Raw genomic sequence first — 72089 nt, 5'->3', positions numbered from 1 at the left:
TGGCTGGATACCGGAGGATCTAACTTGGAATCAAAGAAAAAAGTTTTTGAATGATGCTAATTTCTATGTTTGGGATGATCCTCACTTATTTAAGTTGAGTAGTGACAATCTTCTGAGAAGATGTGTCGCGGATGAGGAGGCAAAAAGCATTTTGTGGCATTGCCACAATTCGCCTTATGGTGGTCATTTTAATGGTTTGCGTACGGCCACAAAAGTCCTTCAATCGGGATTTTGGTGGCCTACTTTGTTCAAAGATGCTTACCACCATGTTGCCTCATGCGACAGTTGTCAAAGAACTGGTGGAATAGGGAAAAGAGAGGAAATGCCCCTCCAAAGTATTGTAGAAGTTGAGGTATTCGATTGTTGGGGCATTGATTTTGTTGGACCATTCCCTTCCTCAATGTCAAATGAATACATCTTGGTAGCTGTGGATTACGTGTCTAAGTGGGTGGAAGCGATTGCTTCACCCAAAGCAGATGGTAAGACCGTGATAAAGTTTTTGAAGAAAAATATATTTTCGCGGTTTGGCTCGCCAAGAGTATTAATTAGTGATGGTGGATCTCATTTTTGTAATGCTCCGCTTGAAAAAGTGTTGGAGCAATATGGAGTAAAGCACAAGGTAGCTACTCCATATCATCCACAAACTAATGGGCAAGTTGAGAGGACCAATCGAGAGATTAAGAGAATTCTTGAGAAAACTGTGTCTAGTTCTAGGAAGGATTGGTCAATGAAGTTAGATGAAACCTTGTGGGCGTATCGGACCGCTTTCAAAGCACCGATCGGTCTTACACCATTCCAAATGGTGTATGGTAAAAGTTGCCACCTTCCCGTAGAACTAGAGCATAAGGCATATTGGGCCTTAAAGCTTTTGAATTTTGACCACAAGTTGTGTGGAGAGAGAAGAAAAATCCAACTTAATGAGTTGGAAGAGATGAGATTGCTTGCCTATAAGTCTAATTCAATTTACAAAGAAAAGACCAAATTCTATCATGATAGTAAGGTTAGAATGAAGGACTTTAAGGTAGGGCAATTAGTTTTACTCTTCAATTCCCGGTTAAGACTTTTCCCGGGAAAGTTGAAGTCTAAATGGTCCGGACCGTTTTTGGTAAAAGAAGTGAGAAGCCAAGGGGCTATTGTGATAGAGGACCAAAAATCAAACCAAGAGTGGGTAGTAAATGGTCAGAGGTTGAAGGTGTATCGGGGAAGCGATTTTAATCGTGAAACTTGCGTTTTATCGTTTGGCGATCCTTGATTGCCTTTGACCGTCGAGCTGACCGACGTTAAACAAAGCGCTCTTGGGAGGCACCCCAAGTTGTATATATTCACTTGTATTTGTGTTATTTTTGCAGGTGGGATTTTTGAGTTGTCGTCGAGCCAAAAACGATCTACCGGTATTTTTGGGCGTGCTGAAACAATGCAGTTTTTCTGCTGTTTCTGGTGTAGCGCGCGTCGCACCCATTAGCGCGCGTCGCGCGCTATGTGTACTCAAGGACCCCTTCCAGGCAGAGATGAGGGCGCGTCGCGCCGGTTCTGCGCGCGTCGCGCGCTGTACATATTTTTGAAAAAAAAATAATTTTGTTTGGGCCCACCCATGCTGGGCCCGACCCGGTTTCGTGTTCAGAAGTAAGTTTTAGGGTTTTTGGAGGTCATAGCCTCCATTCCTCTTTGTGCCAAGAAACCAAACACACACACAACCAAATTTTTTTGATTCTTGCATTTATCCTCACTAACACTCGTCTCTCTACTGTCATCAATCATCTAAGGTATGTTCTTCTTCTCCTTTCTTTCCATTAAAATAGTTTTAGTTGTTAGGTTTTTAGATTTAGGAATATTTTGAATAATTTTGAAAAATTAGGGTAGAAACCACGCTTTGACTGTAAATATTGCTTGCTGGAACCCGTAGAAGTGAGGAGAAGTTGGTTCTCCTCTTCTGTTTTGCAGAAAAATGAAGGATTTTTCTGGGTTTCGCAGAGCGCGCGTCGCGCCCTGTCCAGCGCGCGTCGCGCCCTGGGTTCAACTTTGAAATTTTTTTTATGCATTCTGAGTATTTGTTTAGGCCTGTTTTGTGATTGATGATGAATGTGGACTGATGTGGGTTTTTAGTTGAGAGGTTATGCTAACTTTGTTTCAATTGTGCGTGTTTTGTTTGAATTACAATTGTGCAGGAATGGCACCTTTTTTGAAAAGGAAGAAGACTGGTTCTGGTGAGGGATCTTCCTCACAAGCTGGCAGGTTTGATCGGACGAAGTTTCTAGGTCCGGAGCAAGAGGCGAGGTACCATGAGCTTGAAAGCCGCGTTGTGTGGAGTGAACGCACGGTGATTCCTATTGACCACGGCCTCTTCCAAAGGGCGTGGACTGCTTTGTCTGAAACATGCTGGGACAAGTTGTTCACTCCACCACAATTCTATCAGGTGGAGATTGTCAGAGAGTTTTATGCAAATGCCTTGCCTCCGAGCAGTTGGTCAGGTACTGAAGCTTACCCGTTTAAAACATGGGTGAGAGGTAAGGCCATTGATTTTAGCAAAGAGGCAATTTTTGATTTTCTGGATAACCCTCTTGCTTTGGTAGAAGAGTGTCAGTACCATCCCAGGTTGAATAGAGGAAATTGGGATGTAGACAGCATTAGGGACAGGATTTGCAGGACTGGTTTCACTTATACTCTGACTAAAGCTGGGCTGCCAAAGACTTTTACTCGTAGTCAGTTGACGGAGGAGGCTCAGTTGGTGACTTCGGTGGTCCTTTACAACATTAGGCCACGGAGTCACACTTCTTCCCTCACCATTGATACGGCAGGTTTGGTTCAGGGTATTCTGAATGGTGATAACATTGATGTGTCCAGGATTGTGGCGAATGAGCTGAAAAGAGTCGCCCTGAATGGGACTCTTCATGGAGATGGGGTGAGATGTAGGTTGATTTTTCCTGGTCTAATAATGGGTTTGTGCAGGAAGGCTGGTGTCCGGTTCCCAACTGGTGGGATGATCCCCATGGATGGTATTATAGATGATATTTTTGCTAACAGGTACTGTTTGCCTGGAGGTCGTCCTTTTGGTGTTGCTGCTGGTGCATCTAACCTTCCCGATGCTTCTCAAGCTGTTCCGGTTGCTGCTGCACCGCCTGCTGGTCCACAGTATGGTGATGCAAGTGATTGGAACTATCAGATGCATATGGCGCATCAGAGAGCGTTTATGTTTTTGCAGGATTCTATCCGGCAGCTTTCTCTGCAGCAGCCTGTTGGTTCCAGGGATGATTTATCTGCCTATGCTTCATGGCCTGAGGGCAGGCCAGATCCTGAGGAGGGGATGGAGCAGGATGATCCGGAGACTTCCGATGAGGAGTAGACTTTATTTTTTACTGTTTTATGTTTTATTGTTTTTAGTTTTATGTTAGAACAATTTTTAGTTACTTTGTTTTTAATGTTTATAGTTTTGTTCCATCCTTTTGGATGAGGTACTTTGAAAGGCTAAGTTTACGCCTTTGGATAGTTAACACCTGTTTGGTGTGGTTTTTATTTTATATAAGTTCAGTTTATTTTATTTTTGCATTTATTTATTTTTAAGTAGTTTATTTTAGTTTAGTGTTTATATTTTAGAAATAATGGTTTGATAAGTTGTCCTGATGATTAATTAGCTGGAACACGAATTTTTGTTGCCACGATGAATTTGGATGATGCAACACAATTTGAGTGGTGATGATATAAGTTGAAAACTGTACGCGCAAGGTACATCCTTTATCATTTTTTTTTATCAAGTACCTTCGATTCTGATGCTTTTAATTGTACAAATTAGTTGTCATTAATTTCTGTGGATAAAATTAGTTCAATTGTGAATCACTTTAGCCTAGCTGTAGTTGTGAGGAGACTTTCCACTGTGTATATATATAAATTGTGCTGGATACCAGCAATGTGCGTTTTAACTCGTTTTTATTATGATTAATCTTGCATTGTTATTAAATTGTGTTAAGCATGAAAGTGATCAAGGCGTTTTGTTCTGCACTATGAGAAAAACTTCCAATCCAAATATAACCTACCCGGTGAGTGTGTGAGTATTTGCTAACCACTTTGAGCCATTTTGCCAAGATTCAATCGGTATCATGTCATGCCTTATAATTGCCGATTTTTGATTTGAATCTTGATGACTTTCTTTGAACCTTGAAAAGTACCATGAAATGTGGTTAGGATTGATTCCTTTTCGCCTTAGAATAGGGAGCATTCGTGATTATGTGGTGGTAATATTCAAGTTGGGGAGAATAAAATTTTGATCTTGGTTGTATTGGTGTGTAGAAGAAAATAAATAATTGCTCAAGAGAGAAAAAGAGAAAGAAAAAAGAAAAAGAAAAAAAAAAGAAAAAGAAAAAGGAAAAGAGAAGAGCTTTGTATATAGCTAGTTCTTTTAAAATAAAAAGATGAACTCTTGAGCAATAAAATTGTGTGATCGGTTGATAAGGATGTGTGGATATTATCATGATTTGAATGCTCTCTTAGGAATTGACCCCTTTTGTTTCAATGGCCTTGAGAAATGACACTTCCTTGTTAACCAAGCCAAGCTACAACCCGAAAGTCCTTAGTGATTCATGCTTATATACTTTTTATATATCTTATGCTTAGATGAGTTTATAATTAATTCGGTATGTTTGCGTCATTGTCTGGTGAGTGTTAGGATCCTCCATTTTTGTTCTCTCAGTAGAGAAATACGTAGGTGTGATTCATTCTTGAACTTCTTTTGCTTTGTGGAATTTCTGACATAGAATTTGTATATAGGATTAGCATTGTTATCATGGTACTTTGATGAAAACTGGTAAAGCTTGATCTTTGTGTACTTTTGGAATTTGAACCATTCAATTGTTCTTGTTTCTACCTTGTTGTTTCATTTGTGATATTTTGTGTTCCCGGAAATTTATCATTGTTTTGTTTGAGGACAAACAAGAGTTTAAGTTGGGGAGAGTTGTTAGGTGCCAAATTGTGTTTATATTTAGTTTAATTAATGGCACCTTTCGACCGTTTTTATCGGATATTCGTACAATTCCCTGAAGTTTTAGATAATTATTTATGGTTTATAATATTAAGCTTTCATTTTATGTTAATATGTGTTTTAGTTATGATTTTGTAGGTTTTAGCCAATTTTGGGGAAGTTTGGAGCTTGTTTTGAGCTTTGCAAGAGAGTGCCTGGCAGAAGTATGCGCGCGTCGCGCTGGGATGTGGGCGCGTCGCGCCCTGGGCAAGATATTTTGGAGCTTCCAGACAGAGAGTTGCGCGCGTCACGCGCATGGGCGGTTTATAATTTTAAGTGTATTGGCGCGAAGCGCGCTGGAGGGCGCGACGCGCCCTGGACAGATTTCAGAAATACTATATAAAGGAGTTTTCAGATATTTTATGATGTTGGTTGATTTTGAGAGCTAAAGAACACTTGTGCACTGTAGCAAACAAAGAATCGAAGATTGGAAGCTTTGATCGTCGATTAATCGCCTTTGATGCTTGTTGATCTTCATCCTTTACTTCTTGAGCAAGCTACCATTTTCATGGATAGCTAAATCTCTTTTGTATCAAGATAAGATGTAATCTTCCTAGCCTTTTGTAGGTTTTTCTTGTGAATATATGTGTATGAACAAGTGATGATCAATATAGATGGTTTAGTTTGTTTATTAAAGCCTTTTCTTTGGTATAAGTGTTTGAGACATCAATATTTGTATCTAGATCTAACTTTATCATCTATCAAACTATAAATTGCAGACATGGATTTAGCGTTTGATGTTTACTTAGTATCGGTTTTAAAACGTTATTTGTATTGTTTAAACGGTGGAGAAATCGTCGGTTAAACAATACGGTAAATCTAACTATATCGTTGCGGACACGGACGATATAGGCGTCGATACGTAATTATGTTGATCGTTACCATGTTCATATACGTATATTTATAAGGAGACATACAAATTTAGGTCGATGAAATCGAATCTTGATACATTTTCTTTAACTTAGAACTTTCATTAATTTACTCTTTGCTACTAAAAGAATTGAATGACCTTTTGCAAACCCCAATTTAAAGGAACATTAACTCAAGACAAAATAGGCTATAGAACGGCGGTGATATCGCAATAATCCCTGTGGATACGATAATAACGAAAAGTACACCACAATACTCTTTCAACACTCCCCTCAAAACTAAGAAGAAACAGAAGAAAAAGGCGTCGATAGATGCCTCGTATCAAGCTACTAGCCAGAAAGATATTGAAGTGAAGATTTTTCCTCCTCCTCAAAAAGAAGCTGGACCTCAACCCTCTGGGGTTGTGATTCTATAGCATATTGGAAGAATTTATCAAAAAATAAAAATTTTATTTTTAATTAGATTTAATTTTGAAAAACATAATCAATTCTATTAGAGAGCATTCAAATATGTCAAAATCAATTATACACATCTGAAATCAATTTTGATAGCTCGAAACGTTAAATCAAACATACACTAAACATGTTTTTTATTCTGCGGTGAAGAAAATTCATTTTAAATGAATTGATTTATTAAATTGATTATGCTTAAAAGTGAACTTAAGATAATAATTTATATTTTGATAAATTCTTGTAAAAAATGAGTTCAACCACAAATTTTAATATAAATATTATGTTTAGTCTAAAAAATTATAAATTTTCACTTCAAATATAATCAATTCTAAAATATATAATCAATTTTAGTTGAGAAAACAATCAAACATATCAAAATCAATATTACACATTCAAAATTAATTATAAGAGCTCTAAATATAAAATCAAAAGTACACTAAATCAACTCATGTTAGTTGGTTCAATGATAAATGACACTAGATTTAATAGGGAGGATTACGATTCGATATCCCATAACTACGATCATGAAATGATAGAACCACTTGATATCAAAATTGACCCAAAATCGAACTATACCGATTTTGAAAAGAAAAAAAAAAATACACTAAATCAATCGATAATAACACATATATTTACTAAAAAAAGTATATCGATCTAACTATCACTTTTGACCAATGCTGATTCATTCTTAATCTAAAACCTGTCATCTTTATCTTAACTTCCAATTCCCATAGAATCTGCGTCAACTATGCTATCCCATGCCAGCAACTCTTATCCAACACATTGGCATTCATCATTGGATATTTTACGTACATCTTCTCATACTCCTTCCTTCGACTTTTACTTAATAAATATAAATACTCCACGTGTGTGTGTGCTTTGTCTCACCTGCTTATCCATAACCAGTGCTTTGTCTCACCTGCTTATCCACAACAACTACTTCAAAATTCAAAGGATGAATTATTTAATAATTTTCTATACAGACACTAATACTATTTTACTTTTGGAGTTTCAAGTGTTTTTTTAAGAACAGAATGACTACTAAAAATTTACACATATAATCTTGAATATCAGAATTTGTATTTTAATGATAACATACTTCCTCCGTTTTTTATTATAAATCGTTTTAGACTTTTTACACAAATTAAAAAAAATAATAATTGTTGTATGAAAATGAGAAATTATGAAGATTTTTACAAAATTATCCTTCATTAATGACAAGTGGAAGATAAATTTATATAATTGAAATGAGAGAGAATAATAAATATTTAAGGATATAATAGGAAAAATAGCATTAATTATTCATTGGAATTGTAAAACGACTTATATTAAAATACAATTTTTTTTCCAAAACGACTTATAATAAAAAACGGAGGGAGTATAATTTATCAATATCGATTTCTTTCAATTAAACTAGAATTTATAGACGAAAACTCGTTATTAATTATATGCATCAGTCACCATTAAATGTTAATTAACACATATTTTGTAGATTTAAATGTAATTTTGTTCTCATATTTTCATTTTTTTAAAAGGTGTTGAACCCTCTATTTTAAAAACTGGTATTTTAATCTTTATTTATTTTAACTTTTTGAGATTTTAGTTTCTCATTTTATTTAAGTGTTATTTTTACCAGGGAACAATTGAATTGATGACGTGATATGATATGTTTGATAGGTCTATTTAAAATTTCATGTCATTTATATTGTTTTTTCATTTTAATAATAATATAAATTATTATATTTATAAAAACTAATAATAACTTAAATTAAATTATAAATTATTAAAAGAAATTAAAAAAATAAATTATTATTATATGTCTAGGACCATTATAAGAGATGCATAATTTCATGAGGCAATTTATAGGTCTAGGACCATTAAGAGATGCATAATTTCATGTAATGAGGCCTTAATGTGCCGTTTGTAACAGGAAATTATTGAAGAGGTGGAAGAAAAATAGCATAGAAAATGGAATCATATGTTTTCATTGCACGCATTATGACCCGTAACAACCATTATGGTCTGGCCGTAATGCTCTATGAACTTTTGTATTGGGAACCTGATTTGGAAAGATGGAGATTTTGCACCTGTTATGATCGTAACAACCATTACCGCCTGGATGTAATGGGCTTTAGTCAGGTTTATGGCACCCTCCTTTTGTGCGTTCTTCCCCGGTTTTTCTTCCAATGCACATTATACTTCGACTTTTGCATCTTCAAAACACTTAAAACACAAATAAAAGTAGAAAAATGAAAGTAAATTGAACAAAATTTAATAAAAAATACTAAGAATTAATATAAAAACACATGTTAAACCAATGAAAACACGACTGATCAAAGCCTCAACAATATTAAAAAGATCACGAAATCATCCTTCTTTCTCCTCAGTCTCGTGGTCATTGACAATCTCCCCACCAACAACCTTCTTCTGATGTGCATCATTTGCCGAGGATTCTGGATACCCGGACACAACACCTCCACTTGGTCGCAAGCATTCTTGAAAGCATCGAAGACTCCCTTGATATCTTCTTCAACATAATTGTGACATTCATTTTTCAACCCCACCACCTGCTCCTTATGGGCTTCTTTCTCCTTCTCCAGGCCTTTTCAACTAAAGTAACCCAGAAGGACAACTTTTCCTCATAAGTCAACGCTTTTTAGGGCCTTTTCTTTATCATCCAAAGATCCCTCCAGATTGGTCATATTGGCAACCAAGTTGGAAGAAATATCGTGGGTGTTTGTTGAAAGTATTTTTGAAGTACTTTTAGTTTATCGTTTCCACAGGGATTGGTGCGATATCACCGCCGTTCTATAGTTTATATTGTCTTGAGTTAAAGTTACTTTGGGTTTGGTTTGGTAAAAGATCATTCACAAGTTTAGTAGCAAAGATTAAAATTAGGAAAGTTCTAAGTTTAAAGAAAAGTATCAAGACTTGATCCAATCGACCTAATATTGTATGTCTTCCTATAAACATGCGTAAGAATTCGTTATCAATCAATACTTCACGTATCGTTCGTCTATACCGTTCGTTTCCGCAACGTTATAGCAAGATTTACCGTATTGTTCAACCAATGATTTCTCAACCGTTTGAACAATACAAATAACATTTATAAACCGATACAAAGTGATTATCAACCATTAATTCCATGTCTAGACTTAATGTTTGATAGATGATAGAGTTAGTTCAATATTGAAATATTGTATTTCACAAACATTTAAACCATAGAAATTCAAGAGTAAACAAACTAGATCATCTATATTGATTAATAACTTGTTCATTACACAATATTCACAAGGAAAACATACAAAAGGTAAGGAAGATTACATCAAAGCCTTGACACCAAAAGAGTTTAGCTATCCATAGACATGGTAGCTTGCACAAGAAGGAAAGGATGAAGAATAGAAAGCATCAACGATGATTTCTCCACGATCAATGCTCCGATTATCCGATTCTATGTTGCTACAGTGGTATTAGGGTTCCTTGGCTCTCAAAATAGTGTAACCATTCTAAAAAACAGTACTGATCTATTTATACAAAAATCAAGTTCTGTCCAACGCGCGTCGCGCGCTCTTGCCCGCGTCGCGCGCTCTTGCCCGCGTCGCGCCCACCTCATTAATGATCAAACCGTCCTAAAGCGCGCACCGCGCGCTTCTTAGCTCGCGACGCGCGCAAGCCCCTGGAATTTGACCCAAAAATATCTCTTCAGCGCGCGACGCGCCCTTGAGGCTGACTTTGAAATTTCTTCTTTGCAATTCTTTCATCTTTTCAAGCCTCAAGTTCCACCTAAAAGAGAAAACCTGTACAAAAATCAACTAGAAAAGAGATTAACAAAAAACAAAAGCTTAATTAACTAACTACTATTATTTACTTCAAAATAAACGGGGATCACAAGAATATGCGATAAATTAGTCGAAAGGTACCAAATACAAGAGCAAATATTAACACAATTTGGCACCTAACAGTGTTCACTTCCTTTTAGAGACTAGACATAATATCCAACTCCTTCTCTATCCTATACACCAGTTTTTATGCCCAAACACTTTTTCTTGAAGTTCAGTAAGATCATTGGTAACAACTTCATACTTACCCTTCCATTAATCATTATTATAGATGGTTTATCGAAGGTTTTTCTAAGTTGACACTTCCATAGACGCAGCTGACTTGTAAAGGTAAAGCGTTTGTATGGGACATTCAATGTGAAGGAAGTTTTACCAAATTGAAGAAGAGTGTAGATGTTTTCAGATTGGCTTTATGTTTGGTGAAACTAATTTAGCAGCAATAGGTTAAATAGAATCGTAACTTGTAAGAGAAAGCAGGTTGAAGTTCTATTTAATGGAGAAACATGTTGTGTTGAAATGTTTCAACATCTGGAACAACATGTCGAAGAAGATGTCGTGACATCGTATTTGAGCTGACAGTTTGGATTCTGTTAAAACAAAAACAGAATATTCTTAAAACATTGAATCCTATGTGGAGATATATCTAAGGAGATCAAGGAGAACATTTAGGAAACTAAATGTTGAAAGATTTTATAGGAGAATCTGTTGCAAAAGTGTAACAACTTATTGTTGTTACTTGGAGCATATTTTATGAAGATTTTTGTGGAGAATTACTTGGAGCTTATACTGTGGAGCAATTTTAGCAACAGTTTGTTATGTCAATTTGTTACAATTTAAAGGTCAAAAGAATCAATTCAGAATATTGAAGATCATATAGTTTCTAATTATGGAGACAATTTAGGAAACTTATGATTAAAAACCTTTCTTGTAGCAGAAGTTTTCTGCTGTTTTGTAACAGCAAATAAGGTTGTGATTGAAGGCCCAAATCCAGTTGGGTAATAGGTTATAAATAAGCAATTCTAACCTAGTTTTAGTAAGCTAGCCGAGTATTGATAAGATGTAGTTTTTAGGGTTAGCCATGTAAGTGAACCACCCGGTTTGTGGGATGGTCACTGATTTGTGCCTCGAAGCCTATAGGCAAGAGGTTTGTTTTACTCACTCAGAAGCTATGAAGCAATGAGTGAAGTTTTATTCTTGGAGAAATCTTGTAAGCAACTTCAAGTTGACTTTGTATATGTGCTTAGAATGTTGGTGAAGGGTTGTTGATGCAGTGGCTGAGGTGTTGACTGCTAGACATCATTGTGATGATTGGGAGTGAGAGGGGTTTCTCATATCTAGGGAGGACCTAGGTAGAAGGGTCATTGGGTAGTGATTAAGTGAGGAGTTGTAAACTGGGAGTTTAGCTCTGAATTGATACTGCTAATAGTGGACTTCATCCCTGGCTTGGTAGCCCCTAGAGTAGGTGTATTTACACACCGAACTGGGTAAACAATTCTATTGTGTTTTTATTGCTTTCCTGCACTGCTATTTGTACTCTTACCTTGTCTGTTTTATAATGTCAGATCATATGTCAAGACATCCTTAAATGACATCTGAGTCTGTTGTCACCAGAATTTCAAAGAGATTGACGCCGGCTCCGATTTTGACGTTACATGATCCGGGAGAATCCTTTGTAGTATATTGTGATGCTTCAAAGATGGGTTTAGGAGGTGTACTTATGCAGAATGATATGGTAGTTGCTTATGCGTCAAGGCAATTGAGAGTTCATGAAAAGAATTATCCTACCCATGATTTAGAATTGGTTGTAGTTGTTTTTGTGCTGAAGATTTAGAGACATTATCTTTATGGTTCTAGATTTGAAGTATTTAGTGACCATAAGAGTTTAAAGTATCTATTCGACCAGAAAGAATTGAATACGAGACAATGGAGATGGTTGGAGTTATTAAAAGATTACGACTTCGGTTTGAATTATCACCTAGGTAAAGCTAATGTAATGGCTGATGCTTTAAGCCGGAAGACTTTGCATATGTCGGCAATGATGGTTATGGAGTTGGAATTAATCGAGCAGTTCATAGATATGAGTTTATTTTGCGAGGTGACACCGAAAAGCGTTATGTTGGGAATGCTTAAAATTAATAATGAGTTTATGGACAATATCAAGGAAGCTCAGAAGTTAGATGTGAAATTGGTAGATTCGATGGTTGGGATCGATCAGTATGAGAATAATGATTTCAAATTAGATGCGTAAGGTGTGTTGAGATTCTGTAATCGAATTTGTATTCCTGATAATGGATAAATCAAGAGAGTGATACTTGAGGAAAGTCATAGAAGCAATTTGAGTATTCATCCAGGAGCTACTAAAATGTACCAAGACTTGAAGAAGTTATTTTGGTGGCCTGAAATGAAGCGTGACGTAGCGCAGTTTGTGTATGCATGTTTAACTTGTCAGAAATCTAAAGTTGAACATCAGAAGTCTGCAGAGTTGATGCAACCGTTATAAGTTCCAAAATGGAAGTGGGGTAGCATTTCAATGGACTTTGTGACAGGATTACCAAATACTGTGAGAGGACATGATTCTATTTGGGTGATTGCTGATAGGCTTACGAAGTCGGCTCACTTCATTCCTATTAATATCACTTATCCAGTGTCGAAGTTGGCAGAGATTTATACTAGCGTAAGTTTTAAGTTGCATGGTATTCCTTTGTGTATTGTGTCGGATAGAGATCAGAGGTTCACTTCTGATTTTTGGAAGAGTTTGTAAGAGGCGTTGGGTTCTAAGTTGAGGTTGAGTTCGGCGTATCACCATCAGACGGATGGTCAGACAGAGAGGACTATTCAATCGTTAGAGGATCTATTGAGAGCGTGAGTTCTTGAGCAGGGAGGTTCGTGGGATACTTATCTTCCATTGATCGAATTCACTTATAATAACAGTTACCATTCCAGTATTGGAATGGCACTGTTTGAAGCGTTGTATGGTCGAAGATGTAGAACTCTGTTGTGTTGGCATGAATCTGGAGAAAGTGTAGTACTTGGACCGGAAATTATTCGAGAGACTACCGAGAAGGTGAAGTTGATTCGAGAGAAAATGAAAACTTCTTAAAGTATACAGAAGAGTTACCAAGATAAGCGAAGGAAAGACTTAGAATTTCAAGCGGGTGATCATGTGTTTTTGAGAGTCACGCTTGTGATCGGTGTTGGGCGGACATTGAAGTCTAAGAAGCTCACTTCTCGTTTTATTGGTCCGTATCAGATTTCAGACAAAGTTGGAAATGTTACTTATAGGGTGACCTTACCTCCTAACCTTTCAAATTTGCATGACGTGTTTCATGTGTCACAACTCTGGAAGTACATTTCAGATCCGTCCCACATGATTCATATGGATGATGTGCAAGTACGGGATAATATCACTATGGAGACAATGCCTATACGGATCGCGGATCATGAAATGAAAACTTTAAGAGGCAAGGAGAATGCCTTGGTGAAAGTAGTCTGGTCAGGAGCTGTTGGGGAAAGCATGATGTGGGAGTTGGAAAGCAAGATGCGGGAATCCTATCCCGAGTTGTTTGAATCAGGTAAATTTTCGAGGACGAAAATATTCTAAGTGGGGGAAAGTTATAACGCTCGTAATATTTATTTAATTATTTAATTCGCGTAAGTTGAATTATATAGCGAAATTAGGAATCCTCGATGTTTGATATAATTGTTTTATGTTATAATAATAATAATAATAATAATAATAATAATAATAATAATAATAATAATAATAATAATAATAAGAGAGTGCTAGATAAGCAGTAATTGGGCCGTGAATATGAGTTAGCATGAGTAATATGGGAGTGTGAATGTTAAGCCCAAATAAAGGGAAATAATTAGTGAAAGATTAATAAAAGGAGGGAAATAGGAAAATAGGGACGATGACGAGGCCTAGATTAGCAAAGTGACGTGAGCTTGGCTTGATTATGCCCAAAATTGGCAAAGCGATATGGGCTGATGCCCTGAGTACCACATGCATATTAGGAAGTCGGTCTCATTTCATATCATTGTTATTACTATTGGTTTGATAATTGTGATTCTTTGATGTGGATGTATGTGTATTGGTATGTTGTAATATTTTATGACAAATGTAGTGAATGAATGGAATAACATAGAGTATGATCATGTGAACATGTATTTCGATATGCTCATTATTATACTTCCGTTTATAATATTATGATATCTCACCCCTTCTGTTTGAATGTTACCCTTATGTTGGTAACGTGGAGATACCCTTATGTTACCCTGATACGTAACACTCGGGGGCTTTTTGCGTTTGTTTTGTTAGTTTGGGAGTAAAACTTTATAAACTCCATTGCTGAATTTTCTATTAGTGTTTTATGTTGGTACTTATTCTAAAGACGATGTTGTCAAGTTATGTTTTAAGTTTGATGTTGATAATTTGCGAATGATTTGTACTGTTATTATCCACTGCGATTAAGATAAAAGGATTTCAGACATGATTAATTTGTGCTATGTGTTGCGTATCTACTTTATGAGCTTTTTGTGGATTTATGAAGGTAGCATCCTAAATGTTTTTGAAATTACATTTTAATTACTATTAATTTCCTATATATTTACGTGGGGCACTTTAGGGTGTTACATAAGTTACCAACTATAGTGAAATCTCTTACTGCGTAAAAGGAATGGAGTACTACCGGATTGTGAGGGGATCCAGGATATATCCTTGTGTCATTTATTTTTCTGCACTTTACCTCTTCCATAACCTCACCATAAACCAGAAAAATAATTTCATCTTCACTAAAAACTAATAAAATTTTAAAGAACCTAATTCTTCCCCGCTCTTAGGCGAACTTCGTACTTACAGTTGATCAAGCTAAAATACATTTGTTTAAAGTTAACACTGTAGTCCAATGACTCTCAAGTGAAGACTTATGGTTTATGATGACCATTGGTTTAAACTTTCAACATCTCATATGATGGTAATTAATATGGAAATATCTCAAGCCTCATCAAGAAGACTCAAGGATGCTAAAATCAAATATAATGATGTCAAGACTTAAGGCTTCAGAGTGTAAAAGAGAGGAAGTGTGAAAGCTCGATTGATCGTGTCTGGTTGAATGATCATTATATTCTAGAGACACAAGGGTGTTTCTGGAAGTATTATAACTAAATCACACACACACACACACACACTCTCTCTCTCTCTCTCACTCTCTCTCCCTCTCTCCCTCTCTCTCTCACACACACACACTTAAAACATTGAGAAACCTCTCATTTTTAATTAAAATCACCTAAAAATGTTTTTAAAGCCTAGGAAGTCTATTTGATTAGGTTTGTAAACTGTTTAATTGATTGGATTATAAGCCTAAATGATTAAATGATGCCTAATTGAGTTTATAATTGATTATGATATTATCTTAACGATCGTTAACGACTCTATATCTAAACTTCCATTTTGGGCAGCCATAATCGATTATTGGCATTGCCTAATCGATTAGCCTAATTGATCTGGTTACTTGTTTGCCCCATGAATTATTTTCAAATTTACACAATTTCTTGGCCTATAAATAAAAAGTTTATCTATCATTTCAAAACATCTAGAAAACATAAAAAAATCTTACTTTTCATTTATCTCATAACCTCTCCAAATCATTCATACTTTTCTCACATATTTTAGCCTTAATGCTTTTGAGTATTCTTGAGACTTAATGAGAATAGTGTTTTGTGTGAGGGTATAATTGAAAATATACCAAGAGTATTTTTTCTCTAGAGTAAATCATTCTTTTTTTAGGAAGTGATTGTTTTGGTTGGGAGTTAAATTTCTTAAAAAGCTCTTGTTATGGGTATTAGTTTAAGTCTCCATTTAATTCGTGAACTCCATCACTGAAAAATCCCTCTTTTAATTCGTGAAAATCAAAAGACGATTCTCACATGCGGTGCCATTATTCCACATTAGAACATAATAGATAAAAATATAATGATGACCACTATGGCAAAATTTAGGATGTGGTGGTTATGATTTCCAATAATCTAAGAAGAGGTACATGCAAGATTAACATTTCAATGTTCAAATTAATAATATATGTTAAAAATGAAACTATTGCAAACTTAAATCAAAATATATTTGGTTGTGACTCGGAATAACAATTTAAAACTATTTGAAGTTAAGTTGATAAGAGGTGATAAAAATGGAGGTTATACTCCTATGTGTTATGACTTAGTGGAAGTTCACTTGTTCATAAGTGAGTAGAACACTTTTTACTAGTAGATTAAAAAAATACAAAAAATAAAGTAGCATAATCTATTACATTTCGTTGAAGCTAGTTTAGATTTAGAAAATCAAAACAAAAACAAAACAAACTACCACAAAACATAGCATCAAACATAGCAACAAACTTTAGCATCAATGTCGCTTCAAATTCAATCACACTCACTACGACCTTTCAACTTCAGCAAAACACACCCCCATTCATCTTCACGCATCACCCTCTTCTCCATCCGTGCAACCACCTCAACCACCTCACCGCCACCGTCAATCTCACTCCAGTCTTCATCCAATCCGCCGACTCATTCACCATCCCTTTTCACAACCACACCGCCGCCCGAAATTGCAGCGGTTCATCCCACCCCTGAACTGGGACTCCTCTCTCACTTGTTCGTTTTCTCCATGGTACCACAAAGTTTTCTTCTTTTTTTGGTTTCTTAGTGAAGTTGATTTTTTTTTTTACGATCAAATAAACCAAACCCTAATTTTGTGTTTTTTGATTTTGTAGGTTTTTGGGTCATTTTTCTCAGTGGTTTTAGTTTCTATCCCAACGTTAATTGTAGGTTTTTGTGTTGTGAATTTCAATTGATTTGTTGAATGGTTAATATAATGTAGAACTAATTGTTGGTGTTTATTTGTTGTATAGGCTTTTGGAAGATTAGGAGATTCTGTTAAGAAATTGTCTAAGGTTTGTTCTGAAGAGGTACCTGGAACTTTAACTTCTCTCAAGCTTTCTGGGTTGGAGATCAATGATTTGACCCAACAATTGAGCACTATCAGGTAACACACTATTCCTTTTTTTCTTCATTATGATGTATGAAGCATGAAAACCTCTAGGAGAAGGCGTATCGCAGTGTTCGTGCCTGACACTTGTACGACATGTGTCGGTAAAGTTAGACAAGTGCTCTCCAAAATATTATTTATTTCTTTGATTTGACACTCTTTGAATGTCCAACACCCGTATGACACTCATATAACATGTGCGTACCTCAATTTGAAACCATGATACTGGTGTCTATGTCTTAGTGTTGTGTTCATGTCTACGTTGATGCTTCATAGATTATGATAGCTGCTGCCTTTGGTTGTATTTTTTAGAATGTTAGTCTACCTCTGATCTAGTTTTTATATTGTCGTGTCCCAATGTCCGTGTCAGAATCCGTATTTCATAGTACTCTCCGTTTCAAACTGAGTGTCGTTTAATGTTTTTGCACACATATTAGAAAAATAGCAATCATTTCTACATTGAAAAATGAGAATGACATTCATTTTAAAACAATTTTTCTCTCTCTAAAACGACACTTATTTTGAAACGGAGAGAGTATATAATATATACCACTTCAGCAATATTGTGGCTGCAATAGCGGTTGCATCCCGGTAATTTAAAACCATGGTACCGGTGTCTGTGTTTTCGTATTTGTGTTCGTGTATATGTTGATGCTTCATAGATTATGATAGCTGCTGCCTTTGGTTGTTTTATTTAGAATGTTAGTCTACCTCTGATCATGTTGTGCAAAATATAATTAGGCATAAAATTTCTGGCTTTGCCATTGGAAAGAAGAATGGAAGAAGTATCAGATCAAGATCCTTTAGCAAGAAGAACCCAGCTTCCTAAAATTGCGAAAAATGCTTAGGTGTGTTTTTGTGAGCATTTTTGTTTCTAGAACTATGCTTATATTGTTGAATGGGAAATGCTGATGGGTGTGTATGTATGTCCTTTTCAATATTCATATGCATTTAAGTTACAAGATTTGTATAGAAGTTCCATCATTATAATATAAACCATTGCAAAACAATGAATAAAGTTACTCTATGAAGGTCCTATGTTGATACTGAGTAGTAAAATTATTGGCATTGAGTAAGTGTTGGCTCGTTTGAGTTTTTGGATTCAGCTAACAAGTGGTATGGACCATTTTATGGACCATGATTGCTTTCAATCCGATTTGCCTCATTCATGCAATTAGAACAACAGCTAAATTTGTTTTTTTTATTCAGCTAGCATGTGGTATGGACCATTTCATATTTAAATTTGACACAACAGTTAAAAAGTTTCAACTAACACACTGTTTTATTAAATTGAAGATGTGTCTTGTTATCAATATATGACTGACAATAAGATATATGGTTACATAATTACGTCAATTTCAGTGTCTAATGGACAGGAGTACATGACTTTAGCACACCAAAGTCAGCTGACTTTCTCTCAGTCTGCACCATCAGATCAATCCAACATTTGAGATGGTGTCACGTGGCAAAAATTTTCTCACACTGACGACACTTAATAAGACACATGCCACTGTGTGAGACCATGAGATTGATCTGATGATGCAGACTGAGCGAAAATCATGAGACTTTGTCGCCCTAAAGTCATGTTAACCAGATCCAGTGTCTATGTGTTAGTGACTCTGACTTTGGCTGACTTTGTAAAGTGTTGGTTTATCTAATAGTATCCGCAGAAATTTAGACAAAATTTCTGGGGTTGGCTTTAAAGATATAGGTGGAAGCACTAAGTTGAGGGTCCTATTTTGAGTTTTGAAGTTGCCTTTGCAAAATAATGAGAAAAGCTGCTTTCACCATGGACCTATTTTGATCCTGAGGACCAGTAAATTAATGGCATTGATTAACTCTTAGCTCATTTGGGGTGTTGGCCTCACCTAACATGTGTCATATGGACCATTTCATATTGAACACTTGTAAACTACTTATAACTACTTATCAGTCTATCAATTTATGTTGCAATTGCACTTAAAATACACTTTAGTACAATTTTTAAAAGCTACGAAGTCTATTAGAAGTTATGCGTTGCACAAAACTTCTAATTCACATTGTATAACATGTTTTTGGATTGACTTTTGAGAAACTCATAATCAATTTTAGAGAAACTCATAATCAATTTTAGAGGTGTAGAATTGATTCTAGGTAATTTTGAGATGTTTGGTTTGTCAAAAGTAGTATTGATTCTGTCTCTAAAATTGATTTTATTTGAAATTATAATTTGTAGTTTCTGTCTCCAGAATTGATACACAGTGATTTTTACACTGAAATTTATTGTTCAAATTACTTTTACATAAATGTATGCAAACATTTATCAATTATGCTAAATCAATTTTGTAAAAATCAATTCTATCAAACTCAATTCTACTAGAATCAATTATATTTACCGTCAATTCAAACACACCCATAATTGTGGCGTGCTTGTAACCGCAATTTTAAACCTTGAATCAAGTAAGCATGAAGTCCTAGTTTAAAATCTTATTGCCTCCACAGTACCAAAAAGAAGCTACAAAGTCTATCATGAATCTGTATATATTTATGACTCCATGATTGTTTGTAATTCCATTCAAGCATTATTGAATTTAACTTAAATTGGATTATTCAAATAAACATCTACAATTTTGCGTGCCTCTTTAGCAAGTCTCCGGCGTTTTTTGCATTTTCTGGAACTGGCATGTTGCTTTTAAGAGTAACTCTAGAAGATGCTATCAACATTTTGTTTTGTGAATTTGAAGGATCAACCTTCCAGATTCTCACATCCCACACCTGATACACATTCAGAGAAAGACTATATAAGTAAATGAACGTGTATTATTGAAAAATAAAAGTAATGAATATTGTATGAAATATAAATTAACAATTTTTAAAAAAAATTAATACTTCTACCCTGTTCCATATTTTAAGCAAAATTCCCATTTGGATAGTAAAACATTGAATGATGAGTTGTACAGTTGGATTTTTTTTAAGGACCATTATGATCTTACTTTTTACAATTCAGACAACTGTTATTTTCATTCCTCATTAATATTTTAATAAAATAACTGTTATCCATAATTAAATTTCATAAATACTGAATGAATGAAATCAATGTATTTTAGTATATCCATTAAATTGAACCCAACCCTTAAAATCTCTCATGACATCAGAAACATGAAATCAACGGTGATAGTAATTTTGAAAAATTAATAAATTAAACGTAATAAATTTTAATTTTGAAAAATTAATAAATTAAACGTAATAATAAGAATGTCAATTTTAGACACAACTACATATTATTTTAGAAGATGTTAGTATCAATAACTTCGAATCTCAATTTTAAACAGAACTACATACTCCCTCCGGCCATTATTATAAGTAAATATTCTTTTTTTAGGTTCATTGAATAATGAATGTACGTAGTCTTTTATATGGACCAGATATATTATAATTCAGACCGGAGAAAGTATTATTTTATAACTTCGAATCTATGTGCTCAAGATTAAAGGGGAAATGACACAAAAACAAACCAAGCAAACAACACCTATCATTTTGAGATAAGATCTTATCCACCCATACTCCAACCAAAAGAATAATCTCAATAATCAAGTAAAATGAGTCAAACCAGAGCATTTAAACCAAAAACAACAAAAATTATATACACAAATATCACCAATAAGAGGAGCAAGCAATCACCTGAATGGATTTCCCAACAGTCAAAGGTGTAGCTTCAGCATGAATAAAATCACCAATAAAAGCTGCTTTCAAATGATTGATGCTAAGTTGAATTCCTGCAACTCTTTTGTAACCACAAGCAATATGTGCTCCAATACTTGCTAGTGATTCTGCTATCAATGCTGATACACCTCCATGAAGCACCTTAAATGGCTGCAACCATATCCATAATCAAATCAAAACCAAAAAAAATGAAACTTTATAATAAAATATTCATAATCCGTCAAATAATTATCCACAAATTCTAGCTCAACTGGCAGAAGTGGTAAATAATTATTACCAGGATTCGAATCCTGATATTCACAATTGTCTTTGTGAATTTCTAGTGGTTACCACAGATAAAAAAATCATCAAATAATTACTCGTAAATTCTAACTCAAATGACGGACACCGATATTATTAAATTGTAAGTAATCATCAGGATTCGAATCCTGGTAGTACGAAAACAAATAGTAAATAATTGTTATAAGAGGTAAAGAAAAGAGGGTTGACCTGGCAACACTTTTGGGTAAGATGAAGATTTCCAGAAACTTTCTCAGCTGATATATCTTCAAACTCAAATCCTATGGTATCAAGAGGTGCATCCAATTCAGCAGTTTTTGGTCTTGACGAGGATGATGTCTTGTTATCCATGATAAGAGATCAAAAAGGGTTTTCTGTTTTTTGATCTCTCTTGTTCACAAATAATGTGTAGTTATCATCATTGAATAGTGATTTTATTTATATTGACAAAATGGGTCAAACTTATACAACTCATGGAAAATTTGATTGAATGATTGAGAGTCGTTGATTAGAAGGGTATTTTAGGGATTAAAAATAAATGAAAGGTCATAGTTGGATGGTAGGTGAAGTGTTATTGGTTGGTGGGTCGTAGAAAATAGAACATTGGGGTGTAAATGACGACGTCATGGTGTGCTCAATTTTGTGACTTTGGATTTGACTCGTGAATTTTTTTTGTCAGCTCGATGTGAAATCAACGGAGGAGATTATTTTGAAAAGATTTAATAAATTTTGAAACACATGATGTGATGCAAAAGATATACAATCTGCAAAATGCAAAGAGTAAGGGTGGTAAACGAGAATATCCGTCCCGTTAGGTCTGTTTCATAAAAATCTGCGAAAAAAGAGATGGAATAAAGATATACAATCTGCAAAATGCAAAGAGTAAGGGTGGTAAACGAGAATATCCGTCCCGTTAGGTCTGTTTCATAAAAACCTGCGAAAAAAGAGATGGAATAAAGATATACAATCTGCAAAATGCAAAGAGTAAGGGTGGTAAACGAGAATATCCGTCCCGTTAGGTCTGTTTCATAAAAACCTGCGAAAAAAGAGATGGAATAAAGATATACAATCTGCAAAATGCAAAAAGTAAGGGTGGTAAACGAGAATATCCGTCCCGTTAGGTCTGTTTCATAAAAACCTGCGAAAAAAGAGATGGAATAGGGCGGACATGGTTGAGAGTGCGGATCTAAAAGTTTGCTCTGTCCACAAAAAGTGAGAGCGGGACAGGAAAGGTCCGCGGGTATTGAACTTTTTAGACTTAAAAATAATAAAATTTTATGAAAAAGTTGATGCTCGCAAAAGCCCGCAAAAAATAGAGCAGAGCGGGAGAGACACATTAAAGAGAATAACTCTAAAACCTTGTCCCATCCTAACAAAAATACGGACAAAACGGACTTTTCCCGCATACAAAATCCGTTTTACCACCCGCTAACTTCAAATAAACTCAAAATTAAAATACCCCCACCTAACTAACAAGAATGAGTTGCATAAACAAATGGCATACAGAGATGAAACAACCATATAATAACTACAATATTGAATGCCAAAATTGAAATATACTTCATGGCTGCAACAAAACTATAACCTCTGACCAATACTAGCGAAACTTGACTAAGAATCAAACCAAACTCTAAAACCAAAGTGTAGTGTCAAGTAAATAATTGACTCAGGCCATTACAAGTCGCTTCCCAAATTGAAATTTGATTAAGAATCAAACCAAACTCTAACTTTTTTTTTCCATTAGGCCCTTTCCACATTATTCAAATGCTAGCAAACTCAATTACATCGATTTTTTTTTTTTTTTCATTTTTTCCGGGTTTGCGCAACTCTCTAAGGCTGATAAATATTGAAAATTTCTTCACCCACCTCCTAACTTTCTTGTCCACCCCTGGTGAATTTACCACACTACCCCTTGTTTCGGAAGTTCATTTCCGAAAAGGTACTTTTTTTGTTAAAAAATGTGTTTTCGGAAATGTATTTCTGAAAACGTGTTTTTTTTAATATAAAATATTGATTTCGGAGATGCATCTCCGAAATAAAGTTACTTTTCAGAAAAAATGTGGTGTTTTCGGAATTTCATCTCCGAACGCACCCCCTTGGAGGAATTCGGAAATGAACTTCCGAAATATTCGGACCAAATTGGTCTTGGAATGTTTCGGATATACACTTCCGAAATAATTAATAATTATTAAAAAATTAAAATCAAGGTGAATCAATACAATTAATAGGTATAAAATCAAGGTGAATCAATAAAATGAAGGTGAATCAATAAAATCAAGGTGAATCAAAACATCCTAAACTATTTGAAAGTTAAAAATTATTTTACTAACTTATATAAATCAAAAACATTTTAATTCCATAAGTAAATTTTGAATTATATAGAATTAAATATAAAATTTATTCATTAAATAAAATTAAGACAAAATATTTTTTTAATTTTTTTAAACTAAATAAAAAATTATCTCATTTTTAATTATGAATCAGAATAGAAATATATAAATATATAATAATAATTATTAATTTTGTAAGTGAAATATATAAATATATAATATATAAATATATAATAATTAATATATGAATATATAAATATATAATAATTATTATAAATTAAAACACTCATTTTTTTAATTTTTATAATTATTATATAAATATATAAATATATTTATAATTAATATATAATAATTATTATATAAATATATAAATATATAATAATTTTTATAAATATATAATAATTATTATAATTATTATATAAATATATAAATTAACACACTCATTTTTTAAATTTTTTTTGTAAATACATAATGATTATTATAAATATATAAATATATAAATAAAAAATTATAACTCATTTTGTAAGTGAAATTATTTTAATTTTTTTAATTAAAATTATTTTAAATTTTAAAATATAAATCAGAAATATATAATAATTATTATGCATAACTAATAAATTATATCAAAATATATAATTATTATTATTTATTACTCATAAATTAGATCAAATTTATAATATATAAATTAATTCATATCCTAAAATTAATTTTTGGAATTTTTAGATTTTTTTTGTTTTTTCGGAGATGCATCTCCGAATTAATCCAAATCCTAATTTTTGAGATTTTTCGAAAATGCACTTCCGAAGTCTGAAAAAATTTAGAAAAAAAAATATTTCGGAAATATATTTCCGAAACAGGGGTAAAATGGGATTTTCGCTGGGGTGACCCCATAGAGAGGTGGGTAAAGAAAAAACCTAAATATTTGATATGACAAAATTGTGTATCACGTTAGAAATGTTTAACTATCGGAGAGTTTTGAACCACACCTACATATTTAAATGACATAAAAAGAAATGAGAAACACTATCTATCAACCCACATCCATAGGAACAATCCAATTGATTTTTGTTCAACACCCTCTCTTGTCTAAATTATCCTTAGATGGTATCTTTAAGGAACAAGTTTATTCCTAGAACATGTGACTTTTATCATTTCGATATCAACTGACTTTTTTAACGAAATAAATTCCCGAGCTCCAAACCCAATTATCCGCCCTCCTTGAAGTAATGGACACCCATCCGTCACTTTTCCTGTAACTCATTCTCTAACACAGCTTTTTCGTGTGACATGTCTCTATTCCAATTGATATTCTACTAATGTGCACTTACTCTTGGGTTACTTTATTTTTAAGTTTTTATCTTCATAAATTATAAAAAATTTCAAAAATCTAGCCACAAAAACATGTTCTCTCATTTTCCATCAATCTTTTGAGTTTTATAGACATTCAATCAAAAACAAATCCTCATGTTCTATTTTTGACACCTTGGATGTCCTTTCACCTTACTGGACATTTTTTCCCTTCTCCGACAATCCTACCATTTTCCTTACTATACTTGCTAAAACTCTTTACCATAAATGCCTAATAATGTTGAAGTTAAAAGATTTTAAATTTTTTATGCCTAACCTCTCTTCCGCCTTCTCTCGAGACACCTTATCTCATTGAATCCAATGCTTTTCTTAGCTTCCACACTCTCATCCCATAAAAACTTTTAAAATAAGGATTCAAGTTTGGAAGTAAAACCTGACAGTGATTTAAAGAAAGAAAGGAAGTAAACTGGTATTGCATACATGACCAATTTTAAGAGGACAACACGACCACTGATTGATAAACGTTTGTTATTCCATCTGAATAGTCTTCGTCTAACCGAATCTAAAACTTGTTTTCATATTCATTCTCTTATGTGGTTAATCCCAATTGGAAGTCCAATGTATTTAAATGGAAAATTATGATTTTACAGTTCAAGACAGGACCATAGTTGCTTCCTTTAGTCATGCCGGTTGTATATTAACGCCAACTAATTTATGAAAACTTATCTTCAAGCTCGACACCAATTCAAATAATTGAAGAATTGATTTAATTGTCAATGCATTTTTCCAACTCTTTTTCCCAATGACCAATGGGTCAAATTGGTAACCTTCAAACTTATCCAACTGAATTGCTTTTGACATCATTAAATTCAAACCCTCGGCCACTATTAAAAAGAGAAACATCGATAAGGGATCTTTTTCTCTAAGGCCCCTACTAACAGTAAACTCCTGAATAGGACTCCCATTTATCAGAATTGACATCTGATTTGTACGAAGGCATTTATAAATTCAGTTCCACCATTTTACATTATACCCATAACAAAATCGAAGTATTGTGAATCGCCCGAATCATGTCGTTTTGAAGTCCACTTTAAACATCCAATGATTAAAATAAAAAAAAATTATAAATAAGAATAACTATCCATTGAAAATAATCTATTTTATTGATGTATATTAAAATTTTAATAATATTTAATTTTTTTTATGATAAATATTTCATATCTTTTTATTATTTTTTTGACAGATCTAATACCTTTTGCCATAATTAAGAGTAAAAATATTTTATTTTTTTATTTTTTTAAGTATATTATTTTTTAATGCAATCCAATTGCGTGAAAACTAAGTTTTATATTTTATCTTTTTCCTATTTATTTAATGGACAAAAAACACATGTTTTAAAATATAAATTTTATTTTTAAATATATTAAACTTTTTAAATGACTATTTTTTCTTAGAACGAGCATGATTAAATTTTGTTAGCAACACACATACTTATACACATTTCAAAAATATAATAATATTAGTTAATAAAATTTATAGATATCATCAAGTTTGTATAAAACCTTTGTAATATAGTGGAATTTGTATAAATTTCAATCAATAAAAAATATTTTAGCAATATATGTTTAAAAAAATTATTTTTAAAATATAAATATCAAAATGTATTATTTTATTAAAAATATCCAAATTTTTGCAAGAGTAAGTGTGCACAAAAAATTTGAAATAATGAAATGATTAAAAAAATTAGAGTTAATACTCAATTTGTGTCCTTTCATATGAATAATATCATGGTAATCAAAATTAGGTTGGACTGCTTTGTTCGATCAGTCAGATCGAAAATTAGAACCCTAACTCTTTAATTGAACTTAAAACTTGGGATGTATAGAAGAATTGGGATTTCAACTAGAAAATCGGTTAACAATCGATTAAAAACTGACGGCTTACACTATTTTTAAGGTCGGATCAAATGTTGCTTTTGATTTGTAAACATACGATAAAGGGTTTTGTTTTGAATTAAAATATTTTTTGATTTAATTTCCTTTTTCCTTCTCTAATCACTCTAGTACACATTATTGTCGAAAAATAAAAGTAAAAAAGTATTCTCAATTTCTCTATTCATTTGATAAATAAAATTGAATATTTTAACAATACATATACATACATACATACATACAAATATATATATATATATATATATATATATATATATATATATATATATATATATATATATATATATATATATATATATATATATATATATATATATATATATATATAAAAGAGAGAGAGAGAGATGCAATAAAGTATAGTGCAATGCGTAACATATGAGAAGAGGAAATGACAAGGCACTGTTATGAACAAACAATTGATAAGATTATTATTATTACTATTACTATTATTATTATTACAATGAATTTTTTGGGCCTACCTACCTAGCCTATTAGAAATATAAAAGGCTATAAAAAAACTATTAAGTGTTAATTATTAATAAATCATCAATAAATTTGCATATATCTTTTTGTTTTATTATGAAATTAGAAACGAAAAGAGAAACGACGGTGATGGCAAATTGCTCTTCCGATGTGGTGGGGGTGGGAGACATGTAATGTTAGCATTCTAACGCTCAAGTCAGTATATGAGAAAGAAGAGTGAAGTGAAATTGAATTTGAGATTTGTTACCCCAGATGTTGGGTGTAACTTGAGAAGAAGTGACATTTGCAATCACTTGAAACTCGGCTTCTAACGGTGTGAAAGGTGTTAAGACTCTTAAACCATGAATGGTATATGGATGCGTGTAGATATAGAGGGTGGGCGAGCCATATTGACCCCTTCCCTATCAAAGTATGGTTTTAAAATCCCATTGCTCTCAGGTCTAATGTTGCAATGTCTGATTTGGAATTGATAAAAAAGTTATCCTCTCATCGTTAGAATACAGGGGTGTAAAGTCTTTGACGTTAAAACATTTGTCATATGTTTCCTTTATTGATTCTTGGTAAAAACATGAAGAGCAAGAGAATCACTAACAAAACTGTAAGGGCTCTCACGTCTCCAGATGCCTAATTTGCGACGCTAAGTGTGCATAAAATCCTTAAACCTCCCAAAATATGATAATTAGTATTAAGAATAGAATTAGTAAATGAGGAACAAAACCGTACCTAAAACAACTGTCCAGAACTTGTGAAGAAAATACACTATACATCTATGAGAATTCTTAATTATATCAATGGAAGTTTAGATGCATAGAGTGCGTAAAAAGATCAAAGAAGGAAATCTAAAATCTTGTTATAAAAAGGGGAAGTTCAGTTGTAGGGGCAACCTATCACCATCCACTTAGCACCTCAACAATCACAAGAAAAAGGGAAAGATTCCCTACGTCAGGGACACACGTTAGAAGTAAATCAAAATTTGACTTCCTGAGGAAAATCATCATCTATCACACTTTCCTTAATTGATGTTTGATTTCCCTTAACTGACCGACGTTTGATTCCTCTTAGTTGATTGACGTTTGATTTTCCTTGGTTGACTTACATTTGATTTCCTTCAACTTACTAACATGTGATTTATCTTATTTGACACCTATATATATATATATCTATATATATATATATATATATATATATATATATATATATATATATATATATATATATATATATATATATATATATATATATATATATTTATATATATATATACCGCCCAATGACTATATCTGGTGCCTTTTCCTCGAATACACCGCCCATTTCCTAGGCGACTCTCCTGAAGCGTGCAAACATGGGATGTGATGTGTCCCTGGTCCATAACGGTGTGGAAGATGTTAGTGAAAAGTTAACCATGCTCTCATAAATAACAGGAGATTAAGTGTCCAATCACACATTCTCTCAATCCGCTTAAATTTAGCAGACCAAGATATCCATATGATAACCCTAACTCATAGACTGTCTGACCAGTCTATCTAATCACGTGCGATCCCTAAATTTTCTACATTTCTTTATGAGTTAAAATGAATGAGGATCGTGAATAAACCTCACCCAATCAACATATAGGAACAAAACTAATAATGACACTAAGGGATGACAAAATAAGAAATCAAGGAACGTTGGCATCATCCAATGACGAAATATTGATAACATCGTTCTATTAGAGCAATTATCCACCATGAAGATTTTAGTACATCTAAACCTAAGATGGATTTACCATAAAAACACACCTAATTAGAGTAGTTGGAAGGTGCAAAACTGTCACATCACAACGTAAAGGATTCTCTAACATTTGTCCTTCCATACAAATTTCCAAAGCAAAAAGTTATAGGTCTCTTAAAATCCTAAATCTCTACAATAAAAGCCCACTGAAAAAATCTACTATACTTTCCCAAAAGTTATGAAGTCTATAACGCCACCAGAAGTTTTGATAGTTTAAAATGATATTTGTAATTTTGACTACAATCGTGGCTACAAACCCCCCAATTCACTTAGGGGTGTAATCACTTAAAATTGATAATTCTTTAAATACTCTCTAAATGAATTATGTAAAGAGAAGGAGGATAACAAAAAGAGTACTACATAGTCTATTATTGCAGCTTCATGTGATAGTTGAATCCATTATGTTGCTTATATCAATTCACTTTTCTTTGTGTCTACCATTCAAATTGCAATTGCGGCTCGATGCAGTTGCGAGCATCACACAATGTGAACAATTTTGAAACCTTGAATCAAGTAACCAATAGGTTCCTAGTTAAAATCTCATTACCTCCAAACTACATACTCGATCATGAATCATGATCTACATCTTGATACATGACCAGTATTATATATGACATTTACAATTTCGGGTGTTTCTTTAACCAATCGCCGGCATCTTTTACATTTTCAGGAACAGACATGGACATGGGCATGTTGCATTTAATAGTAACTCTAGAAGATGCTATCAACAATCTGTTTTGCGAGTTTGAAGGATCAATCTTCCAGATTCTCACATCCCACACCTACATAAATAATGATAAGAGAATTTATAGAAATGGTCATGATCAATCAGTGTTGCAACATCTATACAGACCAAATCGCAATGCGACTGCGACCATTAATTAGAACCATGATCATAATAAGATGAGCACTAACCTGGATGGATTTGCCAACGGCCAAAGGTGTGGCTTCAGCATGGATAAAATCACCAATCACAGCCGGTTTCAAATGATTGATGCTAAGTTGAACTCCTACAACCCTTTTATAACCACAAGCAACATGTGCTCCAATACTGGCTAGTGCTTCTGCTATCAATGCTGATACACCTCCATGAAGCATGTTATATGGCTGCAATCATATCCAAACTCAAATAAGAAAAAGTAGCAAACATTATAATATCAATTTGTTTATATTACGATTGCGAAAAACATTACCCCAATATACGTCATTTTCAGAATCAAAATATGAAAAACTAAATCACATAAATTATTCATTGTAATTAATTCACGCTGCAACAACCATAATAAAAAAAATATAACACATCTACCTACGGAAAACACGAAACCATAAAGCCGCGCGACCTTTACGTAGCCATCCGACCGCGCGACCTTTATTTAAAACTTTGGAGAAAACTATCAAATAATTGTTGTAAGAGACAAAGAAAAAATGTTTGACCTGGCAACACTTTTGGGTAAGATGTAAATTTCCAGAAACTTTCTCTGCAGATATATCTTCAAATTCAAACCCTATTGTATGAAGGGGTACATCCAAATCAATAGTTTTTAGTTTTGCCGATGATGATGTTTTGTTCTCCATGATAAGAAATAAAGAAAAGGGTTTTCTATTTTGTGTTCTCTCTTGTTTACAATTTTTATGTAGTTAGTATTGAATATTGTTATACAATTACTCATGGAAAATTGGATGCATTGTAAATTGTTGTGATTTATTGAAGACTCATTGGGAATATTGTTAATAAAAGGGTATTTTAGGGTTTAAAAGGGTATTTTAGGGATTGAAAAAATGAAAGTTGATAGTTGAACGGTGGAGTCTAGGTTGGTTGAATAGTGGTGTAAATCAAGATCCACAATTTTATCATATTTTTAAGTGAATTTTAGAGTTTTTTTAGGAAAGTGGTAATAAGTAATAACCACTCCAATTTATAGATAGTTTATACATATAATTGTAAAGTTTTGAGTTTCAAACTCTAGTGAAGATAACAAATATATCAATATCTTTTACAAGATTTTTATAAAATATCAAAAAGCATTTTACAACTAAAATTTTATACTTATCAACTACTCCCTATAGTCATATTTATAAGAAAAGATTCTCTTTTTAGATACATTGAATAAATAATGTATCTGGACAACATGTTGTCTAAATACATTATTTATTTAATGTATCTAAAAAGAGAATATTTTTTTATAACTGGGACCGGAGGTAGTATCAATAATATGAAATCTTTTATGAAATTAAACAAAATAATAAAAGAGGAAAAGGAGAAGAATTTGTGTTATTCTCATCATCTTCAATTTTAAATATATATATTTGGCTTTATAACTCTTTAGTTCCTAGGGCCCTATTAATCCAGAGTGAACACCTGTCAAATATTGTTCCCACCAAAAATCAAACTCGATATTTTTCGAGTGTCGTCTTTTGCAGGAGCTCCTTTATCATTGGAGCCCAAGTGCTTCGTCAGTATGAGTCTTATTTAAGGATATATATCTTGAATGGAGAATCAATATGAAATGTTTTCATTAATGGACATTAATAATTATTCAATTCAATTTATAATACTCCTTCTTGGATGTCCATCAAAAATATGAATCATTAAAATCCTAGAAAAAAATCCTATGTAAAAAATTGTAGTGAAGGAAAAAGAGTACAACATTCTTTGTTAAGGAATGGACTCTTTACTAACTAAATTATTTCAAATAAGGAAGAAAATTATTTTGAAGACAATTATATGCAAAATCCATGATTTATAACGCTTCCATTGAATGTTTGTTTAGGATATGTCTCGTTTAAATCTGACTAGAAAAAATTTAGTGGAAATAAGTCCATTAAAAGAAAAAGAGTACAATATCATTTTAAGATAATTAAATTAATTTCTCTCTAGCAACTGAACGATAATTTCTTCGATGATAAAGACGAATCTCTCGTACACGTTGGTTAAGAGTTCTATTTGGATGTGAATTTGAGAAAAGGTTTAGAAGATTTCAAATGAACAAATTCGTTGGATGCTTATATATCATTTTTTCTGTAGATCATGATTGAAAAGGAACTCTAGAGAAATATGTTTTATTCGGTCTCTTTTAATGTAACCAATCCAAAAGCAAAACCGCAAATCGAACCAATTCAAACCAAAAACCGCAAAAAACCGCGTTTGGTTTGGTTGATTTTTGGATTGAACCGTGCGGTTCGGTTCGGTTTGCAGTTTTCATTTTACAAAATCAAACCGAACGGAACCGCATATTTAACTTAAGTTTTGAATTTCTATAATTAATTTATTATATTTTCAAATCCAATTGCACACCTCACGTGACTCACTTCCTATTCAACTTCATTCTCTCATTCACTCTAGGGTTTTTCTTCATCCCTCACTCTCGCTCGCCGTCGTTTCAACTTCATTGTCTCCCCTTGGTCTCACCATCTCACTCAGTCTCGCGGTCTCAAGTCTCATCATCTCCCTCTCGGTTTTGCCATCTCACTCAATTTCGTTTATGCAATCAACAAAGGTGAAAGTGTGATACTATATTTTTTTTCAATTTTTGTTTTTGCAAAGATTTTGTACATTTCCTCTGCAATTTTTTTGTCTATTTTTGTTTATGCAATTTTCTTGTATATCTCAGCGGCACAATTATTTATTTTTTATTTTTTTACTTCATATATTAGATATGACTATTATTGATAAGGAAAAAGAAGTGAGTTCTGATGTTGGCTCTCATGCTGGTGCTTCCATATCAATGACCGAAAATTAGGTACTGAAATATGTTCTGTTACCATCAAAGTTAACTAGTAAAGGAAATAAAGGAGTTTTTATTATGAGATTGCTACAATTTTGTATTCCATTTGTTGCAAGAGAAACACAGCAAGAATCATTAGAGTGGTTCTCTACTGTCTTGTATTTTATTGACTTATGTGCACATGGGAGAGTTAATGTTTGGAGACATTTAATTTATAATGTATCAATATTGAATGGTTACTCCATGATAGCCAATGCAAGTTAATGTTTCATTTTTATTCTTTATCATCTTTTCATTTGTAATACACAATGTAATTGTACAGTACTTTGGCACTCGGGAAATGTAGTTAGTTATGTTTTATAGTTCATTAGTCAATACAATTTGCTTCGTAAGTTTGACTTGTATATGGAATGATTCAGTTTGTCAGCGTTATTTGGCAGGGGGTTATTTTAGATTTTGTTGGTACATTTACAAACAATGTGAAAGTGTAATGTGAAAGTTTTTCATTTTGCTGTCTTTCCCAAAAGGATAATGTGGAAGTATTTGTAATGTGCACCAGAAAGATAGAAATTCAAGTTTTAAGTTCTTACTCATTTCTTGAAGCTTTTGTATAAAATGTGAAAGTATTTGTAATGTGAGCCAGTACTGCTAAACTAACTAATATTGAATGAATACCTAAACTAAACTAATTAGTTTCAATGAATGAATAAATATAATGAAAAGAAAGCCATAATGATTTTTTATTCATCTTATTTGCAGGCTGAAAATACTCCATCATCAATGCCTACAACAGAACCACCACCTCAAACTATTGATCAAGCTGACAAAGACCAATGTGGCAATGTTCAAAACATCAAGAAAAGGAAAATCGGGGAAGCATCTACAAAGACAAAGGATGTTTCTAATGCTGATGAGCCAGGTAAAAAAAACCTTGTAGGACTAAATCTCGGGTTTGGGAGCATTTTAACAAAGTAGATGGTAGGGCTGTGTGTAAGTGGTGTAAAACTATATTTTAAGCGGCCGATTCACATAGAAATGGAACCTCCAATTTATCAAATCATTTAAGAATACAATGTAAAAAATTTCCCCAAAATCTTGATCCTACCCAAACTGTTCTTAGTGTTCAGGATAATAAAGGAATTAGTATTACTGGGGTTGTGGTTGTCCATGTTAATGGTAATTTGTGTAGACAAGCTTTAGCTAGAATGTAAGTGTGGATGAGTTACCTTTTTCATTGGTTGAAAATGAAGGATTTCATTATTTTTTGAGTGTTACACAACCTAGATTATTCGTGCTTTCGGGAAGGATTGCAATTGCTAGGGACTGTTTGAACCTTTACACTAGTGAGAAACATAAGCTGAGAAACATGTTTACTAAGAAAAATCAAAGTGTCTCCTTAACAACAGATACATGGACATCTTTGCAAAATATTAATTATATGGTTCTTACTACACATTTCATTGATGAAAATTCGAAGATGCATAAAAGAAATCTAAATTTTTGTCCAATCACGTCTCATAGGGGGAGATAATTGGAAAAAAGATTGAGAAGTGTTTGGAGGGTTGGATGATAGATAAGGTTTTCACCATCATAGTTGATAATGCTAGTTCAAATGATCTTGCTATCTCTTACCTGAAAAATAGAATGGAGGACTGGAATTCACACCCATTAAAAGGGGAGCATTTGGATGTTAGGTGTTGTGCTCACATTTTGAACCTTGTTGTTGGTGACGGGTTGAAGTTGAAGGACATGCATTCTTCAATTTCCAAAATTAGGATTGCGGTTCAATTTTTTCGTGGGTCAGCTAGTCGTTTGGATAGGTTTAAGGTATGTATTCAAGAAGCTATGATACAAGACAAGTCTACAGTGCAATATGATTGCTCCACTAGATGGAACTCTACCTACATTATGCTTGAAAGTGAATTGAAGTTTCAAAAGGCATTTAAGAGACTAGGTGAGAAGTGTATTGAGTATGCAATATTGGAAGGCGATGTCCTAAATAATGATGATTGAGAAAATGCTAAGTGTTTTGTGAAATTTTTGAAGTTGTTTTTTGAAATCACTAAAAAGGTGTCAGGTTCAACTTATGTAACATCTTCTACGTATTTCTTGGAACATTGTAAGATATTGGATGCATTCAATATTTGGATGGGATGTCACAAAGATGACCCAATACTTGCAAAGATGGCTACCAATATGATAGGTAAATATAGTAAGTATTTGGGGGGACGTCTTAAAGATGAATATATTGGTCTTTATTGCTGTAATTTTTTATCCTCGTCGTAAGTTCCAATTTGTTAGCTGGGGATTTCATCAATATTATGAGAAGGAGATTGTTGATTCTTTGTGTGGTAAGGTAAATGATACTTTAACTAGAATGTTTGAAAGCTATAGTCGGAAAGGCCAAGCAGAAAGTGTTGCACAAGAAGTAAAAGTATTAGAATTTATCACATCTTCAGAAGTGGATGATAAATTTGAGATGGACATGGATCAAGATCCAAATTTGAGTAAAAATGAAGTGGAGTTGTATCTCAGAGAGCCTAGGGAGAAGAAAAATCCTGATTTTGACATTTTAAATTGGTGGAAGGTGAATTCTACCAAAAATACTGTTGTCATAGTATCGCCTTAGATTTCACAGCAAAATCCTATTCTATAATATAGCCGTCAATATTGTTCTTCATATATGAAAGTATTCTTCTTCTTTCTTATTCTCTCTTTTTTTAGTATGTTGTTATTATGTTTCACATGATTTTCATATGATTTTTCTCTTCTTCATCGTCATTAGCTTTGTCTTTGAATGTTATTGTTGATAATTGTATATAAATGTTTGTTGACATGATTTTCATATTATTTACTTCAGTTTCACATGTTTGTTGTTGCTAACAAACCATTTTTTCAGATTCGTCTTCTCAACCTTAACAAAGCGCATACGTGGGTATCATACATATCGTGCATGCTATAAAAATAGCTAACTGCATTGATATTACAACAAAAGATATATATCCTAGTGGATATGTAATTGGTATTGTAATGTGAAAGTGATGTGTTCAATTCTCACTGTTATACCCCAAAATTTTCCCGCATCTTTTTTCAAGAAAACTTCAATCTAAAAATTAAGAGTTTCATATAATCTTAGATTTTCACATCCTGATTTATGAATACTTGATTTTTAGAATTTTTTTCTTATACAGTATTTTGGCTTGCTGTTGAATTTATTCTTACGCAAACGCCAGTTACTGTTTATTACTTCACACACGCTATTTATTTGATATTTATTTACAGATAAGTAGTACTGACGCAATTGGTACAGAGTTAAATCTTTTGCAGGCGCAGAGTCCGGGATTCAGACTGTACTGGTAACAAGTAAATTATTATTAATTTTTGTTTCCCACTAACTTTTGTACTATATTCCATTATTTTCAAAATCTCTTTTCAAATCTCTTTTTCAAAAATCAAATCTTAACTTTATTCTACACATCTCTCTTTTTTCCAACACTATCACACACTTTCTTTCAAATCTTACTTCCACTCAAATTTTCCTTTTGTACGGAATCACTTCATTCCCCAACGTCTCTATCCCTCTTTTCATTCTATAAATACCTAACATGTTAGCTCCCACGTGAGAATCATCCCATGCCATTAACAAGTGCTCATGCATGTTCAAACTTCAACTCCATCGAACCCATGGCTACAGCGCTCAAACAGTGAAACTAATACCATATTTGGACTCAGAGCATCCTAATTAGGGGATCTGGGTCATTTGTTACTCTTCCTAACGTTTGTTCTTGCAGGTTTGTGAAGCTACCAAAAATGGTGTTTTTTATCGTAAAAATAGAGGGGGTTTAAAACCGCCGATATCTATGTTAAAAAATGAAGGTGACGGAGGTTGAAGACGACCACGCGTCCAAGCGTGGTTCGTCAGTCAAAGCTGACTCTTCCCTCCGCTCGCGTGGCTCCTCATCATTGGCAGGTCAACTAGTCTTCCATCCACGCGTGCACTTGTGGGTCCCAGTCAGAAAGTTTGAATTTTCCTTGAATTCAGCGCATGTTCCCCACCATCATATCATGTTCCCTCACGATCTGAGCCCTTGGATCATCTCAACTTTTCACCCAACGCACCAGACAAGTGGTCCATACCATGGACTCATCAGCATCACACACCTGATTATTTTACTTTCTATTTTTCTATTTTTATTTTAATTTCCTTGCAAAATTAATTAAAAATAGTTTTAAAAATCCAAAAAATACACAAAAAATATTTTTAAGTTTCCAAAATAATATTTTATTTTCTGATATAAAAATATTTTATTTTTCTTCATAATTTAAATATTTTGTATAATTAATTAGATAATATGCATATATTTATCTTTTCATTATTTTCAACCAATCAAAAATCATAAAAAAATTGTTCTTTATATTAAATATTGTTTATATATCATAGGCTAATTTTGTACATATTTAGAATAATTTTCTCTTTAAGTTTTAATTATTTGTGTAATTATTTATATAATTATATGTTAATTAACTTAATAAATTTCAAATCAATTTCAAAAATCCCAAAAAAAAATAGTTTTGTTTTAAAATTAATTAACAAGCATTTTGAACTTAATTTTTAGGTTTGAGATTTACTTTCATCTTTTTTCCTCATTTTAATTTAATTAATCATGCATTAATTATAAGTAAAATCAATCATAAAAAATCCAAAAACATTTCTTTTATTTTCTTGCAATTTAAATTCCTAGATAAATGTATAGGTTGTCAAATTCATGTAAATAGCGTAGTTTACATTTCCTGCACAATCGATGTAATAGCGTAGATTTACTTTCCGCATTTTATATTTCCGCATTTTAAATTCTAGCACATATAAACTGCGTGTATGCCAAAGATAAAATTGAATCGTTAGATCACTAACTTCAAAGATAAAATATTTGAATCCAAACACAATCACACTTGCACCTCTTAGGGTAATCCCTTTCTCATTCTTTTCAAAATCAAAATCAAATTCTATTATTTCAAACGCAAAATCGAACTTTTGTTTATATCCGATGAAAGGATAGATTTTTAAAGGAAATAGGATAAAGACATTATAAATCAGGGTAGACCTCCTAATTTGCTTGCTCAAATCAAAACAAACAAATCTCTCATATATCATTGTTTTTCAAAATAAAACTTTCAAAAAGACAATACTTTGTATATATCCAAACAAGGATAATTACAAAGTTAACGTTCTTTTTTCAAAAACATCTTTTGAAAGATAAAAACACTTTGTATACATCCACACAAGGATCATTACAAAGTCAATTTACAAAGGTATTTGGAACCACATACGAGCATTTCAAGGCAATCAAAAAGTAATTGAAAACAAGTGAGCTAAGCAAATTAAAGAGCCCATGGATAACCATGGATACAAAGGGTGCTAACACCTTCCCTTTGTATAACCTACCCCCTTTCCCAGAATTTCTTAAATGTCTTTTTTCTGTTTCTTTTATAAACCTTTCCTTAATTGGATAAAATAAAAGGTCGGTGGCGACTCTCTGATTTTCAAAAATACAAAAGAAGAAACAAAAAAGAGTCAGTTCGCGTATCTCTCCACGAGAGGTATGGCAAAAAACCGAGCGCACGACAGAACTGGCGACTCTGCTGGGGATACTTTCTAAAACAAAATGTTTTCAAAAGGGGTTACCTTTAGAGAATAGATCATTCCGATGTTTTTAATTGTTTGACTTGATTGCTCTATTTTTCAAAAGGTTGTTTGGGTATTTTGCTTGTGTGAAAGATTCTAACCCGAATCTCGAGATACCTTAAGTATGTGACAATAGACCAAGGAAACTGTACGGCATGTACCGATACGGTTGATCTGGTAGTCACCGTTAGTGCGATACTTTGGTTTATACTGATGTCCCTTGAAAACGATCAAGGAGTATATTAGGCTTCCGAAATGTCATTAAACACTAATTTGTCTTATAACCTTTTAGTTGAACTTGACTTGTGGCCTATTAAGTGGCTAGCTTTGAAATTGACCGAAGTTAGTTATCCTCGAGGAATATTTTGATCGGCCGTCCGAGCGCCGTATTGAGATGTTACCTCCAAGGATCATAGAACCCGAATGCTATTCTAGGACAGGTTTTAACCAACTCAACTTCAGTGGGGAGGGTATCACCTATGGACTTCATGCAAGCCTTTAAACCTAAGGCTTTTGTTTGATTTGTTTGTGTGTGCCACATGTTTGACATCATAACATCATAAGCATCATAAGCATATCATTTTTTCACTAATCATTTCAAGGATCAAAGAGTTTACCTTTGTTATTGCAGGTAATGGCTCCCGCCACCAGAGATTACATCCGAATCAACATCTCAACGGTGCCATCTGAACTAAAAGACTTAGTATCAGAATTCCCCAGGAATGTTCAATTCACCGAAAAGCACGTTCACCTACTCCATTTGGTTACCTCAAAATTTGAAGAAGACATGATACGGGTCCTGTTCCAGTTCTTTGATCCCGAACATCATTGCTTCACCCTTTCTGATTACCAGTTTGTACCCACTTTGGAAGAGTTCTCTGAACTAATTGGATTACCTGTTCGAAATCAATTACCTTTCACTGGTTTAAAAAGGATTCCAAAACCTGAAACCATTGCTGCTGCTTTACATTTGCGAAAGTCAGAAATCGAGTCCAATTGGGAAACAAAGAGTGGAGTTAAGGGTTTGCTTGCTAATTTCTTAATGGAAAAGGCTCGATTACTACTAGAAAACAAAAGTTACCCAGCTTTTGAGGAGGTTGTGGCTCTTTTGATCTATGGGTTGGTTTTATTCCCTAATCCCGACCAATTCATAAGTGTGCACTCATCAACCTTTTCCTAACCCGTAACCCGGTACCAACATTGCTGGGAGACATTCTACAATTTCTACACACTCGTACCATGAAGAAACGAGGAACTCTCATGTGCTGTATACCACTACTGGCTAGGTGGTTTATATTTCATCTTCCCCGATCAATGTTGAGAAATGAACAAAGAATGCAATGGTCTCGCAGGATTATGTCTTTGTCTCATTCAGATATCCGGTGGAACAACTTCTTTCAAAGAGACATTACTATCATTGATCATTGTGGAGAGTACCCTAATGTGCCACTACTTGGCATCAAAGGGGGCATCACTTACAATCCCTCTTTAGCTTTACGCCAATTCGGATATGCACGGAGCAACGGTCCTCATGACATGATTATCCGTGGCATTGTGTTTGATTACGAGGATGATTCCCACAGACATCGACGAAGGTTCATACATGCGTGGGGAAGTGTCTATAGAATAGAAAGCAAAACTTTGGGACAATGGAATTCTATTCCTATGGAACCTTACCTCAGATGGGTTCGGGCTCATGCTCAGAAACTCATCATGCCATATCCCGCTATTCTACCTATGACTATTGAGCCGGAAGCCGAAGGAGACGAACCTCAAGTTATTCTACATCCGGATATGCCAACTGACCTGGAAGAGTTGCAAAAATCTTGGGTTCAACTAAAAGAGGAAAGAGATACCTTCAAAGCACACTGTCAAGACTATGAGAGAAGATTATTGGAGCTCACCGGACAACTCCAAGAAGAGCAGCAGATCAACACATTCCTGGGTGCAAAGAGAAAGCGTCCATGGGAGACCTGAAGGATCCTTCATTTTCTTTATTTATTTCTGTTTTGTAAGCCCGAATGAGGCAAAAAAGAAAAAAAAAGAAGAAAAAATAATAATAAATTGTTTGACTAACAAATGTTTGTTTTTCTTTTGTTTTAACAAATCTAAACTCTAAGATCCTTGAAAACATTGCATATACATTTCATTCATTGCATATACATTTCATTCATTGCATATACATTTCATTCATACACATTGCATAACAGGTTCACATGACGGATTTCTCATCTCCTCGCTGTTTATTTCAGTCAGAAGAGATGGAATCTGAAACAAGCATCAAGAATCTCGAAGCACAGAACGCCCAAGTTCAAGTGGCAATTCTGGAACTGGCAAAGGGGCAACAAGAACTGAAAGCCCTGATGATCAAGAAGAAAAAGAAGCCCAAAGGATCTGTAGGCTTGAGCCAACTGAAAAGAAAGATCAAAATCCCAGCCAAAAAGTTCAAAAAGCCACCGATCCCTGAAATAGTCGGTGATGGTGAACAAGGAGACAATCACAGCAACCAGGGTTCTGCCAAACCCTCTCTCTCTTCTAATGAAGAAGATTATCATTCTGGAGACGAACAGGATGATGACAAGTATCAGCAGTTGGAAGAACGCATGAAAGCTATGGAGATACAAAAAATACCTGGCTTAGATTTCAATGATCTGGGACTCATCTCAGATGTCGTTATCCCTCCAAAGTTCAAAGTTCCTATCTTTGCAAAATATGATGGAGTTTCTTGCCCAAAACTACATCTGAGGTCCTATGTAAGGAAGATACAACCTCACACAACAGATAACAAATTGTGGATTCACTTCTTCCAAGAAAGTCTGTCGGGTACACAACTCGAATGGTACTACCAGCTGGAAAGTACCAAAGTTCATACCTGGGAAGATTTAGCTGCTGCTTTTTACAAACAGTATCAATACAATGCTGATCTTGCACCAACCCGTACTCAACTAAGGGGCATGTCCATGGCACCAAAAGAAAGTTTCAAAGGATATGCACAAAAATGGAGAGATATGGCTGGAAGGGTTCAACCACCCTTATCTGATCGCGAGCTGGTCGACATGTTCATGGGCACTTTAACTGGCCCTTTCTATAGTCATTTGCTGGGAAGCTCATCATCAGGTTTCACTGACCTGATATTAACTGGGGAACGTGTCGAAAGCGGCATTCAAAATGGAAAAATTCAAATAGGCTCTTCCTCTGGTACTACAAAAAGGCCCATCAGTGGGAGAAATGAGGTCAACACAATGCACAGTCTGAAAGGTCGCAAAAGTGAGCAGCACCAATCTGTGGGGGCAGTTCTGATCTCCGCATCTGCACCTCAAAAAGATCAACAGCCAAAATATACGCGTCGACCAGATGCGCCAAGAAGAAATTTCACCAGAATCAATATGCCGATCTCTCAGGCATTGCAGCATTTGCTAAAAGCAGATCTGATCACATTAAAAGATCCTCCAAAGAATGTCAACACTTCCTCTCCGAGTTATCGCCCCGATGCAACGTGTGCGTATCACTCAAACTGTCCAGGACATGACGCAGATCACTGTTGGGCCCTGAAAAATAAAATACAAGACATGATAGATGCTGGGGAAATTGAGTTCGATCCTCCAGAAACTCCAAATGTCATCACGGCACCCATGCCGAAGCATGACAAAACTGTCAACGCTATCCTAGACACTGTTTACATCTATGATGTGACCGAATTGTCAACTCCGCTCCTCGAAGTCAAAGGAAAGCTAATCCAAGCTGGTTACTTTCCAGGTTGTGACCCTGATTGCTTTTATTGCTCATACCTGCCCAATGGTTGTGAAAATCTGAGAATGGGAATTCAAAAATGGATGGATCGCCGTATCATTATGTTTGAGAGGCTCCCTTCTATGGACGTTTTATGCGAAGTCTTTGCAAACGGGATGAGAATAGAGGATGTCTCAGTGATCTCCAGCTTACCATTCAAAATCTCTGCCAAGGCTCCTTTCAAAATTTCCGCTACACTCAAAGTGGCATCAGTAATCATTGCTAGTCCAACTCCATTTCCATACTCCTCAGACAAAGCTGTCCCGTGGGGTTACGACACTAATGTTTATGTCCATGGAGTTAAACAGGATACCTTGACCAAAGAGGCCCTGAATTTTACTGCTCCAACTGTGGATAACATTGTGGGTACCAGTAAGATCACGAGAAGTGGAAGGATCTTTTCACCAGAAATTTCTCCAAATGTTGCTACTGGTCCAGTCCAGGTCCCAGTTCCTAATCAAGATATCAACGCTCGAGGCAAAGAGCCACAAGTTGAGCCAGTTCAAATACCGGTGGAGGTCACTGTTGAAGATCCATCGAAGCAAGAAATGGAGGAAATATTGAAAATCATCTGCAAGAGTGATTACAATATTGTCGAACAACTGGGGCACACTGCTTCAAAAATCTCAATGCTGTCTCTGTTAAAGTATTCAGAAGCTCATGCCAAAGCTCTGATGAAGTTCCTGAAAGCTGCGCATGTGCCTCAAGAGATTTCAGTCGATCAATTTGAAAATTGTGTTGCCAATCTAACAGTGACCAATGGCCTCGGTTTCTCTGATGTTGATCTAACCCCTGCTGGAAAGAATCACAATAAAGCCCTACATATCTCCATTGAATGTAATGGCACCACTCTATCTCATGTGCTGGTAGATAACGGTTCTTCTTTGAACGTGTTACCAAAAACAGTACTGGAAAAGCTTGACTTCGAAGGAGTTGTGTTACAACCAAGCGATGTTGTGGTAAGAGCCTTCGATGGGTCAACAAGAACAGTGTACGGAAAGGTGAATCTCCCAATCAGAGTGGGCTCTCAGATCTTTGATTCTACCTTTTACGTAATGGAAATTCACCCAGCATATTCCTGTTTACTAGGACGCCCTTGGATACATGGGGCAAATGCTGTAACTTCTACCCTGCATCAGAAGTTGAAATATCCAGTAAAAGGAAAGATTGTCACAGTTTATGGCGAAGAGGAATATGTGGTTAGTCACCTGAGCAATTCCAAATATGTCGAGTTGGATGACGAATTCATCGAAACTCCCTGCCAATCTTTTGAGGTGGTCTCTCCAGATGTCTCTACTACCAAGCATATTTCTGCTACTCCAACTACAACTATGGCTTCTCTCAAAGATGCCAAAGCTGTGATCGAAAAAGGTGATTGCACAGTATGGGGACAGCTCCTCGATATACCTTACAAGTCCGACAAGCTAGGCCTAGGCTATGATAGTGGAAATCAAAAGAATGATCAAAGTCCTTGTTCTGGAGGATTAATGTCACATTTCATCAGCCAAGGAGTAAACGCCATTGAAGACGATGGAGTGTTCTTGAACCATATCATTCAGCCATATCCAGATGAAATTCCACCCATTTCCATGGGAATGTGGGATACTTTGGGAGAACCAAGCAGCGGGTATAATTATCAATATACCGCACCTCAGAATTCTTTTATTGCTATGGAAGATATTACCCCAACTGGATGGGGTGATCAATTTGAAAATGACAAAAGTCTCACAAGTCCCAGCACTCAGCAATATCAAAATCCACCTAAAGAAGTTTGGGATACGCTAGGAGAGCCAAGTGGCAAATATGACTTTATGGTGAAATATTCCGCTCCTCCGAGCTCACAAATCGCCATGGAAGACATTGTCCCAACTGGATGGGATGAACATTATGATGACAATTTTACTCCTGAAAACACCAGGGAAACACCAAATAACGAGGGTTACTTTCTGTCACAGTACACTACTCAGCAGACTGCACAAGTCTCCCTCAAAGACATCATCCCGACTGGATGGGACGGCCTTATCGAGTATCTCGCTCAGCCAACAGAGGTACCTCAACCTGGATCCTCATATCCAACAGATCATCCTACTTATCCTGAAAGATCACCGGCTCATTTCCCCACCAATGAAATCAATGCTGTGGGAGATGAAGAAGACAACTGCAACTGGAACAGCTGGATACTCCCTGCTCACAACAATGGATTGAACAACTGGAAAACTGAGGATGTGATCTCCTTCGATCAGGAGTAAATGCAATTTCCTGTTTTCTTTGTGTATATTGTGCAAAGATAAAAATGGTTCCTGTACTATCGAACCATGAGCTTGAAAGCCGTGTGCCTTGCCCGAAGCACACTGGTCCTTTTATAAGGGTTTATCATATCATGAGCATGTGCATTCAATAAAATCATGGGACGTTTGCATATTCAAATTTTGTGATCCTTTTTCTTTCTTTTCTTTTCAAATAGCTATGTTTTCTTACACACACTCACATAAATAAAATGCAGATTCACATTCACGTTGGATCCAGTCGATAACGATTCTGCTATTGCCCGTCATGACTTTGAAAATCCGATCTACCAAACTGAGGACGAAAGTGAGGAAGATTGTGAAGTACCAAGAGAACTTGCAAGGCTGCTAGAACAAGAAGAGAAGGCTATACAGCCTCATGAGGAACCAATTGAGGTTATCAACTTGGGCAGCAACGAAGAAAAGAAAGAAGTCAAAATAGGGGCTGATTTAGAACACAGTGTCAAGCAAAGACTGATTCAAATGTTGCAAGACTACGTCGAGATATTCGCCTGGTCCTATGAAGATATGCCAGGCCTTGACACGGACATTGTGGTTCATCGCCTGCCAATCAAAGAAGGTAGCACTCCAGTCAAGCAGAAACTACGAAGGAGTAGGCCTGATATGTCAAAAAAGATCAAAGACGAGGTTGAAAAGCAATTCAATGTCGGCTTCCTGAAAGTTGTAAGTTATCCTCCTTGGATAGCTAACATCGTGCCCGTACCTAAAAAAGACGGGAAAGTCAGAATGTGTGTAGACTACAGAGATCTAAACCGGGCAAGCCCCAAAGATGATTTCCCTTTACCTCACATCGATGTACTGGTTGATAATACCGCACAATGCAAGGTATTCTCCTTTATGGATGGATTCTCAGGGTACAATCAAATCAAGATGGCACCCGAAGACATGGAAAAAACAACCTTCACAACACCCTGGGGAACCTTTTGTTACAAAGTAATGCCCTTTGGTTTAAAGAACGCAGGAGCAACCTATCAACGTGCAATGGTAGCTCTATTTCATGATATGATTCATCAGGAGATAGAGGTGTATGTCGATGATATGATTGCAAAGTCCAACACCGAAGAAGAACATCTGGGTCATCTACACAAGCTGTTTGACAGACTCAAGAAATACAGGTTGCGACTGAATCCAAATAAGTGTACCTTTGGAGTAAGATCCGGCAAACTCTTAGGTTTCATCGTCAGTAGCAAAGGTATTGAGGTTGATCCGGCCAAGGTCAAAGCCATTCAAGAAATGCCTATACCCCGTACCGAGAAACAAGTCAGAGGATTCTTGGGACGTCTGAATTACATCGCCCGATTTATTGCCCACATGACCACTACTTGTGTGCCGATCTTCAAACTGTTGAAGAAAGATCAAGTGGAAAGGTGGAATGACAAATGCCAGTTAGCCTTTGACAAAATCAAAGAGTATCTCCAAAAACCGCCAATCTTGTTACCACCTGTGGAAGAAAGACCTCTGATAATGTACCTAACTGTGTTAGAAGATTCAATGGGGTGTGTACTGGGGCAACATGACGAGTCCGGCCGAAAGGAGCATGCAATCTACTATCTTAGCAAAAAGTTTACCGATTGTGAAACAAGATACTCACTACTCGAAAAAACTTGCTGTGCCTTAGCATGGGCGGCTCGCCGACTAAGACAGTATATGCTAAATCACACCACTTTCCTAATCTCCAAAATGGATCCTATCAAGTACGTGTTCGAAAAACCTGCTCTCTCTGGAAGAATAGCAAGATGGCAAATGATCCTAACAGAATATGACATTCAATACACTTCACAAAAAGCAATCAAAGGAAGTGTGGTAGCTGATCATCTGGCTCATCAAGCAGTGGATGATTATCAAGCATTGAACTTTGACTTCCCAGACGAGGACATTATGCTAGTCAATGACTACAAACAACCAGGACCAGAAGAAGGACCCGAGCCAGGATCCCGGTGGACTATGGTTTTTGACGGAGCTTCTAACGCACTTGGCAATGGCATCGGAGCTGTGATCATTTCTCCTGCAGGAGGTTATACACCATTCACTGCCAGATTATGCTTCAACTGCACTAACAATATAGCCGAGTACGAAGCATGTATTCTGGGTCTCAAAGCTGCAATCGATCTAAGAATCAAGTTCCTGAAGGTCTACGGAGACTCGGCCTTGGTAATTTACCAAGTCAAAGAGGAATGGGACACGAAGCACCCGAATCTAATTCCTTACAAAGAATATGTGCTGAGTCTGATTCCTTATTTCGAAGAAATCACTTTTGAACACATCCCACGCGAGGAAAATCAACTAGCTGATGCCTTGGCTACCATGTCATCCATGTTCAAAGTCAGGTGGGACAATGAGGCGCCGACGATCACCATTTACAGACAAGATGAACCATCCTATTGCAATGAGATCAATGCCGAAGGAACGGGAGAAAAACCATGGTTCCATGAAGTAAAAAGATATCTCGAAACTCAGGAGTACCCTGAAGGGGCGTCCATCAACGACAGAAAGTTTCTAAGGAGGTTTGCCGCCAAATTCTTTCTAAGTAATGGAACCCTATACAAACGCAACCATGACTCGACTTTACTTCGTTGTGTAAACAAGAAGGAAGCAGAACAGATTATGGAAGACATACACGATGGTGCCTTTGGTACTCATTCAAGTGGACATACAATGGCTAAAAAGATCCTCAGAGCAGGTTATTACTGGTCTACCATGGAGACGGACTGTCATCATCATTCCCGAACCTGTCACAAATGTCAGATATATGCAGACAAGGTACATGTACCTCCAGTCCCGTTAAACGTCCTGACAGCTCCTTGGCCTTTTGCAATGTGGGGTATTGATATGATTGGAGAAATCAAGCCCACTGCCTCCAACGGACATCGTTTTATCCTGGTCGCCATTGACTACTTCACAAAATGGGTAGAAGCAGCTTCATTTGCTTCTGTCACCAAGAATGTTGTGGCCCGGTTTATCAAGCACAATCTCATTTGTCGGTATGGCATCCCTGAACGGATCATCACAGACAATGGCACAAATCTAAACAACAGAATGATTACTGAACTTTGCACACAGTTCAAGATCAAACATCATAATTCTTCTCCATATCGACCAAAGATGAATGGCGCAGTGGAAGCTGCCAATAAAAACATCAAGAAAATCATACAAAAGATGACAGTAACCTACAAAGACTGGCATGAGATGTTACCTTTTGCTCTTCATGGTTATCGCACATCTGCGCGTACTTCAACAGGGGCAACTCCATTCTCCTTAGTCTATGGTATGGAGGCAGTTCTTCCAATTGAAATTCAGATTCCTTCCCTAAGGATTATGAAAGAAGCCGATCTAGACGAAAACGATTGGATTCAGACCCGGTTGGACCAGATAAACTTGATTGATGAGAAGAGGCTCGCAGCTATTTGTCATGGTCAATTGTACCAAAAGCGTATGATCAAAGCCTTCAACAAGAAAGTCAAAAGTCAGGCATACCAAACCGGCGGCTTGGTTGTCAAACGCGTCATCTTACCACAAGGTGATCCTAGAGGCAAGTGGACTCCCACTTATGAGGGACCATTTGTAATCAAGAAAATATTCTCCGGCGGTGCCATGTTGCTTACCACCATGGATGGCGAGGATTTCCCACACCCTGTGAACGCGGACATAGTCAAAAAATACTTCGCTTGAAAAGAAAAGCTCGCTAAGTTGAAAACCTGAAAGGGCAACTTAGGCAAAAAATGAGCATCTCGGTGGATTGAAAACCCGAAAGGGCGGTCCAGGCAAAAATTAGAGACTAAATAATACTATCCCGGTAGGCTAAAAACCTGAAAAGGCAGCCTAGGCAAAAGTTAGGGAATAAAGCGTACAACTATGTTCTGTATAGTTGCCTATTCACCTTCAAGATTCAACACATCAAAGACACCGATCAGTCCAATTACTTTCTTCCAACAAGTGAGGGATGAGATGCTCGAAGACAGATTGGCAATAGCAGAATTGAAACTTGACTGGATTGTTTTCACATAGCTATTTCGCTTTATAAATATTTTTCAAAGCTTTATGACAATTTCCTACTACTAGGATTGTTGTCTCCCTGTACTAATCCGCCTATCATGGCTCTTTTTCAAAAATCAGTACAGCTTAGGCTCAAAATCAACATTTTCACTTTTTTCTGTTTTGAATACGTAAACGTCCCAATGATAATTTTGAATGAACATGTGCATTTGAATATGATTGATGTTTACCAGGAAAAACAGGAACAGCATTCAGGTAATGTCCCAATCATTTGGACATCATCTCGAAACCAGCATCAGAAGAAAATCCCCAAGAGAAATGCATTTCTCAGCAAATTCCTCGATAAGATTTTTCTCTCCAAACGAAGTGATTCGAGAAATCTTATCCCCCAGCAGGGCTGTTCCAGATTACTATCTCCAGAAGGTGTGGTCTCCACACTAGGACTTGGTCAAATAGTGCATCGGAGGATTATGCATCTTCCTCATTCCCACTCAAAAGATCATCAACAATCACAATACCTTCATCTCCAGATGACTGACTAGCTGGGATTTATTTTCCCAATCATACATCATACATCATACATCATACATCATATATCATACATCATACATCATACATCATACATCATACATCATACATCATACATCATACATCATACATCATACATCATACATCATACATCATACGTCATACGCATATTCATACACAGCATATAATGTTTCATGACAAACGCATACATAACATGCATATTTCTCCTTTAGTTAGAGAATCTCATGCATTACATACATCACGCCATTGCATATCACTAACTTGATTTTTCAGGCAGACAGATGTCTTCAACAAAGATGTTCTCAATCACATACAGTGTTCCCCTTGAACTCTATTCAAATAAGCAGTCTTCTCAGATATAATCAAGTCAAGGATTCATTCTGAAGAGATCTCTCCTTTCAAATCACTTATCAACTCAAAAACAAGCAACAAAGATCTAAAGCTGATACCTCAGACGGTTCCAGAACGATCTACCATCGAAAATCTAAAGCTGATACCTCAGACGGTTCCAGAACGATCTACCATCGAAGATCTAAAGCTGATACCTCAGACGGTTCCAGAACGATCTACCATCGAAGATCTAAAGCTGATACCTCAGACGGTTCCAGAACGATCTACCATCAAAGATCTAAAGCTGATACCTCAGACGGTTCCAGAACGATCTACCAACGAAGATCTAAAGCTGATACCTCAGACGGTTCCAGAACAATCTACCATCGAAGATCTAAAGCTGATACCTCAGACGGTTCCACAACGATCAACTTTCAAAATCTAAAGCGGAAAAACTTTGGACAGTTCCGTAACGATCATCCTCCTAGACTTAAAACGGTAACCTTGGACGGTTCCGAAACGGTCGACGCAGAGGTTCTCAAATCCTTCATCAAGATATAATCAATGGATTCATTCTGGTGAACAAACCATCAACACAATTGCCAGATGGCATCTGAAAGCCCATCTCAGGTAATGTTTCAATCTTCCAACCACATTTCTCAGCCAACATTCAAAGACAAATTCCAGCATCACTCCCGATGGAGGTAAGTGCAAATTTTCAGGGCATCTAAAATATTCAATCATCTTCCACCTTCAGATTTCAGACAATCTCTTCAGGTTTAAGAAGATTGAATAGGGGCAACTGTTATACCCCAAAATTTGCCCGCATCTTTTTTCAAGAAAACTTCAATCTAAAAATTAAGAGTTTCATATAATCTTGGATTTTCACATCCTGATTTATGAATACTTGATTTTTAGAATTTTTTCTTATACAATATTTTGGCTTGCTGTTGAATTTATTCTTACGCAAACGCCAGTTACTGTTTATTACTTCACACACGCTATTTATTTGATATTTATTTACAGATAAGTAGTACTGACGCAATTGGTACAGAGTTAAATCTTTTGCAGGCGCAGAGTCCGGGATTCAGACTGTACTGGTAACAAGTAAATTATTATTAATTTTTGTTTCCCACTAACTTTTGTACTATATTCCATTATTTTCAAAATCTCATTTTCAAAAATCAAATCTTAACTTTATTCTACACATCTCTCTTTTTTCCAACACTATCATACACTTTCTTTCAAATCTTACTTCCACTCAAATTTTCCTTTTGTACGGAATCACTTCATTCCCCAACGTCTCTATCCCTCTTTTCATTCTATAAATACCTCTCATTTTTTTCATAAAATCTCACATCAAATTCTAAATCATTTCTCAAATTTCTACTTCATATCCATTCTCTCTTCCTCCCCGGCAAAATGGCGAAGCGGATGGAAACGTGTTTTCTTATGGTCATCACCATAACTACGGTGGTCATGTCCTTCTTCTGTCTGCATAGTCCTGAAAAATGTGGACCTGCGATGGCTACACTCCCGATCATCTATTTTCTGTTGGTCATAGCATGGGTTATTAATCGTCATTCTTAAAGTTTGCCGTATCTCTTATTTTCTTAAATGTACCGTTTATTCGTCGTACTGTTCATTATAGTATGTAATGTTTGTACTGTCAGTATTAAATGTTGTACTATTTGTCATACTGTTGCTTAATTATTCAGATAATATTTTGTGTGTTTTCCGCCAGTTAAATATTTATTTTTCTGTGCATTAAATGATTTTCAGGGTTATTATCGGTAATTTTGCTCGCATACAGTAAATATTAATTATTTATTATGTCTGTGTTTTTTAACAAGTCATGTAAATAAACTTTCATCTTTCACATAAAACAAAAACAACAAAAAGAAAATTAACTTTGACTGTTGATTTTTCACTCTAACTGTTACATGCCTGAATAGTCAGTTGACAGTCAAACTGCTGACAGTACAATTCTCCGTGTTTTGTACCATCAATAAAATCAAACTTTTGCATTTCAAAATTCCAAGATTTTTGTCCTAGAAGTCTTCTGAATATCACATGATTAGCAGAGACTCAGCACTGCACAAAAATCAGGTACGCTTAACTGTCTCCTACACAAACAGTCCCTGATTAGGGTTTATTGTTTTTTCAGGAGAAACAAGTTTTTGAGACCTCAAATGGATTTCATGGACCTCCATATATCTCAAATTACCATCATACAAATTTTCAAACTTCAATTCACTCAGACGCACCGTCAGCAGCTCAAATAGTCAACAGACGACCCGTTTGACCAAAAAAGTCAACAGACAGTCAAAAATGAATTTTTTTGTCAACATCCATATTTTGTCAAAGGATTCATCATTTGATCATTGGATGATCATAATTCATCAAGGAAAGATCAAAAATCAACAAAACCCTAAGATTCAAAATTAGGGTTTTCTCCTAAAAAGTCAACTGAACTTTGACTGGTCATAACTCTCTCATCCTTCATCCAAAAAATTCAAACCAAAGCTCATTTTGAAGGAAATTCAATTATCTTTCAAATGCAATTGGTACCATGGTCATTAGGTTCACCATTTGAAAAATATGAACCAAGACATTACAGGTCATTTTCAAAGTCAACAAAAAGACACTTTTTTCAAAAGGATACACAAGGAGCATCAAAAATCATTTTGACATGATACCAAAGACATTGGTTAGAGGACTCTTTGAGGTTTCCAAAAAGTGCAAGATCTCCTTCATATGACAAAAATTGAGGGATTTACACCTTGTTGAAGTTGGCTAAATTTTGGGAAAATGCATAAAACCAACATTGCTCAAAAATGTATTTTTTCCAAACGGGGCCAAGTTTTCATAGTTCAAACATGTTTACCATGATATAATGGGCCTCCCACGACCAAGACAAAGCCCACACCATTTTTATTCATTTTTGGTTTAATTTTATCCTATTTTAAGATTAAATGAAAATGGAAAATGGAAGGATAATGCATAGCTTAGTTTCTAAGCATGAGTCATCAAAGAATCTTTAATTTTCTGTAGAAGATTGAAGTACAAGGCAAGAGAAGTGAAGAGGAGCAACACTTGGTCAACAATTCAAAGATTTTTAATATTTAAAAATCAAGAATTCAACAAAGGCAATCAATGCTTCTTGGCTTAGTTTCTAAGCACCTCTTGGCCTATAAATGAAGCTGAATAATTCAACAACAAGACACACACGAAATTATAGCCAAGGCATAGCAAGAAAACTCACCAAAATTCTCTCAAAATTGCATAACTTTGTAATTTTCAATTTCCATATTCCAAACATTATCAATACAAACTATCACTTTCAATCATCTCCTAAGGTGGCATAGAGTAAGAATGAACTCATAATATGGTCCTATAAGAGTTATAACACGTGTATAGTACTCTTCACTTTCATACATAATTAATTTTCGTTTTCATACATTTAATCAATATCAATGTAGTCTAATCATTCTAATGAGTTCATGAGGTCCCATAAGGTAGATCTGGGCCCTAACATGTTAGCTCCCACGTGAGAATCATCCCATGCCATTAACAAGTTCTCATGCATGTTCAAACTTCAACTCCATCGAACCCATGGCTACAGCGCTCAAACAGTGAAACTAATACCATATTTGGACTCAGAGCATCCTAATTAGGGGATCTGGGTCATTTGTTACTCTTCCTAACGTTTGTTCTTGCAGGTTTGTGAAGCTACCAAAAATGGTGTTTTTTATCGTAAAAATAGAGGGGGTTTAAAACTGCCGCTATCTATGTTAAAAAATGAAGGTGACGGAGGTTGAAGACGACCACGCGTCCAAGCGTGGTTCGTCAGTCAAAGCTGACTCTTCCCTCCGCTCGCGTGGCTCCTCATCATTGGCAGGTCAACTAGTCTTCCATCCACGCGTGCACTTGTGGATCCCAGTCAGAAAGTTTGAATTCTCCTTGAATTCAGCGCATGTTCCCCACCATCATATCATGTTCCCTCACGATCTGAGCCCTTGGATCATCTCAACTTTTCATCCAACGCACCAGACAAGTGGTCCATACCATGGACTCATCAGCATCACACACCTGATTATTTTACTTTCTATTTTTCTATTTTTATTTTAATTTCCTTGCAAAATTAATTAAAAATAGTTTTAAAAATCCAAAAAATACACAAAAAATATTTTTAAGTTTCTAAAATAATATTTTATTTTCTGATATAAAAATATTTTATTTTTCTTCATAATTTAAATATTTTGTATAATTAATTTGATAATATGCATATATTTATCTTTTAATTATTTTCAACCAATCAAAAATCATAAAAAAATTGTTCTTTATATTAAATATTGTTTATATATCATAGGCTAATTTTGTACATATTTAGAATAATTTTCTCTTTAAGTTTTAATTATTTGTGTAATTATTTATATAATTATGTGTTAATTAACTTAATAAATTTCAAATCAATTTCAAAAATCCCAAAAAAAATTAGTTTTGTTTTAAAATTAATTAACAAGCATTTTGAACATATTTTGAACTTAATTTTTAGGTTTGAAATTTACTTTCATCTTTTTTCCTCATTTTAATTTAATTAATCATGCATTAATTATAATTAAAATCAATCATAAAAAATCCAAAAACATTTCTTTTATTTTCTTGCAATTTAAATTCCTAGATAAATGTATAGGTTGTCAAATTCATGTAAATAGCGTAGTTTACATTTCCTGCACAATCGATGTAATAGCGTAGATTTACTTTCCGCATTTTACATTTCCGCATTTTAAATTCCAGCACATATAAACTGCGTGTATGCCAAAGATAAAATTGAATCGTTAGATCACTATCTTCAAAGACAAAATATTTGAATCCAAACACAATCACACTTGCACCTCTTAGGGTAATCCCTTTCTCATTCTTTTCAAAATCAAAATCAAATTCTATTATTTCAAACGCAAAATCGAACTTTTGTTTATATCCGGTGAAAGGATAGATTTTTAAAGGAAATAGGATAAAGACCTTATAACTCAGGGTATACCTCCTAATTTGCTTGCTCAAATCAAAACAAACAAATCTCTCATATATCATTGTTTTTCAAAATAAAACTTTCAAAAAGACAATACTTTGTATATATCCAAACAAGGATCATTACGAAGTTAACGTTCTTTTTTCAAAAACATCTTTTGAAAGATAAAAACACTTTGTATACATCCACACAAGGATCATTACAAAGTCAATTTACAAAGGTATTTGGAACCACATACGAGCATTTCAAGGCAATCAAAAAGTAATTGAAAACAAGTGAGCTAAGCAAATTAAAGAGCCCATGGATAACCATGGATACAAAGGGCGCTAACACCTTCCCTTTGTATAACCTACCCCCTTTCCCAGAATTTCTTAAAGGTCTTTTTCTGTTTCTTTTATAAACCTTTCCTTAATTGGATAAAATAAAAAGTCGGTGGCGACTCTCTGATTTTCAAAAATACAAAAGCAGAAACAAAAAAGAGTCAGTTCGCGTATCTCTCCACGAGAGGTATGGCAAAAAACCGAGCGCACGACACTCACCATATGCAATGTTTTATCATTTAAACCAATAATTCATATAAAATAAAAATGCCAATGTGGAATTAAAAAAACTAATTAAATAAAACTGCCACGTCACATATTTTTGTTGACCAAATCTGCCGCAGGCCAAAATGAAAGAATCTTCAAATGGCAAGGATGTAATCTATGTTTTTTTACAGAGTTGATTTTGGGATTCTCCCCAAATGGCAGGGGACAAAATAGTGTTTAACCCTTTATTATATGCTACGTAGATTGTATGTTTTATGAATCTTTAACTGAAAATACATTCATTAAAATTGACATAAAAACTTTTAATCTGAAAATTAAGTTGTATTTGAAGACCAATTTATATCAATCAATGTTTTTTCGAATTGCATATATTTCATCATTCATTTCATGTTCTTTCGTATTTAAAATGCGATTCAATGACTTGATTCCTTTAATACATCGATATCTACTCTTATAATTTAATTTGAATAAAATCATATTATTGGCTAGGTATACCTCATAGTCATCACTTATCATTGTGATTGTTATGATGATAGGTCATCATAACAATCACGATGATAAGTGACGATGATGAGGTAGACCTAGCCAATAAATTGATGTTAATTAAATTAAACTAGAATCGAAGGAATATGGAAAATAGTGGTTTGTTTAAGTTAATTTTCAAGAATCGTTTAATTTTCAAACATTAAAGAACGAGATTCGAAGCATTAAAGAACGAGAGATGAATAGTGGTTTGTTTAAGAAGTTGAAATATTGAACGAGATTCGAACCATTAAAGAACGAGAGATGAATAATGAGTTGCAGGTTGCTCGAAAATCATTGATTAGTATAAGTTGTTCTTCAAATATAACATAGTCCTTCATATAATTAGTTTGTAAACCAATTTAAAAAGTTATATGTTCAGTTAGAGTTTGGTAAAATAAGCAATCCACATTAGATATAATTAACTCCATTGTGTTTTACCCGTATGTTAAATGACAAAATCAAAGAGAAATGTGTTTTCGCCATTTAAAAAATCCAAAAAGGTTATATCTAGGAATTAAATCCATGTCCATTACACTTTTCTCGTCGATGGAATTCCAACTAAGATGTAATGTGACATACTTTTTATGACGTCCTTCGTTACCTTACATATGAAACCGAAGTAACACCTCATATTCAATTGAAATTAAATGTGTTTTCTATAGTAGTTAAACATCAAAATCCAAATCATTTACATATTCCCACATGTTGAATCATTTGATATGATTTCATATTTGTTTTTGGTTTTAATGTTAAATACTATCTTTGGTCTAATTTTTATGACAAAGTTTATCTATTAAATTTATTGAATAGAAAGGATATTTAGTTTATATATTGTTCGGGTGCATTTTATTTATTCAATATATTTAAAAAATAAATTTTTTCTTATTTATAGAATCAATATAATATTTGTAAAGGATCTTGAGTAGTTATAGGAACTTGAGCTGCATGGATAACACCACAGTCATAATAAGGCAGACAAAAAATCCACATATATTTATTTTTGAACTCTAAACATAACCTAAATGTATTTCACTAATTTTTCATAATATTATAAATATTGAAGTATTATAATTTTAAACAACTTAATATGTATAATCTACATTTTGAACTCTCATAGAAATATCTATAACAACATGAATTTAGAATAGTTTACACAAATTATATGAACTCTAAATATTAGAACATTTATAGTTATAACTTAGGCATATGAAATATAAAGAGAGAGAAATTAATTAACATTTAAAAGATAATGGAAAATTGAAGCAGAACGACGTTTGTATTTACGATTTATGAAAAATGAAATGAAGATGGTGATCACTATGTTGGTGTTGATTGAAAATATACATATTCAAAAAGTTCTACATAGCTTAATTTTGTAAAGGAATGAGAAGTCAAAGACTATATAATATATTCAAGTTCTTTACTACAAGACACACCAATTAAAGTGAATGCACAGAGAGAGAAGCTCTCCCTTCTCTCTAAACTTAGGGTTTTCCATGTTCTCCTCTTTTGATGGGTGTCACCTCCCCTCTTGTAGGGGCTCCTCCTCCTTCATGGAAGTTATTCACCACCATTATGGTGGTCATCTCCTCTTCAATGGAGGTTTCTCCCCCATTGTAAGTTTTCCCTCCTCTCTTTTCATTCTTTTGAAACCCTCACTCATGTTAGATTCATACATGCTTCTTCCTCCAACCTCCATCAAGCTCCTCCTCCTCTTCACCATCCACCATCAACCGTTTGCAACTCTAAAATCACCTCCACCAACCAATGGCCTAGAGTGGAATCGACATGGAAAACGACTCCCACCGGAGCCGCCACCACCGGAAGATAAGGAAGCCCGGATTTTATGTGTGTTTTCATGTAATAGTTTATTTTATTGTACTTGTTTTGTTGTGGGTTCTATTTTTTCTTGTTTGGTTTGTTTTGTTGGGTGTGTTATTATTAGGCTTAGGTTGTTTTAAGTTTGTGCTCAAGGTAATTGATGAAATGCCTCAAAGAAGTTTGGACGAAGAAAATGTGTTTTGGAGTAAGAATCTTACTAGGGATGTGGTAAATCAAACTCCTCTTTTCAGTTAACAATTGTTCCATTCACAAGTTGTGAGATTAATCAATATTGTGAACCCGAATAATCGATTTGAGCGTGATAAAGCTAGTGTCAAAGCTAAAGATATGATCCGTAATTGGATAGATTTAAAGATTGGAGTTCCAAAACTCACATGTCTCTTGTGGAAGAACTTTGCTTGGTTGATTGGATTAAATTTTTGGTTTGGTACCTTTCTTTTGGTTTCTATTCTCTCAAAGCTTTTTAATGTCCATAGCTTGTTAGTCTTAATTATTAGTGATGTTGTTAATGTGTGGATGGGAAATGCCCTAACACATTTTATTTTTCTATGTTTGTACTCTCTCTTTTTCATCTAATGAATGAGATTGTTTTCTATCAAAAAAAAAAAAGACACACCAATTAAAAACACTTTAAACTTGTATTTGATTTTTTTTTTTTATATTTTCTCTTATACTCTTGTGTTAGAGTATTTTAAGAGGTAGTTAAATATTTTCTTTGATAACAATTTTTACCTAATGTTTATGTTATTCTCTAGTTGTTAATTAGCTCTATGTCTTCCCTTTTAAATGGTAGTCCAACTTTGGATTTCCAAGTTTGGAGAGGTTTGAAAACAAGGGGGTCCCTATCCTCATTTCTTTGTTATATCTTGGGAGAGTTCCAAGGGTTTCAAGATAGTGAGGATTTATATTTTGTGTTGCTATAATTTGTTGACGATACAATTGTTGTTTCACATAGGTCTTGGACTAATTTATGTAGTTTAAAAGCAATCTTGAGGGGCTTTGCATTAATATTAGGGGTTTGCATTACTATTGGATTTATATTTTGTGTTACTATATATTGTTGACGATACAACAATTTATGTTGTTTCAACATTTCTTTAATAAGCAAGTGATATTGGCGAATTTAGATGAAGACTTATGTTCAACAGGTTTTCAAATAGATTTGATCTGGCTAGGAAAGGATTCTTCATGGTAATCACAATATGATGTGTCCTTTTTTCTTTGCAGTTGAAGAATATGTATTTCGTCTTTTCTAGTTTGGCCAGCTAGTCTACTGATTTGGAAGTTGGTGAGTGTTTGGACTTTGGATTGGTATAGATGAGGTGGAAGAGCAAGAATCACTACCATCACACTCACACCTAAGATAGTTTTTTTTGTTAACAGAAAATTCAAAGAGAGATTCTAGTGTTTCTTTTGGTGTGACATTCATGTATTTCTTTTGGTGTGACAAAAATTTCAAAACAGAGATTCTAGTTTTTTTTTTTTTTTTTTAATTTCCACATTAAATTGTTGTGTTTTTATTAGAGGTGACAAATGGGTATGTCTTCCCCATTTAGATCTGCCCTACAATCACTACAACGCGCAAGGCTTTTAAAAGCGCTTTTTTTGGCCTTTAACAGCGCTTTAAAGCGCTGCCAAAGCCAACGCTGGCATAGGCTACGAAAGCGCTTTTAAAAGCGCTCTGGTAGGCCCCCCTATAAGAGCGCTTTTCTGGAAAAAGCGCTCTTGTAGGCCCCCCTTTAAGAGCGCTTTTCAGGAAAAAGCGCTCTGGTAGGCCCTCCTTTAAGTGCGCTTTTTCCAGAAAAGCGCTGTGATAGGCCCACCTGTGAGAGTAAAAAATAAAAAAAAAACGCAACATACTAAAGCGCTTTTGTAAAAGCGCTCTTATAGGGTGGGCTTTAAGAGCGCTTTTTCCAGAAAAAGCGCTCTGATAGCCCCCCCTATAAGAGCGCTTTTACAAAAGCGCTTTAGTATGTTGTTTTTTTTTTTTTGCTTTTTTAGTAATCTTTGGCAGCGCTTTTAAAAAGAAGCGCTTTAGTATGTGGGCCTTTAAGAGCGCTTTTTTAAAAAGCGCTTTAGTAGCTAAATGAGGTATTTTAATGTGCAGCCTGTAATTTAATCCTCCCAGTCGACCTGTAATATTTTCGACCTGTAATATGTTTTCAGCCTGTAATATTTTCGACCTGTAATTTATTTTCGACGATATTATTTCAGCCATCAGTAAGACAATATATATATATATACTAATATAATACCATTATAATATCCAAAATTATATATATACATCATTACAACATCAATAATATTATAGTACTTCAATTCGACACAAATCCTACATGAAAAAGCGCTTAATATAAAAATGACACAAATCCTCTTTTATTTCTTCCAACTTAATCTCGGGTATCCAGCGGCACGGAATTCGTCAAGGTACTACAAAACAAAAACAAAATATGAATGATACATTTAGTTAAATGTAATAAATTATATGAAATTATCTTAAGTTATAAATTCATACCGTGAGCGGAATCTCTAATTGATTTGCCTGAAGGATTTCTTTCATAAACCTCAATACAAAGTATCCGCAATCGTAACTGTTTTTCTGTTGCGGACACTACATAGAAAAACAAATAAGATTCTATAGTTGTGCATTGTTTTATCAAGTAGCATAAATATATTATAAGCAACATTGTGAAAAATAATGTACCTGCACTTGGATCCAAGTAATGTTGCTAGATTTAGTTCGGGATACCTGTGCGTCCCGTTGACTTCGGAACACTTGTATTGATCTAATTAACAAATATATAAAAGCATATGTTTAGATCAATCCCACAAATAAGTAAATATATATATATATATATATATATATATATATATATATATATATATATATATATATATATATATAAATATACACGAATATATATTTAGAACGATCCCACTTACAAATCAACGATGTCCTTCATGGCCGGATAATTGGTCCATTCACCATTTACCGAATTCAGATAATACACGACTTCCTTTATAGGGTTGATAGCAAGCAGCAACCAGTGTGCTCTATAAATAAAAACAATAGGTTATATGAAAATTTTGGTATACACAAAAGAAACAGAGATTAGATGAACAAAGAATGAGAAACTAACCCTACTGGTCGGGTATTATACGCCCAAAGATGCAGACATTCTGTATTGCCGGTGGACATGAATCTATCTACTAAGCGCTGTCTAACTGATTCCGGTTCCGAATCAATTTCCATTCCGCTGCAGTGGGCGGAAGACACGAAACGGAATCTGTTAGACAACGGAGTCCCGCGCAACACTCTGTCATACAACAACCTTAAATAAAAACATAATAAACATTAGATTATTTTCATTGAAATGTGTAAATAAATTATATTGTGGGACTAATTAAATAATATATCGGATGAGGGAATATTACCGAATGTATGAGTGCATGTTATTGACGCCTAGTTGATCATGCTTAAAAATCTCCTCCAAGTCATCAAGTGTAATAAGTGACTTGAATTCAATACCGAAGACACTCTCATCCATAACGATTTCACGTAAAGCACCATCCTTCAAATCGGACATATCAACCATTGTTGCGAGCGTCGACCGGTACCGAGGCACAAAAGCACCGCCTTTTTTTCCCGCTGGCTTCGGAGGACCAGTGGGTGGTACGGTACGAACTTGCTGCGTCACTTGTTGTGACTCTCGAGCGGATGCCTAAAAATCATATAAGTTATGTAAAATATAAAATCATGCAGATTTAGATTCAGATTAATTATTAACACTTTAAATGTACCTCTTTTAGTGATGCAACGGACTCCTCCTCTTGTAAAATCCCTTTACCCTTAACTGTGGGTTTTATAGGAGCAGTCTAAAATTAAAATGTAAAAAATAATTAATAAACGGTTTAGAATTGACATTCGAAAACTAAATGATTCATAATCGTTTTCAATATACCTCATCACTAATGGTAATGAGCTCCGAGGGCCATGCAACAAATGATCCTATTGCATCTCGCAGCAATGTCGTCTCTGAGACCATGTCAGGTACTGGTAGCATCGCATCATGATCTACTACAACATCCACCGATACTTTCAGGTGTCCATCCGGGAGCGGTCTATGGTGAAGTAAATCTCCCAAAGTGTTGTGCACTTTTCCCTTGCCAACTAGTCGATAACTCGGTTCCGATAAGTATAGTTGGCAAGATGAAATGCCCTAAACCAATAGTAAATATAAAGTCATTATCATTAATAAAATGGAACAATTTAAAAGGAAAAAAAATTATAATTACCTCGGGAAATTTCCTTTGATAGTTGATACTAGCCTTATCACTAGTTTCTTTCACCGATGAAGTGTTGCACTTTTCTCTCATATACGCCTCTTTATCTCTTTGCAATTCAGAGACTTATGCTTGCAATTCCGCCAACTTTTGCAACACTTCTTCATTTGAAGGATTTCTTCTCCTAGGACTCTTGTAAAAAGAGGTTGGAGTCACACCATGACCCTTACCCCTCACCCGACCGGGATACTCAGGAGCATCTAGTGCTCTACTAAGTACGCTCCCCTCACCGGTGGATGCCGATTGCGACAAGGTCTCCTGTAATTCATTTACATTAAAAAACATTTGATTTAATTAAAGACACAGTATTATACTTACACATTCAGTAAAAACTCTCTGAACTTCGGGATCGACAGCATGATCCTTGCCCACACGAGCTTCCCTCCACAACACATGTTCAGGAAGTGAGGTTTCCTCACTTTTAGTCTCCTCTAACTATGCATTGACACAAATGATAAAATCGTCAAATAAAACACATTTAGACAATTAATTAAAACGCATTTCTATTTACTTACAATTTTATCCTCCAAGCGTGCATATCCCAAACGCCCTTTTTTGTATGGATATGCGGGTTTGGATGCTCTCGCACTATTCTTGGCACTCCTTTTCCGAAAATCTTCATCTCTTTGCTCTACAAACTTAGCCCAATCTTCTTCACCAATGAAGATCTCATACTTTTTTGGCCGTCCCGGTGCCTCTTCAAGAAAGTTTCCATCTTTATCCTTAAGATAAGTGTTTGTCAAAAAAGCTTTCCACCCTCTATATCTTTTGCCGGCCAAACCAAGTATGTAGCGTCTACGATCATCTGGTATCTCAAAAGTCCTCTGCAAAAAAACATACTCATAGTGTGTTAGTATAAGTAATTTAAACAATTTATCATCAAGATAATAACAACAATTAACCATATATGATATATACCTGAAGCTCGTCCCAAATCGCTTTTTTTTTCCGCATCCAAGTCTTCGCTTTTCAGATTTCATCTAGCTACGGAGACCGGAATATGCATACGAACAAGTGTACCAATATAACTTGTCAACTTTGCAGAATTAGGACCAATTGCTTGTTTATCAGAATTCCATTCCAATCGGTATACTAATCCTTGGTCTCTATGTCGAACGATTCCCTTCATGATAGTGATGCCTCGTGCAACTTCTTTTGCTTCAGTATCAGGTGGAGCATTTGTATCCGTGGCATCTCTTTCTTGAGCATCTCTTTCTTGTGAGTTTTCAGGTGGAGCATCTCTATCCGGAGCCATTTAACCTGTATCAAACAAACTAAAGCACATTAGTACACTATTAATAAGCTAACAATCTATACAAGTAAAATGGAAGTCAAACCATGCATGTACAAGTAAATCGGAAACGAAATCGGTACAAATCAAAATAAGCGTCAAAAAATAAAGTTGTCGGAATTGAACGAAATTTACATGGCTATGGTAAAACGTCCCCACGGACTCAAAAATAAAGTCGGTTTTCCGAAATTCAGACCGTAAGCCCGACTTTTGATTACGGGCAGAAGCAAAACCGATAAAAAAATAGTCCCGAAATGAACATATAAGTGCATGAGCAGCTCCGAAATCGTCAAAAGAGTATAGTTACATGTAAAGAAGTCGACAAACGGATACATGGTTCAAAAGTTATGTACAAAACGAGAATATGCACCAAAATTGAATAAGTACTATACTATTGATTAAAACAATCGGTACAAATTGAATAAAACAAATTAGTCGGAATATGTATACTATTACCTTTATCACTAACGTCTCTTTCTTTTCTTTGTAGGATTGTGTTCTACGCGTCTCTTAACAACGCGGACGGTTGGATTGATCTAAATACCCTCATTATGATCATTTCTAGTACAAGATTCATTCTCATTTTGATCGTTTCTTGTACAAGATTCAATGCCAACACCAATATCACCTTGATCTTCAATGTTTTCATCTACTATTTTGTTAGATAAAAGCACTATAGACCATTTCGTACTTGTCGGATCATTGACATAGAACACTTGTTTAGCTTGAGAGGCTAAAATGAAAGGCTCATCTTTGTACCCTACCCTATTGAGATCCACTTGCAAAAATCCTGACTTATCCATTCGTATGCCACTATTATTTTCAACCCACTTGCAACCAAATACAGGAATCTGAAACTTCGCGTAATCAAACACCAAAATGCGCTCGATAACCCCAAAATATTACAAATTTGCAAATTTCGGATTTAAGTCATTCGCACTTGATATGTGCATTGCTTCAGCTACCAAGGTAACACCACTATTTTGCATAGTACTTTTATCATCCTGTTCTTTGGTATAAAATGTGTATCCATTAATTGCGTATGCGCTATAAGAAAGCACAATTACACTTGGACCATAGGCTAAACATCTCAACCTTTCTGTTACTGAAGCAGGATCTGAACGATACTTTGAATAAATATGATCCCTAAACCACGGTATGAAACTTCGATTGTGCTCTCGTACTATCCAGTTCTCATTTCTATTTGGATTTAAATCTCGGAGAACAACCTTGTGCATTTCAACATACGGCTCAACCTCAATCTCATTGTGCAGAACATACAAGTGCGCTTGATCCCGTTCGACCATTGATACTGTCACAACTTTATTTCCAATTAGCCTTTTTCCTTCTTTTTTTTTCGACAATATGAGATTTGGGGAGTCCAATTGATTGAACATTTGACAGATATTCAGTACAAAACTCAACCGCTTCTTCAACAACGTATCGTTCGGCAATACAACCCTCCGGTCGACTTCTGTTTTTCACGTACCCTTTTAATATTTTCATATAACGTTCAGCAGGGTACATCCATCTCATATAAGCTGGTCCGCACAATTGTGTCTCTTTCACAAGATGAACGACTAGATGAACCATTATGTCAAAAAACGAGGGAGGAAAATACATTTCAAGATCACATAAAGTAACAACTATCTCTTTTTGCAATGTTGGTAAGATTGCGGGATCGACCACCTTACTGCAAATTGACCTGAAGAAGAAACACAGCTTAGTTATTGCGCTTCTTACTTTTTTTGGCAGAATAGAACGTATACCTATTGGTAAAAAATGTTCCATTATAACATGACAATCATGCGTCTTCAAACTCTTTAACTTGAGGTCTTTCATGGACACAAGTCTTCTAATATCTGAAGAGTAGCCTTCTGGAACTTTAACTTCACTGAGGAACTTACACAATGTTTTCTTCTCCTTTCTAGATAGAGTGTAAACAGCAGGTGGCAGATATGTTCGTCTTCCTTTCGTCACGGGTCTCAATTCAGTTCTCATCCCCATGTTTACCATGTCATTCCTTATGTTAACGCCATCCTTAGACTTTCCTGGTATATTGAGTAACGTACCTATAACGCTGTCAAATACATTTTTTTCAATATGCATAACATCCAGGAAATGTCTTACGTACAACGACTTCCAATATGGAAGTTCAAAAAAAATGGACTTCTTCTTCCACCCACCCTTGACAAGTGAATGTGCAAAAGGCTTGCCAAACTGAGTGCTCACATCTTTCACCTTTTCAAAAATTTGATCACCTGACAAAAAAGGCGGGGCTGTACCATGTTCGGCCTTTCCGTTGAATGCTTTTCTCCACCCACGGTAGTGATTATTAGAATTTAAGAATCTACGATGACCGAGAAAGACATTCTTCTGACAAAGATCCAATCGTGTCGTATCGGTTTCATCTTCACAAACGGGACACGCCTTTTGACCTTTATTGCTGTACCCGAATAAATTTCCGTATGCTGGAAAATCATTAATTGTTCCAAACAACATCGCCCTCAAGTTGAAACTTTCCTTCCTATACCCATCGTAAACCTCCACACCGTTGTCCCACAAAAACTTTAAATCTTCGATTAACGGTGCCAAGTATACGTCTATGTCATTCCCTGGTTGTTTAGGCCCAGAAATTAGCATTGATAACATCATGTACTTACGCTTCATACATAGCCACGGAGGTAGGTTATAGATCATAAGAATCACAGGCCATGTGCTATGCGAGATACTTTGAATACCATGCGGGTTCATTCCATCAGTAGACAATGACAACCGAAGGTTTCTTGCTTCTTTTCCAAATTCAGGATAATCAGTATCAAGTTTCATCCATTGTGGTGAGTCTGCCGGATGTCGCAACTTTCCATCAATAATTCTTTCATTTGCATGCCAAGTCAAGTGTCTTGAATCGGTCTCACTACGATACATGCGTCTAAATCTCGGAATTATAGGAAAATACCATAAGACTTTAGCAGGAGACAACTTTTTCTTATATCGAGGGGCACCACATTTAGGACACTCATTCAACGCTGCATACTCGTTTCGAAACAAAACGCAATCGTTTGGACATGCATGTATCTTATCATAGCTCATGCCAATAGAGGACAACATCTTTTTGGCTTCATACGTTCGATTGGGAAGAACATTATCCTCTGGTAGCATATCTTTCATAAGGGCTAATAACTCTGTGAAACTTTTATCCGACCATCCATTGTCCGCCTTTAAGTTGTACAACTTTAACACCGCAGACAATCTTGTGAATTTTGAACAACCATCATACAACGGTTTCTCTGCATCGCTTACCAACCTCTCAAACATTTTGGGACAATCCGCAAGATCTTCTTCAAGCGCTTCTGCAATCTCTTCGACTCGATCGCAATCGTATGTGTCTGTGCAATCGTCGTTTGAAGCATACTTCCTATTACAACTCGACCCAGCATTCCCGTTACTTTTCTCACCATGCATTGTCCAACATGTATAACTTCTATCAATTCCAAACCGTAGTAAATGGGATCCCAACTGTTTCCCGTCAACCTTATCCCCATAACAGCAACCCAAGCAAGGACACGGCATTCGAAGCGGGTCTTCGGAGTGCTTAACCGCAAACTCAACGAATTCCCATACCCCTTTCTCGTACTCTTTCGACAATCGGTTTGATCTCATCCATGTCTTATCCATGACTTAATTAAGCTAAACAAATGCTTCTTGGTTTCTCTATCAGGTACTAAAGAATTCTGTCAAGATAATAAATAGCTATCATCATAATAGAATACCTAATCAGAATACCCGATTTCTTAAAGAAGACATTACCTTATTTCAAGGTAATATAAGTCCACAAACCAAAAAACTGGTTGAAAATGAAATCACTAGTAAAAATTTGAAAGAGAATAATGTAAAATTTGAAAGAGAATAATGTGAATGTTTCCCATCTCACTTCATTTCAGAAATAAATATAGATATTTCCTTCTTATCTCTTAAAGTCAATTTAATATATGAGCATGTTTTAATATAGTTCAATCCATTTCAAAACTTGTAGAATTCCATAAACCAAGTTACAAAATAGCAAGAGGAAGAGTTGAAATGTTTGTATTACATTCAAACATGCTCATAGTGCACAACGATCATGGTTTAGAATAAAGATAGCATTTTCATTCTCAATCCCACAAATAAGTAAATATATAAATATACCTCACGAAATAGTATGCCAAAGTTTTCATGTAATCAAAATAACAGTAGAACTTCAAAACTTATACTTTTATATAAAACCTCACGAAACATTGTTCCAATAAGTCAACAAAACCTGAAGCATAACAACCTAACTTAAGTATACTTAAGTATAGTTAAGAGCACAAACCTGAACTAAGGAGAAAGAAGAGTGGTGATATATTGGGAACAAGGTTAAGCAATTTTCTTTTAGAGATTCAGATTCTGCAGATACAAAGAGGCAATCATAAGTCATCGTATAATAGAATACATTACTACTACCTTAGATACTTAATACAATTGAATAATATATGAATCTTGCTAATATGACCAATTCAAAGATTCAAAGATTCATGAATCAACAAGTCCTTAATTCAGAAGCAAAATTGGCATTACATATGTTAGTTTGTCTGTTTTTTAAGTTTGAGTACAAAATAATTCAAAGGAGCTGGTACATTGCTGTATAGTATTTAGCTATGAAGAAATATGACAATAAATTTGTATACAGACTTGTCTATTCAGCAAGAGAATCAAAAACTAATAATCTAAAACTAATAATATTTAACCTCAAGAAGTTCTATTCAGCAAAAATCACAACGAAACAATCATTTCGCAACAAATTAAACAAGTCAAATTAAACAACTCTTTTCATGTGTTTGCAATAGCACCAACACTAACTTTTGTGTTCCTCTTCTCAAACACAAGAAAAATAATTAGCACATATACATAGCATAGCATCAATGGAAGACATGAACATGAGTACTAAAAAAAATAACACTAACTTTTGTGTTCCTCTTCTCAAACACAAGAAAAATAATTAGCACCATATACATAGCATAACATCATTTAGTGAGAACATTAACTATTATCCAGTATCTTACCTTAGCAAGTCTTATTCTAGCTCTAGACCAACGTGAAATGACACTATCGTGTTTCTAACTGTCAAAGAAAGACGCAAAGCCTGCACCTAAAAAAAACAAATTAGAAATCAAATTAGCTGCACCTTAAAGAATAGGAGATAAAGAGCAGTTTCATAACTGGAGATAAAAAGCACCATTTTTAATTCATAGGTTAATTTTTCTTCCTTCCATGTTTATTTATAAAGTCACCTCACCTCTACAAACTACATACTACTAAGTGAGTTATTGTCTCTACCTTTTCAAATAAGTATCTTTAAGAGATTATATTGGATGAAAATGATTAATTAATGAAATGGCTACTAAACTAGTCATTTGCAAAAACAAAATTTTATCAAAGAAATTTGGGTAAAGGATGGTGGTGTTTCTTATTAATAATATCTATTTCTCTATATTTTATCAAACACAAACAATATTCATTTCTCTATATTTTTGTTAAAGGATTAAAAACCAGACTAAAAAAATTCATTATGAGTTGATTCAGTTCATGCAACAGAAATTTCTAAAATCATCCATATGTGTACCTTAGCAAAGTATCCGTAGCAAAGTATCATACAAATTTCTAAAATATCAAACCCAAATCAGTTGATTCATATAATCAATTGCAAATAAAATCATTCATATATGTACCTTAATAATGGGTTGGATGAAGCAAGAAGTGTTGATTTTGACCAAGAAAACCCTAAAATCCCACAGACCGGCGGCGGCGGCGGCGGTGGCGTGAGAGTGAGACGACGACGGAGGGACGGGGAGTGGTTGAGAACGGCGGAGGGAGTGAGAGGAGGAGTACTGGTTGAGAACTTGCGAGGAAGAAGAAGACTGTTTCTGAAAAAATACCGTGTTTCTGGAAAAAATTAGCGTGTCTGTGTTTTATGAAAAATTTAATCAGGGCTACAAGAGCGCTTTTCAGAAGCGCTTTCATACCCAGCCCTACAAGAGCGCTTTTCAAAAGCGCTGTCATACCCCACCCTATAAGAGCGCTTTTAAAAAGCGCTTTCATACCTACCCCCTATAAGAGCGCTTTTAAAAAGCGCTTTCATTCCCCCCCTATAAGAGCGCTTTTGAAAAGCGCTTTCATTACCCCCCCTATAAGAGCGCTTTTCTAGCGTGATTTTTTATTTTGTTTTTAGACAAACCTACCAAAGCGCTTTTGGGCATAAGCGCTGTCGTAGGTGTGCTGTTAAAAGCCAATTTTGGCGTAGTGAATAGCTTGTAAAAGAATAGAACGAAACATGACATACATATTTGAAGGAGTATCTAAAATCTTGACTCGCATTGTAAAAAGTGAACGAAACATGCTAACATGCCGAATTCATTTTACCACTATTTTATTATTGTGTTTCTCATTTTTCCCGATACATTAATTTTTCTAGCGCATCCTTAGTCTCTTTTCACCACAAATGTGTCTCATTTTTGTGTTCTTAACTTTTTGAGTGCATGAAATCTAACATTTTTAAACTTAAAAGCAATTTTTAACAAACGCTCTTAAAGTTTAAATTTGTCCCCATTTTTCTTTTTAAAAAATATATTATCTTCTTAAGACGTAATACAAAGCTTTTGGATCTTCCGAATCAAAATCATTGGTAAAATGAAGCTAAAGATAATATTGAATAAATCAATGAAATTTCCATATTTGATTTGTATTAACCATTTAATCCCCTCGTTGAGACGTGTTATCCCTTCACTATTATTTCTCTTTTGTCTATTTTCCCTTCTCTTTTATGAAAGGTCGACAAGGAAAAATAAAAACACTACTCATTGCCAAAAAAATATTATGTGAAATCTTTATGAAGGTTAAGTGATTAATTTGTTAAGCAAAAAGGATAGTAAACACATCACATTAATATATTTAAGAGACACTTAACAAGTATTCTACTTAACAACTATTCTATTATGTAGAAAGGTCTTTTGCCATTCTATAAATGCCAACAACAATATTTGTTTTCTACATCCTAAAATGATCGATATTTGTTTTCTTGCATAAAAAAATGGCTTATACTCTCATGTTTTTGTATGTTGTGATCCTATTAGTTTGTCTATTACTAGTTGAAAATGAAGCAATTTGTAAGCACTTTTTCCAATCATTTGAATTTTTTTTCTATAACCTTATAAAATCTTCTTCTTTACTATATAAATAATTTTAGAATTAAATATGTTTAAATTCTCTCTAAATATAGGTATTTTTATTTGTCGTTCTTTTAAAAAATTTCGTTAAAAAACCGTTCCTATAAATTTAGGAATTTTAATTTTTTTATCTCTCTTACAACTTAGCGACGATTTTTACAACTTAACGATTGTATGAACGATGATTTTTAACAAAGATTTATTACTTAACGACTGAATTAGCGACAGTTTTAGTAGGAGAGATCAAAAGTTAAATTTTTTAACTTTAGAGAGACAATTCTTTAATGAAATATTTTACAGAGACGAAAAAATAAAAATACCTAACTTTAAAATAACATTAAACATATTTAACCGATAATATTTTTTCATTTAAATTACACTTACAAATTATTCTTGTTTTTAACCACAGATGGTCCTTTTTCTTGTCTAACTGATGATGATTGTCCTATTCGTGAATGTGCTGCTCCTCATATTTGGAAGTGCTTTTGGAATGAATGTGTTTGTAAGAGGCAATAATTTTAGTATTTTTAAGTCTATAGTTTAACTTGTATTTCAGAATGTTGTTAGTTAAATAATTTATATTACACTTAAGATTGTATTTTGTTATGATTTAAATATCTATGTCAATCTTAGAATAAAACTTTAAATTATCTAAGTGTTGTTACATTGTTTTATTTAAGAAACAGTTTGATTGTTAGATACATAAAAATATATGAATCTAATTGGAATACTCTATTGATAAAAAAAATGTACACGGTTAGTTAATCATAGCTAGAGTAGGTATTATATACTTGATTTGGTGGGTTGTTATTTCTTCCCCCTATAGATTGCAAAATGACATGTAAAAAATTTGTGTTGTCATTATTCTGTGTTAACTTGATAAAGGTATTGTCTGCACATAAGTGCAAGTGTTTTATCGTCTCAATAAGAAATAGTTGTGTCTCAAAAACCGTTCAATAATTTTTATAATGGATACCAAGTTTTTTTCAACCGAACAAATTGAACCCCTATTATAGGATTCTGAACTACCATTCTAGCTAAGCGAGGCTTATAGTTTGGCTTAATGCGTCTAATTTATTCACCCTTAAGATATACCAGATCATCCTACAAGTTGCCTTGGTCGCCTTAATCTCGTTTAGCGCGCCTCCAAAATCACTTAGCGACCAAACCTTTGCTTGGTCATGATGTAATCTAGTCTTTAAGTTTTGAGCCGCCATACCTTGCTTAGCGCACGTGATATTGTGGTAAACAAGTTTTGTTGCTTAGCCTTGAGTTTTGGTCTTTTCTTGTCTCTTTTTACATGTCCTTAATGGATACACTACTAAAATGTCCATACATGCGTTTTATCCCATTTTATTAATAAACTGAGGTTTTTTCATTGATTACTTGTATAAGAAGTTAATAAGTGCTTATGTATTTTATGTATTTTTGGGACTGATAAGCTCTTCTCAACTTATCTGTTTGATTGTCCTCAAACAAAATCAGCACAATTGGTTCAACAAAATTCAATATGCATAGTTCATGCAATGTCTTAACACTTGACCAATAAGTTATAAGAAAGATCCTTAAAGTATGACATGTTTTTTTCAAATGCAAGTTCATAATCCGCGTCTATAAACTATAGCGTGAAGATGAAAAAAAATTCCTTTTCCAAATTATGACTTTAAAACATGTTATGACCAACCGTCAATTATTCATCATGTTGAAGTATACCTTAAAAACCTTTGTTGATGAAGAGAAAGAAAATATATTTTGAGATTGCCAAAAATCAGAAATCTGAAAAGTAATCTGGTTCGAGCGATTTACAGGTATCGAATTTGGTTGGTTCGGTATTGATCCATTCATTAATG

The 72089-nt window shown here is 34.7% G+C and overlaps 4 protein-coding genes and 1 long non-coding RNA gene across 5 annotated transcripts; 1 reads left to right on the top strand and 4 right to left on the bottom strand.

Annotated features, from left to right (window-relative positions):
• The first annotated feature begins 16440 nt into the window (after positions 1 to 16440).
• On the top strand, positions 16441 to 18290 carry LOC131622650 (uncharacterized). Its single transcript, XM_058893685.1, has 4 exons — positions 16441 to 16836; positions 16940 to 16990; positions 17078 to 17211; positions 17956 to 18290. Exons 1-4 carry the CDS (start codon positions 16573 to 16575, stop codon positions 18041 to 18043), a joined length of 537 nt encoding a protein of 178 aa, XP_058749668.1. The 5' UTR covers positions 16441 to 16572; the 3' UTR covers positions 18044 to 18290.
• Positions 18291 to 19671: 1381 nt separating this feature from the next.
• On the bottom strand, positions 19672 to 21633 carry LOC131622651 (1,4-dihydroxy-2-naphthoyl-CoA thioesterase 1-like). Its single transcript, XM_058893686.1, has 3 exons — positions 21406 to 21633; positions 20875 to 21066; positions 19672 to 19968 (listed from the first exon to the last, which is right to left on the bottom strand). The coding sequence occupies exons 1-3, from the start codon at positions 21544 to 21546 to the stop codon at positions 19816 to 19818; spliced, it is 486 nt and encodes a 161-aa protein (XP_058749669.1). The 5' UTR covers positions 21547 to 21633; the 3' UTR covers positions 19672 to 19815.
• An 8022-nt stretch (positions 21634 to 29655) lies between these two features.
• Positions 29656 to 30613, bottom strand: LOC131622644 (1,4-dihydroxy-2-naphthoyl-CoA thioesterase 1-like). Its single transcript, XM_058893678.1, has 3 exons — positions 30473 to 30613; positions 29954 to 30145; positions 29656 to 29820 (listed from the first exon to the last, which is right to left on the bottom strand). The coding sequence occupies exons 1-3, from the start codon at positions 30611 to 30613 to the stop codon at positions 29656 to 29658; spliced, it is 498 nt and encodes a 165-aa protein (XP_058749661.1).
• Positions 30614 to 59626: 29013 nt separating this feature from the next.
• LOC131622643 (uncharacterized) lies at positions 59627 to 62086 on the bottom strand. The gene is made up of 9 exons (XM_058893677.1): positions 61657 to 62086; positions 61323 to 61580; positions 61162 to 61236; positions 60796 to 61082; positions 60501 to 60692; positions 60304 to 60414; positions 60065 to 60146; positions 59876 to 59971; positions 59627 to 59790 (listed from the first exon to the last, which is right to left on the bottom strand). Exons 1-9 carry the CDS (start codon positions 61735 to 61737, stop codon positions 59737 to 59739), a joined length of 1236 nt encoding a protein of 411 aa, XP_058749660.1. The 5' UTR covers positions 61738 to 62086; the 3' UTR covers positions 59627 to 59736.
• Positions 62087 to 62338: 252 nt separating this feature from the next.
• On the bottom strand, positions 62339 to 69485 carry LOC131622642 (uncharacterized). The gene is made up of 6 exons (XR_009289963.1): positions 69357 to 69485; positions 68746 to 68940; positions 68080 to 68165; positions 67350 to 67423; positions 62623 to 62964; positions 62339 to 62528 (listed from the first exon to the last, which is right to left on the bottom strand). It is a non-coding gene; the product is annotated as an uncharacterized LOC131622642 (long non-coding RNA).
• Positions 69486 to 72089: the final 2604 nt, after the last annotated feature.

Source organism: Vicia villosa, unplaced genomic scaffold (assembly GCF_029867415.1).
Source record: "Vicia villosa cultivar HV-30 ecotype Madison, WI unplaced genomic scaffold, Vvil1.0 ctg.000034F_1_1_3, whole genome shotgun sequence".
In the NCBI taxonomy this organism is placed as follows: domain Eukaryota; kingdom Viridiplantae; phylum Streptophyta; class Magnoliopsida; order Fabales; family Fabaceae; genus Vicia; species Vicia villosa.
The sequence above is the reverse complement of the archived record's forward strand: the minus strand, read 5'-3'. Positions and strand labels throughout refer to the sequence as shown.

Excerpts from the sequence above, each read along its gene's own strand:
- LOC131622650 (XM_058893685.1), top strand. The coding sequence starts at position 16,573 with ATGTCGCTTCAAATTCAATCACACTCACTACGACCTTTCAACTTCAGC. Across the intron at positions 16,991-17,077 it reads TTTCTATCCCAACGTTAATT|GCTTTTGGAAGATTAGGAGA; the intron begins GTAGGTTTTTGT and ends TTTGTTGTATAG. Across the intron at positions 17,212-17,955 it reads CAACAATTGAGCACTATCAG|GCATAAAATTTCTGGCTTTG; the intron begins GTAACACACTAT and ends AAATATAATTAG.
- LOC131622651 (XM_058893686.1), bottom strand. The coding sequence starts at position 21,546 with ATGGATAACAAGACATCATCCTCGTCAAGACCAAAAACTGCTGAATTG. Across the intron at positions 21,067-21,405 it reads TTACCCAAAAGTGTTGCCAG|CCATTTAAGGTGCTTCATGG; the intron begins GTCAACCCTCTT and ends ATATGGTTGCAG. Across the intron at positions 19,969-20,874 it reads CTGTTGGGAAATCCATTCAG|GTGTGGGATGTGAGAATCTG; the intron begins GTGATTGCTTGC and ends AATGTGTATCAG.
- LOC131622644 (XM_058893678.1), bottom strand. The coding sequence starts at position 30,613 with ATGGAGAACAAAACATCATCATCGGCAAAACTAAAAACTATTGATTTG. Across the intron at positions 30,146-30,472 it reads TTACCCAAAAGTGTTGCCAG|CCATATAACATGCTTCATGG; the intron begins GTCAAACATTTT and ends ATATGATTGCAG. Across the intron at positions 29,821-29,953 it reads CCGTTGGCAAATCCATCCAG|GTGTGGGATGTGAGAATCTG; the intron begins GTTAGTGCTCAT and ends TTATTTATGTAG.
- LOC131622643 (XM_058893677.1), bottom strand. The coding sequence starts at position 61,737 with ATGAGAGAAAAGTGCAACACTTCATCGGTGAAAGAAACTAGTGATAAG. Across the intron at positions 61,237-61,322 it reads TCATTACCATTAGTGATGAG|ACTGCTCCTATAAAACCCAC; the intron begins GTATATTGAAAA and ends TTTTAATTTTAG. Across the intron at positions 59,791-59,875 it reads AATTAGAGATTCCGCTCACG|TACCTTGACGAATTCCGTGC; the intron begins GTATGAATTTAT and ends TTTGTTTTGTAG.